General features: G+C 42.5%; 1 protein-coding gene across 3 annotated transcripts; it reads left to right on the forward strand.

Annotated features, from left to right (window-relative positions):
- Nucleotides 1–22208: 22208 nt before the first annotated feature.
- Nucleotides 22209–54117, forward strand: Dbx2 (developing brain homeobox 2). Of its 3 annotated transcripts, none has more exons than XM_005354008.2 (4): nucleotides 22209–22722; nucleotides 35971–36066; nucleotides 42976–43163; nucleotides 50767–54117. In XM_005354008.2, the coding sequence occupies exons 1-4, from the start codon at nucleotides 22392–22394 to the stop codon at nucleotides 51091–51093; spliced, it is 942 nt and encodes a 313-aa protein (XP_005354065.2). In that variant the 5' UTR covers nucleotides 22209–22391; the 3' UTR covers nucleotides 51094–54117. The 3 variants fall into 3 exon arrangements, with proteins under 3 accessions (XP_005354065.2, XP_026638591.1, XP_026638592.1); XM_026782790.1 differs by having other exon boundaries at nucleotides 42979–43163; XM_026782791.1 differs by lacking the exon at nucleotides 35971–36066.
- Nucleotides 54118–58620: the final 4503 nt, after the last annotated feature.

The following is a 58620-nucleotide window of genomic DNA, read 5'->3' on the forward strand; positions in this document are numbered from 1 at the left end:
AAAAAAAAAAAAAAAAAAAAAAAGAACTGTGCTGATTTAGTAAAGTGGTGATTATAGATTCTCCTCCAAATTCCACACCCCAGGTAGTAGATGGTTTTGTTTAGTACTCTAGCTCAGCAATCTATTCCTGAGTTGCTTGGCTTAACTCCTCCCAATTCCCAGTAGCCAGGATATTGGTGACTGCACCACGTTAGCCTGCCATGTATTGGGGATCAGCCTTGACAAAAATACTACTTACGAGGGTAGGGGCCTGGGGATCAGAAATTGATGTGGGAGAGTCTTCTGTTTTGTGTTGATTTCATTGGTTAATTAATAAAGAACCTACTTGGCCTTTGATAAGACAGCAGCTTAGATAGGCAGAGTAGACAGAACAGAATGCTGGGAGAAAGAAGCCAAGTCAGGCAGTCACCATGATTCTCCCATCCGACACAGACACAGGTTAAGATCTTTTCTGGTAAGCCACACCACATGGTGCTACACAGATTATTAAAAATGGGCTAATCAAGATGTGAGAGATAGCAAATAAGACGCTGGAACTAATGGGCCAGGCAGTGTTCAAAAGAATACAGTTTCAAATGGCCAAAAGACACTTAAGATCATGCTCAACCTCCTTAGCGATCAGGGAAATGCAAATCAAAACAACTTTGAGATATCATCTTACACCTGTCAGATTGGCTAAAATCAAAAACACCAATGATAGCCTTTGCTGGAGAGGTTGTGAAGGAAGGGGTTCCCTCATCCATTGCTGGTGGGAATGCAAACTTGTGCAACCACTTTGGAAAGCAGTGTTTTGGTTTCTCAGGAAATTCGAGATCAACCTACCCCTGGACCCAGCAATACCACTCTTGGGAATATACCCAAGAGATGCCCTATCATATGACAAGGGCATTTGTTCAACTATGTTCATAGCAGCATTATTCATAATAGCCAGAACCTGGAAACAACCTAGATGTCCTTCAATGGAAGAATGGATGAAGAAAGTGTGGAATATATACACATTAGAGTACTACTCAGCGGTAAAAAACAATGACTTCTAAATTTTGCATGCAAATGGATGGAAATAGAAAATACTATCCTGAGTGAGGTAACCCAGACCCAAAAATATGAACATGGGATGTACTCACTCATAATTGGTTTCTAGCCACAAATAAAGGTCAGTGAGTCTATATTTTGATATCCTAAAGAAGCTAAATAAGAAGGTGAACCCAAAGAAAAACATATAGCTATCCTCCTGGGTAGGGGAAGTAGACAAGATTGCCAGGCAAAAAATCGGGATCTTAAGGGTGGGGTGGGAGAGGGGTAAGGGGAGGTGGGGAGAAAAAAGTGAGAAGGGTAGGATGGGGGGAACTTGGGGCAACGGGATGATTGGGATACAGGAAGGTAGGATAGGGGAGCAGGGAAGCACATATCTTAATTAAGGGAGCCATCTTAGGGTTGGGAAGAGACTTGGACCTAGAGGGGCTTCCAGGTGCCCAAGGCGAGGTCCCCAGTTAGTTCCTGGGGCAGCTGAGGATAGGGAACCTGAAATGATCCTATCCTATAGCCATACTGATGAATATTTTGCATATCACCATAGAACCTTCATCTGGCAATGGATGGAGATAGAGACAGAGACCCACACTGGAACACTGGACTGAGCTCCCAAAGTCCCAATGAGGAACAGAAGGAGGGAGAAGATGAGCAAGGAAGTCAGGACCAAGAGGGGTGCACCCACCCACGGAGACAGTGGGACTGATCTATTGGGAGCTCACCAAGGCCAGCTGGATTGTGACTGAAAAAGCAGGGGATAAACCCGGACTCTCTGAATATGGCGGACAATGAGGGTTGCTGAGAAGCCAAGGACAATGGCACTGGGTTTTGATCCTACCTCTTGTTCTGGCTTTGTGGGGGCCTAGCCAGTTTGGATGTTCACCTTCCTAGACCAGGATGGAGGGGGGAGGACTTTGGACTTTCCACAGGGCAGGGAACCCTGACTGCTCTTCAGACTTGAGAGGGAGGGGGAGAGGAGTGGGGGGAGGGTGGGAGGAGTGGGAGGCTGGGAGGAGGCAGAAATTTTTTTTTCTCAATAAAAAAAAAGAATACAGTTTCCGTGTAATTATGTTGGGTGTAAAGCTAGCCGGGTGGTGGGACGCAGCCTGCTGCTCCTCACTACAAGAAATGTTAGTAAAGAATACAAAGACTTGAGTAAAAATAATAAAATAGAAACATAGGATAGTACCGGGAGGGAGTTCCAGTGAATACTGAAATTGCCCATGTTTAATTTTCCATATACTTTTATATCCCAATATAAAAAGGGGAAGAAGGCAACAAAAGACTTCTTTAACATGGATCAAAGGACAACTCAAACAGTTAATCGCTTCAAGACTTTGAGACATCAAGTCATTAGCATTCTGTTTCTTAGGCAGTAAAGCTACCCTAGACCAAGTGCTCTGAAAGAAGCCATTCTCCAGGTTAAACCTCCTAATAGAAAAGAAGGAGCAGAAGGATGCCTGCATATCCTAACCACCTGTCAGGATGGAGTGGATCTACCTGTATGTGCCATCTCACTGACAAAAAAACCAAGTAACCACATCCTGGGTCAGGATGTGGGGCCTTGGTTGTTGTCAAAAATTCTGAACAACCTCAAGCTCGCTGAGCTTCAGACAAGTGGAAATAGGCTCGTATTTTTGGACCTCCACACAAGGAACCCCATCTAGAGTGCCATCTCCCTTCATTTTAGCTTTTCTAACAGTGCTTTTGCCACACGGAGACTTTCATTGACCCTGAAGCTTCTCCAGGTTCTTAAGTACCCAATACATTTGCACTTCTAATAACCCAGTCTAGTCCATGGCTCATCACGACATCACTGCCCATACCACCCTGTATACTTGCACGTCTTGGAACTTAGTCTAGTCCATGGCTCATCATGACGTCACTCCTGCCCCTCTCACCTGAGCTTCTTGACCCTCTCCTCCTGCTTCAGGAGTTAGAAAAACAAGCCACACCTTAGCCAAGCCCTGTCTTCACAGCACAGCTCCATGTTCCATACACAGAAAATGGCCTCATGTTAAATTCATTCATTCATTTGTTCATATATGCCAAGTCCTAGCATGACTCCAGGGACATGGATCTGACTTGGGTGGGGTTGAAGAAGGGACAGACAGGGGCACACAGAAAGAAAGCTGGAAAGCTGGAATGGGGTCCTCTAGGTTCTTAGATGAAGAAACACAGCACTTCAGAAGCTCAGCATGCCTTTGATATGGAGTTGAATGTTGAGGTGGGGTTATTGTGTACAATTGAACAAGGAGGCAGCGTTATCACATAGAGATAAGCAAGAATTTAAGGTACACAGCTGGATTGAGGAGAGAGGGTTATCATCTCCATTGGAGCAGCCTCTGTGGGGAACACTCATTTTTTGCACACACTGTCAACGTCCACACAGGAACCAGAAGGGAAGGCTTTGACATTTGCATTTGAGCCCCAATACCCCCTAAGGAGGGGGAGGCCTTGCCATTTTCCCACAGATCTGAAGCTGCTGGTTTCTTGGAGTGAATCTGCCCATGACAATACGCTCTCACTCAGGACTTCACTTACTCAGGGCTTCCTCAGCTTTCCACAGTTTTCTATTTTTAAGATTTGCGGTGGTGGCGCACGCCTTTAATCCCAGCACTTGGGAGGCAGAGGCAGGCGGATCTCTGTGAGTTCGAGACCAGCCTGGTCTACAAGAGCTAGTTCCAGGACAGGCTCCAAAACCACAGAGAAACCCTGTCTCAAAAAACCAAAAAAAAAAAAAAAAAAAAAAAAAAAAGATTTGTTTTTATGTTCTCTGGGAGCCCTCGGGCCACTCTGACCAGGAAATCAGATAGGCTAACTGCAGAACGCCACCTCTTGCTCTGCTCCTCCAAATCCAGCCCTTCAGGTTTCCCTACATCACTGTGGCAGACCACCTGCGGCAGCCTCTCCCACTCCGTTCCTGTCTCTATCCTATCACACAGATCTCCTCCAATCTTCCTCCTTGACCATTTTTTTTATCCCACTCGCCAGGCTCTTCCTGGGAACCCAGCAATCAAACGCTGCAAGAGAAGTAAGTAAGCCAGCAACATAAGCTGGTAGGAGAGCCTACGATCTCCATCTCCCTCCTTTCCTCCATATCCAATCCCCAGTCTCATCCCCAGCTCTGTAGCAGATTACCTGTTGTGGCCTCTCCTCACTTTCCGTCCTCGTTCTTGGGAGACAAAGAAGACCCTATGATTTTCCCCCTCCAGTGGATCCCCTCAGCACTCCCTCCTAGCCCATCCCTATTTCTAAGTGTCAGCTCCCAATGCCTATAAACACATTTTACCTGGAACCCCCAGTGTCCGCACCTATCAGGATCCCAGAAGAATCCCCTACCAGGCAACACACAGCCACACACTTTCCTAAGAATCAGAGGGAGCAACAAAAACCAAGGAACAAAACACACACTCAACAAAGACAAGACCAGATATGAGCACCTAGAATTGCAACCTTCCCAAACCCAGATGCCTAGATTCCAGTGTAAAAATACAGTCAGCAACAACCAGGACAATATGTCTCCACCAGAGCCCAGCAACCCTACCACAGTAGGCCCTAAGGATTTGTTAGTAACACTTAATTCTAGCCTTAAATACTTACATTAGAAAGAAAGAAAAATTGCTTAGCTAAACATTTAATCTATAACTTAGAAAAGTACATTAGAACAATAAAGGAAAGGAGAAAAGTATGACTAGGAACTATATACAATTAATAATAAGTAATAATGATTAATAATTTCCAGCAATTAGTAAATACACAAGACAGAATCATAAAAGCTAAAATTAGGACCTGGAAAATGGAGCTCAGTGGCAGAAACAAACATAGAAATAAACAAACAAACAACAACAAAACCCCCAGAATTTATGGCAATAAATATAAAATTAATTCAGTTTAAAGAGACTGAACCAGTAAGTGCAAATTTCTGCCCAGGAAACACCTGACCTGTTCAGTTATACAGAAAACCAACTGCAAACATTCCTGAAGGGAGCCTTTCTCATCTTCTCTGGAGACTAGCACAATCAGCCACCAGAAAGAATATCAAAGCACAAGAGAGGAACCCAAAATTATTGCTAACTTGGCTCAGGGATATACATTTAAAAATTCTAGCCAAACATTTCATAAACTAAATGCAGTAATGTACATGACAAAGTGGCTTTTATTTCAGAAACTGGATTTGGTTTTGTCTTAGCAGACCTTTTGTTGACCTATTAAAGCCTGGGCAGTTCTCAGAACATCATTTCTAAGTAAAATAAAATATAGAGGATTCAAAAGGAAATCAGATGTATTGTAAAACAGTTCCCAACACTAAGACATGCAAACGCTGTCGTGGTGCTGGGGAGATGGCTTGGTTGGTAAAGGTGCTTGTTGCCTATTCTGATGACCCAGGTTCAATTCCAGGAGCCCACATGGTGGAAGTTGAGCATTGCTCAAGCAAGTCATCCTTCAGCCTCCACATGCAGTGCTGTGGCATGTGTACTCCCCCAATCAACCAAAGAACCAATCAATAAATCCATCAGTCCATCAATGTAAAAATGTAAAAATCTATTTGTGTTGTAGCAATATGTTAAACAAGGGATTCAATAGTGGACTGGATAAATACCAACGTTCTAAAGCAGCTATGGATGTTAAGTAGTGCACAAGATATTTTACAATTATTTACAATTTGCAAGATATTTACAGTCCTTATAAAATTGAATTTTTATGTAAACTTATCCATGATTTCTGTTTTATGGAACAAACCTACTACAAGCCCAGTTTGTTATGGTCTCTCCTGCTTTGTCTGTTGACTGCCACAGTTCTTTTGGGAGCTTACACTTCAGTCAGATAGAAGCTGTGGCTACATCTAATTGAACACCTCAAATTGTGCTCATTTAAATTCCTGTGGCCTTGGTGTATATGTTTCTCTCTCTCTCTCTCTCTCTCTCTCTCTCTCTCTCTCTCTCTCTCTCTCTCTCTCCTCAACTATCAACATTCATCAAGTGATAGCTGATTGCTCTGGCAAGAAAGCCATGAGACCCGCTCAGTCATCATCTTCTGTTTCCTCTGTGGCTCTTCTTGTGTCCGTTCTCCTCAGCCTGGCCCTGGGCTGTACTTTCCCACTTGTCTGCACTCTATAGGAGTCGCCTCCCTATTTCAAGGTCTGGTTGTCACTCTAATACTTATCCTGTCAGTTCCAAACACCATTTTCCTTCTCATGCTTTCTCGTTTTTAACAATGCAGTATTGTAATTTCAGAACAAATGAAAGCATTCGTGTTCTACGTAGAAAGTTCATGGTTGAACAGTGACACATTTAGGCTACAGAAAGAATGTGTAGTTGAGAGAGAAAGAGATGCTGGAATGGGGTTGGGGAAGGTTAGGGGTGCAATGATGGAGGAAGAGTGACATAATCTCTGAGTATGAAAAATATGGGGGTGCTTGACTATTATAAGGATGGTCACTGCTGTTTAAATGTCTGCTGTTGTTTCAAAGACTGTCAAATGATGCTCACTTCAGAAGTTTGAGGATACTGTGGTTTGCACATAAATGGAGTTCCCTATCAAAGCTGAGAAACCCAACAGAGTACCGGGAGGCTAGAAATCCATGTTGGGGGTTATGCATGTGTCTACAACCCCATTATACAGTGTGACAGACGCTCAACAGCAGGACGACACCCTGAAACAGCAGCAGCTCTCAGCCTGTGGGTCATACAGCCCTTTCACAGGGGTGGTCTAAGACCATCAGAAAACACAAATATTTACATTATGATTCATAACAGTAGCAAAATTACAGCTATGAAAATAGTTTTATGATTGGTGGTCATCACAACATGAGGAACCCTTTAGGGTCACAGCTTTAGGAGGGTTGAGAACCACTGCTCTAAAGCAAGAGGAACCCAAATGTATTTGGAGAGCCTCCACCTTATAACTGCTCCACAAAGTATTGGCTTTTGCATATTTAATATATTTTTGGCAGTAAATACAAAACAACATTTGTCTGAAGGGACTACTTTGGTATAGCTGATGCAATTCATAATTCGACCATTATCCTTGCTTTCCTTTCAGGGAAGATTAGAACATTTGGTGAGATTTCCATCTGAATGAGAGGCACCTGTGACTCCAAGGACAGGACAGTGAAAAGCAGTCAAAGCCTTCTGCTTCCAGCATCCAGAGCCGCTTCTTCCAAACCCTTCAGGCACCTCCCACACTCCACTCTGGGCCAAGAGGCAGGAGCGGAAAACTGGTTAGAATTGATCAATGAGCAAGTGATGCCAAGATAGCTGAATGGCCTGGAAAGAAACTGGGAAGACTCCCAGTTACAGAGAAGACCCAGCAAAGAGAGCTTGAAGGGCACAGCAGAATGATGCACAGAAAGGCAAATGGGGCCAGCCAGAAAGGACATGTGCAGGAAAAGGAGGACAATCAGAGTAGGAGTCCTGCCAGGCCAAATCGGGAAGCAGTTACAAATGCCTTTCAGGGCCGATCCAGCTTGCTTAGGATTTATTCCAGACACAAGACTACTTGGAGGTGGGGTGGGGGAACTGGAGAACATTTAGCACAGAATTGGGTACTTTAATGAAGGATACTGACACGGCTGAATGGACTCAACGTCCCACTGCACTTGTGTGTGAAGCATGTGTCCCCTTCTTTGGAGGGAAAAGACTTGAGAATTAGGAGTGTTCTGCCCAAGGGTCTCAGCTGTAGGTGCTGGGCTGTGAAGAGAATCTATCGCTAGGAGTTACTGGGATGCGTATCTCCGGGAGTGGGTTCCTGTGCATCAGCTAAATTTCTAGTGGGTTGCTAGGAAGGCTACTTAAATGATCATCTCAGTCATCCTCTGGCAGGAACAGGGTCCTTATGAGCTCATGTTTTTATATATAAATTTATTTATTTATTAGGTATACAGTATTCCATCTGCATGTATGCTTGCTTGCATGGCAGAGGAGGGCACCAGATCTCATTAGACATGGTTGTGATCCACCGTGGGGTGGCTGGGTCTTGAACTCAGGACCTCTGGAAGAGCAGACAGCACTCTTAACCTCTGAGCCATCTCTTTCAGTATGAGATCATCTTTTTAAAGAACGTGTTTGATTGTTGGAGCAGGCCCCCTGAGCCTGTCAGTGACAGGTCGGTAATTCCCTGTTGGGGTTCTCTGGCCAGATTCTGTGAGACAAAGGCTGTGAGAAGGCTTTGCTCTGCTCCAAGCACAATTTTGGATACTTTGGGGAACATGGAAGGACACCTTCAGACTTCGTTACTTTGTCAACTTGGCACAGTATAGAACAACCTGGGAAAGAGTCTCGATGAGACATTGCCTACATTGCGTTAGTTTATGGGCATGCCTATGAGGGATCGCCTCATACAAATTATGTTGATTTATGTGGGAGGATTCATCTTATTATAGGTGGGTCCATTCCCTAGGCTGGGGGGAGGGGGCAGTCCTGGGCTGTGTAAGAGGATAAAGCAAGCAAGGAAGCATGCTCTTGTCTTGCTCATAAATGTGAGGTGACTAGCTGCTTTGAGTTCCTGCAATGATGGACCAAGACGTGGAATTGTTAGCTAGAATATATCCACCTTCTTTCTCCATAAGTTTATTTTTGTCAGAGTATGTATCACAATGGAACTGAAACTAGAACAATTCTTGGCATCTGACTATAGTGAAGCAGCAATAAACATGTTAAACAGCACAGACAACAGAAGACACCCTTTCCTGTTGTATTTCCTTATGCTTATGGAAATTGAGAAAACACTAAATTGATAAATACAACACAAAACCATAAAAAATAAATAAAAGACCTATAGCCAAACAGCGAGAGGACAGAAACCGGAGAAACAGACCGAGAGTGTTGCTGGAATAGCTCAACTAGTTGGTAGCCAAACCACATCAAGAGCCACCGTGCTCATGGTCTGATGCAATTAAGCACACTCATTCCTTGGGAGCTACAAGATTTTCTTGGGATGAATTCAGAGAGTAGTGAACTATGTGCCACCTACATAGCTGTAAAACTCCCCTATGCCTGTTGTCATGGTTACAAATACAGTACAGGGAACCAGGATTTGCCCTCTAGACTACTTTAACGTTCTCATCAGCATCTTTGGGCCCTAAACAGTTCTATGTGGAATCAGGAAGAGTGCTTTGTAAAGGTCCCAGTGTGGTATTGCTCCAGTCTGCTTTTACAACTCAAAGATGAGATGGACTAGAAGCCTGTTTGCTAGGCAGGTGTTTCCCCACCCCTTCTATGGCAGGTGGACCACAGGAGCCAGATTTCAACACATCCCCTGGAAGTTCTCCTGAGGACCTGAGCTTGATTCCAGAACCCACGTGGAAAGAACCAACTTCTCCAAGTGGTGTTCTGATTTCACATCAGCATGTGTGAAAGACGCATGTGCACACAACAACAACAACAACAACAATAAGTTAAAAAAAGGCAAATAGCCTGATTGTATTTAGTTATTCTCAACTATGGCGTTCTCTTCCTTAAGTGTTGGTAGCCCTTAATAAGCAGGGAAGCTGCTTCACACAGAGGCAACCCGCATAAACTTAACACCAGTTGCAAAAGCAGCCCTGAAGCTGAATTCCATACTATGTTTGGACAATTCATGCACAAGTTGTTAAAAGACAGTATACACTGTTTATGAACTCCATGACACCTTATCGCTCAGCCGTCCAAGTCCATTCACTGTAAGAGACTTTCTGTTGGGGACATTGGCACTGCTGCAGATCCAGGACTACGTCCTGGGTTTAGGAGGGATGGATCTGTCCACAGACTGTATTAGTAACAAGTCAGCAGCCAAGGCAAGAGCACTGGTGTGCTCCCAAGGCAGACTGGACCTGAGGATTTTAAAGGCAAATGCTCTTTTTGATGATAAGACTGGTTCAGAATTAAGCTATGGGGCTCCATTCTATAGGCTTTTGTATAAAGGTGGGAATACATTTCTCTACTACTTGAACTGCTCATAACAGTGAAAATCCCTTATAATGTCCATTGTGGTTATGAAAAACAATCTTCTGGTGTTAATTGAAGATAACACCTCAAGTTCTATAGTAAACCACTTCTTGATTGTTACAAATAACCAGGCCTAAGGTTTGTGTGACCTAGAACCAAAAGATGTGCCTGTACAGACCAGTTCCTTAGGCTGATGAGTTTCTAATAATTCAGCATGGTACAGATACATGTCATTCTTGAAAGCTAAAGCAAGAATGTAGGATAACCAAAGCAGTACCACTCAGGCAATAAAAATGGTTGTTTTCCTTAGACTGTCAAATGTGGTTTTTCTTACTTATGTTCTTGTCAGAATTTAGACAGTCATCAGTTCAAGGTCTCAGTTAGATATTGTACTATGTATGCCAAAAATCCTGTATGCAAAATTGTTGGTGGCATTTAACTGTAAAAATTTGGAATTATTTATGCATTTGATTGGACAGAGCTACATGTGGTGAGCCTTTCTCGGGACAGCTACTGACATATGAAAAGGTTCCACTAGGGAATAAGTGGCCATGGCCAGAGCAGTGGCCTCAGAAGACAATATTAAGGGTAAATGATCTTGCATGGCAAGTTCTTCATTAGACTCTTTTTTTACACAATTAACTAAACAGACATTTGGTAAAGAGTAAAAATAGATCTTCACGACCTATTTATGCATCCTTCTAAAATGTTTTTTATTCATGAATGGCTATGCACTTTTGTAGACAATTTTTACTAATATAAAAATATTTGTATGTACTTTTAATATCTTAGTGGAATGTTAAATTTGACAAGTTAGATTGTAAGTGCCAATTATCCCTTCCATTTAATTATACATTTATTCACATAATACTAGAATATTTGTTCATAGTCAAATAAACATCTGTAGGGTTTACTTTGTTTAATTTAATCTTGTCTTGTACACAGTGATTACATATGTTTTTCTATGGGATTTGCCATCATGTGTGATCAAGAAAATCTGGGAATACATACAGGAAAAATTAGATGCAGCTATTTGGGGGTAATAGTTGGTAGCTGAAAAAGCACCTTTTCATTTTTATAGTGTAAAACTTAAAATATACAAAATCAGAGAAAATGGTTTAATGGATCAATAGCACTGTCTCACTTCAACAATCATAAAACTTCCTGTTTCATTGATTACTTCTCTAGCCTCATGGATTATTTTGAAATATAATTGTCTTGGACACACACACACACACACACATACACACCACTTCATTTGCCACAGACTCTTAAAAACAATACATTATTACATCTGAAACCAAACAGTAAGTTTTTTTTTTTTTTAAATCTTATTTATTATGTATACATTTTTTCTGCGTGTATGCCTTCAGGCCAGAAGAGGGCACCAGACCTCATTACAGATGGCTGTGAGCCACCATGTGGTTGCTGGAATTGAACTCAGGACCTCTGGAAGAGCAGGCAATGCTCTTAACCGCTGAGCCATCTCTCCAGCCCCAAACAGTAAGTTTTAAATAGCGTCAAATATTTAACCAGAGCTCAAGTGTCCTCAATTGTCTTTTTAACCATTAATTGGTTCCAGTGAGCATCCTAGCCTACCTGTTTCATGTTATCAAAAGATCTCAGATCGCACTTTAATCTTTAACAGTTCTCTCTCACTTTTTCACAGAATTTATCAAGAAATCGGTTATTCGTTGCCTAGAAGATCCCCCATTGGAGCCTCTGGAGACTGTCTCCCCAAGGAATGAACCCGCCTTTCTATTCTCTGCATCACTCAAAGAGGTATGGTCAGATCCAAATATTGTTTAAAAATTTCACCAAGGCTACAGGGGAAGTTGGGATCTGGCTGGTTTAGGATGATCTCAGCTGCATCAGTTCTGTGCCATGTAGTGTTACCCCGTGTAGGTCCACGGACGGGAGAAGAAACTCTCCAGTGCCTTCTCAATCCTACGCTTACTATCTACGTGGTCAAAATAAGTCACACAACTGAGCTTAAAGTTAGAGTGGAAGGCCCGTGACAGAAAGGCCAATTAGGAAGCTTGTAACTTTGCATTGTCTTATCAGATAAAGTCGACTCACACATTCAAAGTGTCACGTGCATGATCCATCTTTCTTTCTTCGTAATGATGAGGCATTAAATCTGTCATTACTTCTGCACTGTTTTCATCTATACAGGGTATTCTGTGAAGGGGTCGTTACCATTATCAATTATTTGATTATGCTGAAGTACAGAATAATGTTCTAGTGTGTGCGCTACTGAATTAGTACCTTAGCACTCAATACTGCAAAGGAAGTGGTACGTTTTGATATTGTTGTTATTATTGTTATTAAGTATCATGAACTCACAGACTTTTTAAAAACTCTTTTGGTGGCTTTAGATCACCATAGTCAACATTTGTTTGAACACAGAGGTCATTCCACTGTACCAGTAGAAGATCTTTCAGTTTGGTCCCTGAGACATTTCCGTGTGCTCTTAGGCCTCCTTTCTTCTTAGATGACTAGATCTTCCGAGATCACTGTGTCACAGAAGTGGACTCAGACATTTCTGAGCATGCGTCTCTCTGTGCTACGGAGTCCTGAAGCTACAGCTGAGGTTTGAAACTACAGGTATCACGTAGAGATGGCATTAAAGTCTTCCCTATGTGGTGGACGATGCACACAGTTTCTGTTTGTTTTAATGTACCAAACTCTATTTCCTTGCTATGGAAATAAATATCACCATGTCTTTGGACACTGTGGTTTTTCTCAATAATAATTTATATCTAGTCATCATAGCTTGCCTCTCTAGATCCGAGTGAAGACATGTCATCAGAGCTTTTTGCCAGCATTTGAACTGCAAATGGGGAAAATTAACTTGCCAACAATATGCTGAGATCGAAGCTTTGGGGTTGTCATCAACCCTGCTTTTCCTACCGTGTGTAAGAAAGCTGGCTGGGCATCCTTGGTGACTCAGTTTCTCCAGGGATATTTCATCTAATGCCTTGGCCTCAGATGTCTCTAACTTTCTGAAACCTTAGCCTGTCACTTCCTCCCTTGACTGTATACTGGACAGTCCCACTAATTTGAACTGCCTGGTCCTTGGAATTGTAGCTCTTTAGGACTTTTTTCTTTAAAAATTTCATAGATGTGTTCAACGTATCTTAATTATATATGCCTCCCTTATCCAATAGATCTCCTTTACAGCTTCAAGAATTCTTTAAAAAAAAAAAACCCATTGTGTCTAATCAGTGCTGTGCGTTTGCCCATGGCTATGGGGTTATTCAATGGGACATTGGCAACCACTCCTCAAAGAAAAGTGACTCTCTCCCATCAAATGCAGACAGCTCTTCGACTAGGTGCGGAGCTTTGGGACCACCTTTCAACTCCATGCTGGACCTTTAACTGGCTTGATCTCATGCAGAGAAACACAGAAGCTGTGTAGTTCCATTTCCCAGCTCTCCTCCCCACCCACTGACTCTTGTGTTCTTTATACCCTCCTGACCACGACGTTCTCTGAGCCTTGGGATGGGGGTGGAGAGTGTTGATAGAGATGCTTTACCTATGAGGAAGCAGTCACAATTGCTTAGTATCAGCATCTAGAACAGTTGTGTGTCTCTGCACACAACTCTGCCCAACAATACGAAGCTTCTCTGACCAAGATTAGGAAAAGTGCAAATCTATGGATAAAAACACAAACATTTGAAAGACAGTCGGATGACATGTCCCTGTAGCCAAACAATATTAGAAGGTTCTTCCACCTTGGTTAGGTTGATGAGGCTCTAGTCACAGGTTTTGGCAATCTTAGTTCCTGGTGATCACGATCATTTATTCAATAATCATTTTTATGATGCTGTTCCTGATACTAGAAGCCTGTGTCTCACTCAGATCACTGGCCCCTGCCTTCTCAAGATGTGTCCAGTCTCTCCTATCTCTCCTCCCCAGCCTACACTGTAAGCTCTTTATCCTCAGTGACATGGTGTTATCTAGGTCCCCTTAAATACAGGCTTGCTAGCAGAACTCACTCTGGATAGCTTGTCACTGTGTCTTCAATGTGTAGGTCCTTTTGAAGAAGATGAGGCAATAATGGCTTTGAAGAAAGCAGGACAATAAGGCTCCTGTCAACTCATGTTCTCAAGCCTTAGCCAGGCCTCTTCCAGTTCTCCTCGCCAACACTGACTTTACCCTTGTGCCCCACCCTCCACAAATGACCTCATTTTGAACTTCATGCTAACCGTGACTGTAGTTGGATCCCATAATAGTGGCACCTCTGCAAAAGATGTTTTAAAACAAAAAGCCGTGCAACAGCTCTCTGTGTAGAGATAACTGCATCGTTACCAATAAGGAAACCAATCTCAAGGAAAGGCAAAATCACTATCCTAGGTGTTCAGTACAATTTGAATAACAACCCACCTCCAATTTGTTGGCTTTAAATCATGATCATTTGCTATTTTTCGTGAGTTTGGGTTCATTGGCTGGATCTTTTGCTCTGGGCTGTGCTGACTCCTGCAGCTGTCATCAGCTGGGATCGTGAGCTAATTCAGTATTTCTCTCAGCCCCTTCTACCAGGTTTCTTCTCACAGAAAGCACAGGAATCCAAGGGACAAAGGAGATGCTCCCAAGTGCTTTTTCAAAAGTCACTTCTCATCTGGTGAGGAAAACAAATCGCGTTACTGGGCTTAGGAACAGAACAGAGGAGAATATAAGATGCGGAACAAAAGGAAACGTCACTAATTTGAACTATGAAGGAAACTGACCCACTACACAGAGAAAACACCAGGAACAGGTGGTTTTCAAGCAGGGCTCTCAGCAAAAGCCCTGTCTTCTCCCCAGCTTATTCACCAAGGAAATAGTACACACAGGGCACAAGCAATGCCCCCATGTCCATCCATGCTTCCCCACTTTCTTTCATGCAAGGACAATATGGCCCTTTTCCCTCAATTTAAACTGTCTCATCTGAACTATGGATGCTGCTTTCTCTGAGCCTTTAAGGACAAGAGCCTTGCTCCATCAAATTCCATCTCTGCTTTACTTCAATTCACTTCAGAATGCCCTCTTTTCCCCTCATCATAGATATTTATCTCTTCTTTCTATTCTCGTGGTAGATCACTGTGTCAGGTCTCTGTATGACCACTGCCATCCCGAGATCAGCAGCTGTGATCACACACAGAAGAGCCTCACAAGATTGGAGCCACTCAATTCCCTTATGGAGGGGACATACAGCCTATGGAATCACAAACCATTGTAGTGGGAGCTGCGGGTTGCATTCCACCACCCAGCTCCCACCACTGGCTAGCTTTACCCAAAATAACAGCACACAAATTGTATTCTTTTAAACACTGCTTGGCCCATTATATCTAGCCTCTTCTAGGCTAATTCTCACGTATTAATTTAGCCCATTTCTAATAATCTGTGTAGCACCACTAGGTGCACTTACCGGGAAAGATTCAGCATGTGTGACCTGGTGGCTTGCTTCATTGCATCTGCCTCAGAGAGCAGACCTAAGGTGTATATCTGAGGCATCTTACCTCACTTCCTCTTCCTCCCAGCATTCTGTTCTGTTTACTCCACCCACTTATGTCTTAACCTATGAGGGCCAAGCAGTTTTTTTATTTTTTTAGCCAATGACCTTCCTCCATCATTTCCCCTTTTTCTGTTTAAACAAAAAAAGGAAGGCTTTAACTTTAACATAACAAAATTACATATAACAAAACAGTTATCAAGTAAAAATTACAATATTTACATCTATTTTATCTTTATCATAACTAAGGAAAACTATAACTATTCTTCAACTCCATCAAAGACTCCAGAAAGATACAATATTACCTAAGCAAACAAGAAATAAGCAACTTTCAAACTCTAGAAATGACAGAGACATCTCGCTGCCTTGACAGTCACCCAAAGTTTCTCTGTACCGTTGGGGCATCCATCTTTGGCCTACAGGCCCATAGTATCCAGAGACATTTCCATGAAGCAGGACATTTCAAAGTCAGTTCAGTCACTATCTGCTGTGTCCTGCAGTATGTCTCGCAGACTCCTTCATGAATCAGGAACCCCAAAAGGTCATCTCACCTTTAGGCAAGTTCAGCAGTCCTCTCTCTGAGGGTTCTCTATGTCCAGTTTATGCAACAGTCCAGGCAAGAGCAGTTTCTTGCCCAAATGGCTATCAAATTCCATAAGGATCCTCTTTGATGCCCATCTTTTTCTTGAAGTAGATTGGTGCTGCCAGGAGCAGAGTGTCTCATTGTCATGAAAAGCCCTAAGTTATTAAAACATTTTAAATGCCATATTCTATAATCTTTGAAAAATATGAAGAATGCCTATCTAAAATATATCTATGTACATCTAGAAAATCTTAACTAACATGACTACAAGCTTGACTATTATTGATTATCCATTAACAACCTATATACATTACATTTTAAGTGAACTACACAATCACAATACCTTAATCAAGATAAGAAATACATATACATATAACAAAATTGACCTTAAATTTAAATCACTAAAGCAAAATCCATATCAATGCAAATTATTCATTCCTATATATCCCCCTTTAAATGTAAAAGGACATTTATAAACAATATTTGGGAATATGGGCACAGTTATTTCTCTCCAAACTGCTTCCTGCTGTATAGGGGCGCTGTTAATCAGGTCTTTCATGGTATAACCTGTGTGCCAGGTTCATCTCAGTCAGCAGTCGAGTGAAGTAATTTTTTGAAGGTGTTCACAGCAACCCTTCACGAGGGCGTGGTCTATCATACCATATTGGAATGGAAGCAATCCACAGGGTGTCATTGTCTGTGAAAACAAAAGAAGAATCTCTTTTCCAAAGTATCATATCCTTAGATCCAAATTCTGAAGTCAAGGCATTTTCAAAGTATCTATGTTGGATTAGTTCAGCATCATTTATAAACAAATATCTTTTGGCAGCTGTTGTTCCTTCCTCAGCATCCAAACAATTCAAAGAGAGCATAATAGCATACAGTATCAAGATTCTCATTATATTTTCCATATTTGTGTGGCTTTATTTTAACCTTTATTTTGTTTATTTTTACTTTTTGAGACAGGTTTTCTGTATATCTTTGTCCTGGAATAACTCTGTAGACCAGGCTGTCCTTGAACTCTCAGAGATCCACCTGTCTCTGCCTACTAGGCATTGGGATTAAAGGCATGTGATATCACACCTTGAAGTCACAGAGGTCAATCTCCCTCTGCCTCCCAAAGGTTGAGATTAAAGGTGTGTACTACTACACCCAAGTACTCTCTTTCTTCCTTTTTTTACTTTAAGAACTTTAACTTTTAGCCTGCATATATTTTTAACACCCTGTAAATCATTTAAAGGTTTTTTTTGAATATCTCTTTACTGTATCTCTCTCTCTTTTTTTGATCACATGAGCCTTTAAATTACTGAGCAATATGGGTGGTAGGATTAAAGCAGTGGCTTTGCCGGCTAGATCCAGTCCATCCCTTAGCTTTCAGCCTCACAGCGGAGGTACTGGCTGTAGCCATGTTTATTGCCACAAGTCTATGACATTTCAAGGTCCCTGCCAGCAAGTAAGCTGCAGAATTATGTCCACAGACAACACTCAAGTCCTCTTTCTGTAGTTGGCCCTCCTGCCTCAAACAGTTTGCCCTGGCAGGATGGCCCAGAAAGCCAGCATTTTAAAACAACACAGGTTTTTTTTCCTACTACTGCTGAAAACAAACAAGCATTCAATCGGCTTTTATCAACACCATTTAAGTGTTTCGTGGCAGGACCTCTTAAGAGCTGCAGGGTTTTGCAGCTGAAGCTGAGTCAGGAAGCCTCTCTTAGATGAGAGTGCTTGCTTGCCTCTAGCAAGCAGAGCAGACCCAAGAAATTGCTGCTACCAAGAAAACATGCTTTACTCTATTCTTTCCCAAGCTTTCTCAAGCTTTCTGTGGATTTAGTCATCCACGTCTGGGTGCCATTCTGTAGTGAGAGCTGTGGGTTGCATTCCACCACCCAGCTCCCTCCATTGTATTCTTTTAAACACTGCTTGGCCCATTATATCTAGCCTCTTCTAGGCTAATTCTCACGTATTAATTTAGCCCATTTTTAATAATCTGTGTAGCACCACTAGGTGCGCTTACTGGGAAAGATTCAGCGTGTCTGACGTGGCGGCTTGCTTCATTGTGTCTGCCTCAGAGAGCAGAGCTAAGGTGTATATCTGAGGTGTCTTACCTCACTTCCTCTTCCTCCCAGCATTCTGTTCTGTTTACTCCTCCCACCTATGTTTTAACCTATGAGGGCCAAGCAGTTTTTTTATTTTTTAACCAATGACCTTCCTCCATCAAACCAAGATACGAAGGGCTCGTGAAGTCTTCCTACCGAGGGCCTCATAAGTAGCATGAAGTCCCAGTCTTCCCTGAGAATCAGTGGTTGTTGGCAAGGAAATGGTCTTGTCTTCAACAGTTCATGCCTCACTCCTGACCCTGAAAGTAACCCCAGGTAATCTCATTGGTTCACCTAGCTATGCTTGGATAGAACCTTTTTTTTTTTTGGTGGTTCTCCCAAGAAGTTAATCCAAATATTCCCTTTATCTTTCTTTCTGTTTTCTCTTCCCTATCACTTTCTTTTGTTCTGTTAATCCTCAACAAAATGTTTACTTCATCTTGAAAAAGTTCTTGCTTAAGTCTCTAAGGATTAAGCTGCTCTTTTAGGTCTGGGAGGCATTTGTAGGGTTAGTGTTAGAGTAGTCAAGGATATTCTTTGGAAAGTGATCCCAAGGTCTTGACAGTGCCACTCAATCAATTATTTTTCACAATGGTCCTGACTCACAGGTAGAATTACTTATTGGTCTTCAGTGGACATGGAAAGTCTTAGGTTAATTCCACCTTTGGCATCACCATTCCCTAGGCTTTCGTGGTCCTCAGCTGGATCTCTACATCTGAAAGCAAGTTGGATCTCTACATCTGAAAGCAAGTAAAGAAAGAGCTTGTGGATTGTTAGAAGGGGGCGAGAGGATGGGAAATGAATGACTTCTACCTGGATTTCATCAGCCATGACCCAGCCTGTAAGATAGATAACACTGTGCCTGCCTATGTTTTGAATAAAGGACAGTACCAAGCATGCTCCCATCCTTCCTCCTTGAAACATCCTCAATGACATCATTGTCACTTAGTTTCCGTCTTAGTCTATTAGATTTTACAACAGAACAACACACTGGGTAATCTGTAAAGAAAAGAAATACAGTTCTCAGAGTGCTGGAGGTTAAGGAGGACTAAAGCCAAGGTTTTGACATGTTGCCAAAGCCTTTACACACCATCCCCTGGCAGAAAGGCAAAAAGAGGGTGAGGGTTATACATAGAGAACATGAAGCCTCCAGTTTTTTCGTAATGAGTACTCATCCATTCATAAAGACAGAGTTCTCATGGCCTCATTGCTTGCACTGTAGCAATTTCTACCTCCAAGTCCTCGCTGTTATCCAGGCTTGCTCATGGATGCTGTTTGGTTACCTGTCTCTTTAAATGTTGGCCTTCCCCTGTGTTTTCTTCTTGATTCTTTTCTCTTCCCACCATGAACGTACCCCAGAAGACTTCATAAATGCCACAGGACCTCCCTCCTCATCTTTGATTACCTCCCCCATATAAAACCTGATCCCCATCCCTCAGTTCCTCGTGCTCCTAAGAAAGTTGTCTCCGAGTCATCCAAAACAAAAGGCAGAAGCAACCCTGTCAATCCCTTTGTCCTCCCTAATCAGGCTTTCTTGGCTGTGGCACTGCTGGGTATCAGAGCAGACCGTTCTTTGCTGTGGGAGTTAGCCTGAACATTGTAGGATGCTTAGTGGAATCCCTCACTTAAGGACAGCAGACAGTTTAGCCACATGTTCTGCCAGAGCCTCAAATCTCCAGAAACTACCAAATGTCCTTTGGTGAGTGGGCACCGGGCCCACTTCAGAGCTCTGTCGTCATTTAGTCATAGACTCAATCTTTGCAACATTCCTCTCTTCTATCTCTTTCTTCTTTTCATCAGTTTTAGTAAATTCCCTGTTGCTTTGTATCTAGATTTCTCCAACAGTGGCGAGAAAGTTGGCTGATGTAGCGGTCAGTCTGGACTCAGATCTTCCTTGATCCTATCCTCTGAAGAAAAATGATGGCCTGCTTTTCATCCTCACCTGCAGGAAGAAGTGGTCAGGTGACCACCCAGCACAGTGCCTAGGCTCCTGGAGAGATGGTAAAACCTCATGGTTGAGAGTGAAGCTGTAGAATTGTTACTTGGGATTTGGCTTAGCCCCAGGACACTTTGTCTCTGTGCTACGTCAGCAACCCTGGGATAAATAACAGTACCAACTCCATGGTAATGTGAAAATATAAATGAGCTCCCATGGGTAAAATATTTGCTACCGTGCTTGGTTGCAAACACTGAGAGAGATGGATGATACCATAGTACAGGAGACAGTGACAGTCTAACTTCTCCTCCACCGCTCATCTCAATTGTCACAATTCCATATATTTGCTTCAAATACTTCTATGGTCCTTGGAGGCTCAGTTTTAGGAAGAATTCCAGAAGGTTCCCTCTCACACATTCCTGCAAGCATGAAGTCCTTCTTTATCTATTGCTTTGCTCTTGGCACAAGGCTAAGAGTTCCTACAGGACAAGGACTAGATCTTTTCTACGTATTCCTAGAATGGCTGCCATGCTCAATACATTGAATGTTCGATGAAGGTCTGTTGACTAAATCAATAAGTGAATGTACATGGGTGATATACATCAGCCTAACAAATAATTTTGTTCACATTACTACTGTGACAAAACTGTCTATCTTATTAGAAAGCAATGGCAACTTTATGAATTCGACTACTGAAGGTGATCTTTGAGGAGGGATCTTTATAAAGTATTGAGCATATTTAGTGTCAGCAAAAAGTAACCAACTGGCCAAAAGATGAATTGAAATAACAGCAACCAACTAATGATCATAGGGTGTGTGCGTGAGAGCGCTTGTGTTTGGGGGGGTGCACACACGTGTGTGTGTGTGTGTGTGTGTGTGTGTGTGTATCTGCATTCCATGACACTTGTGGAACTCAGAGGACAAAGTTTGGAAGTCAGTTCTCTCCTATCACATGGGTCTCAGAGATCAAACATAAGTTATCGTTCTTGATGACAAGTGTCTTTACCCATCGAACCATCTTGACAGCCCCTACGAGATGAAATCCGAAAAGGAGAATTAGCTTCCTAAACCTGGCAACTCATGACAGACTTTTAAGTAAATTGAAACCAAGCCCAAATTATTTTTAGGGCAAGAAATCAAACCAGACATGTGGCTGCAAACTTTGCAGAAACACTAATAAAGTCTTATCCTAAATAAATACATCTAAATTAGGGAAGAGAGAAAGTGTTAATTGGAATCACAGTTTCAACACTCCATTGACAGTTTCCAAAATCAGAGGTTTTTAAAGTCTTGTAGTTAAAAGATCTCTCTCTCTCTCTCTCTCTCTCTCTCTCTCTCTCTCTCTCTCACACACACACACACACACACACACACACACACACACACACACTTTCCATCTGGCCATTTTCCGGAGACAAACAGTTAACTAAAGATGCTTCTGCCGCTCCCCCAGGCAAAAAAGAGCAGTGTAATTCTAACTAATGTAGTATTTTCATCTCTCCCTCTCTCTTTAGAAAAGCACCCCACTGGCAATGGTTATGGAATAAGATCTTTTTAAAAATTAAATATCCTTTGTGTGTAGGTGCCTGTGGAGGACATCCAGCTCCCTGGAGCTGGAGTTACAAGGGGGCGCTGGGGACTGAACTCGGAACCTCTGTTAGAGCAGCAAGTTTTGTAAGCCAGAGTCATCTCCTCAGCCCCAAGCTCTGCCTTAGATCAGAACTGATTACATCATCTCTCTAGACTGAAGTTGTAGCCACCTCTGTCCAGAATCCTTAAAACGTACCTTATTAAAAGGCATTGGAAATGAATTTTGTAAAATAGTCAAGAAAAACTGTTTCCTTTCTTCTTAAAACAGAAGTGCCCATATAACCTGCAAACGATAGTATCATTGGTACCCATGTCAACATTTTCCACTCTCCAGCGACCCAGTTCATATCCCCTAAAAGTTCATGATAACCAATACCAGAGAGCCCAGGGCTGCAGTACCAGGGTCAAGACTTGGCAGGCAGAGTGGCAGCGCCCCTTTCCGTCCCCTCCACGCCCACCTATCTCCTAGGCAAGAGTCCCCTCCCCTCGCTGGAGCCCGGACTCTCACTGCCCTCATTGTTGGCTGCATCTGTCACTTTGTGGGCAGGATGACATGAATGAATGGGCCGGACACACCTTCCGTCGTGGTGTGAAAACCCTGTCCTAATCTGCAGTCTGCTCCCGGACTCTGCCAGAGGTGCCGCTGAGGGCCAGGGACGCACCCCGCCGCCCCGGTCCTGTCCCGGTCCCTTCCCCGCGCACTTGCTCGCGGCTCCCCGGGCAGCGGGCGCGCATCATGCTGCCCAGCGCAGTGGCGGCCCAGGCTGGAGCCTACTGGGATGTGGTGGCGTCCTCAGCACTTCTCGGCCTCCCCGCGCCAGGCTTCGGCAGCCTGGGCAAGAGTTTCCTGATCGAGAACTTGCTGCGCGCAGGGGCCGGACCCACGCACGCACCCCCGCCCCTGCGTCCCTCGCCGGGTCCCGAGTGTCCGCAGCTGCGGTCGCTGCCTGCTAGCCCAGTGCCGCTCAAGCTGTGCCCGGCCGCGCCCTACGGTGCACGCTGGGCCTTTCAGATGCCCAGCCGTGCTCCAGCGGACCGAGACAGTGCCTTCCAGCCCTCAACCCCAGGTGAGCTTTGCTCAAGGGGAACCTCGGCCCCGGGGAACCTCAGTTCTGGGAAACCTCAGCTCGGGAGAGCCTCAGTCCAGGGGAGCCTCAACCCTGGGGAACCTTAGCTCTGGGGAGCCTCGACTCAGGGGAACTTCAGCCCTGGGGAGCCTCGATCCAGGGGAGTCTTAGTCCTGGGGAACCTCAGCCCTGGGGAGCCTCGACTCGATCCAAGGAAGCCTTGGCTTCAGGGGAGCCTCAACTCTAAGAGTACTTTTGCCTCTAGCCCGAGCGCCAAAGTAGCCTCAGCCAGTGAGCCTCACGCAGGCACAGCTCACAGTGAGAGCTCGGCTAGCCGGGGTGGCTGATCCACTGCAGCTGGCTGAGCTGGGGTGCATTTGCCACTTGTGGAGTCAGGAAGGGACACCAGCTCTGCTATCTTTTCTCTCCAACCCATCCAACCCTGTCCTTCTTCAACAGGTGGTTGGGCTACCTGGGCAGTTTGGTCTCAGCGGGGATACTAGGGGATTCTCCGTATTTCTAGCAGGCTGGCTCTCGTCTCCAAGGTCAGCACTAAATCCTGCGGTCGTCCTGGGACTTAGCGCCAGGGACTTTGAGGCTGTTTTGAAGGGGGTTTGAAGGTTTGACAAGTGTTTCGCGAACTTCGGACTTCCGATAATGTTCAGAGTTTGGATCTCTTGAGGTGTAAAGATGAAGGCGGGCTTGCATCATTATGAGCTAGCTGGTCGACTGCTGGATTGGAAACTAAAGTAGGAAGTTCACCTATAAACAGGAATTTACTGGGGAAAAAAAGGCCACTTAGTTGATTTTTTAAATATTTGAATATATTGTATTTATATTAATTATATAAAAATAAATATTGATATTTATATTTTTTACCGAATAAAACCAAACTAGTGGGATTGGGAGAGATACTGTTGGCAGCTGAGTTAAATACATGGTAAAGGCAGAAGCCTGACACGTAAACAAAATCTCTTAGCGATTGGGAAACTGAAATCCAATAATAACTGGATTGTTATTATTATTTTTATTATTTACTGCGTCCTTAGACGATCTTAACTCATTCTTTTAATCCCTGTGGGTTTGTCCAGGATGACTAACACGCCTTTCAGCAGTTTCTATTGTCCCCGCAAACTGCCAGATCAAATTTACTGCTAATGGCTTTATAGAATTGAGCGTGTTTAGAACCTGCCGTGGTCTTACACTAGGAATGGCTACTAACAGAATGGAACAAATGAAATTATCAACACCGGCCTCATTCACGCGGTGAATCCTAAATGCGGAGGAAGCCTTCTGCACCCTGGGAGAGGAGCTAGCTCAAGCTAAGGCAAGGTCTATGTGCCTTGGAAGTGTTTGTGTGCCTAGGAGGTGCGAATGCAGCTCTTTCTGAAATATTATATATTAGAAATGTGTGAGACTGTTTCACATGACCACAAATAAGTAAATAATGTCACACAAATAGTATTTTTTTTTCCAGGACAATTTCGTGATTTGTAGGTTCAGAATTGTGTTCATAGAAGTTAGTTTTAAAGAATTCTTAAGTTACTGGTGATTGACTTTTGGACATGCAAAATTACTTACTTGTAACCTTTGTTGACTTTTCAGGTGTTAAATTAAGTGCAAACTGACACGGATAGCTTAGTAACCCACAAAATCATTTCATATACATATTCATTTCACTCCAAATATTGTAATTAATGAAGAAGGGGTTTCCAACATTATTTATTTTACAAGAACGCATTAATTCTGGTATACTTATTCAAGTGTTCAATTGCAAAGTATGAGTTTTTTAAAGTAATTAAGAGAGCATAATTTGAAATACTCTGCTATAGTTTAGATGTATGTTTTGCCAAATTCAATCCTCAATGAGGATTCCATTTTTCCCTAGGTTAATTTTAATATGAACAAGTAACCCTTTGTTTCAAAATGCATTTTTTTTTGTGAAGAAAGCATTCACTTTTTCAAGCTAGAAAAATATCTAAAGGTGTGTGTGTGTGTGTGGGGGGGAACTCTGTAGATCCGTGACCAAAACCACACTGCTTAAAACTGTATCTACACTCAAAAGTATGCAGTTTTCTGAACACTGCCTCCATTTTAAAGGGTGCCACCCTGTCTCTGTGAACGCAGGAACTTCTTCATCTAGCACTTGCAAAGCTGTAAAGTGATTGTAGCTTTAAGGGTCATCTGGAGATCAGGTGAGGGGGTGTGACTGATGTCACTCCCACAACTGGGGGCTGACCTCATGGTCTAGCCCATGCTGTGCAAGCAAATGCTATACCAAGGTGCATGCACACCCATGACTGACATTCTGTAGAGTTCTTAGAGGAATTAGTTCCTCCTTCCCCAAAGATAACAATCAATCTCTTTGGGAAATAACCACAGAAGTCTCAGTTCGTTTCGCTTTCGGTCAGGAGTGGGGATTGAATTGGGGCCATAAGCGTGATAGGCAAGCATCCTACCTCTGACTCACATCTGAAACCCTTAAGCATAAGTTCTGAGGCTTTTCTTTATGTATTGACTTGGGGAAGAGTCATAAAATGTGATTGAAATAGTTTGAACAAATTGACTGTATTTATTTTTGTCAACCTTAATTTGTGGTCTACTCTAAATGAACCTGCAAGAAACTGCCACAGTTGCTTTATATAGATCACACTGTCTACCGTCGATGATCTGTTCCACTGTTTGTATTTCCATATCACTTCATTATTTTGGTTATGTACTATCGATTGCACCACATAGCGCATTCATTCAGCAAAACTTGAGGTCCGCCATGTGTCGGGCTCTGTTGTAGGCATTGGCACAGTCACTGAATAGGCAGTGCCTATTTCTGCCCTTGTGGAGTTACAGTTCTCAGGGTTCAGTCATTTTCACAGTGCTTAGCTGCTTTAATCCTAATAGTGGCCAGAAGATTGCTGTTGGCATGGCGATTGTTTTCCATGACAAAATTATTTCACTTGCTAATCTCGTCCTAAGTGCCACTTTAAATGTGTGTGAACTCCCGAAAGAGAAAAAAATAAAGCTCCCCAATCTTCATTCTGCTACCTCGGGTTTGTTTTGTGTTGACTCTAAGGAGACCTTGTAGAGTCCAACCAGGGGAGTAAACCGGGAAAGAAATAGGAAAGAAATATGCAGCCAGGCAAGGGCTCCAGTTCTTCAGGCCAGGGGTGAGTGGGGAGCTTCATTGCCTTGTCCCCCCAAATCAGCAAGTTTGAACACTTTGGGGAGAGGCTCCGTGCAATAAGCTGTCAGCACCAAAGGAGCATCTCTGAAGGCTTGAGAGAGACATGCTTATTGACAACAGGTAATAAAGAGTCACCTCTACCATTTATCTGAAAGAAAGATGTCTCCGACTTATTATTAGTAGGAATCAGGAGGCTTTGGAAGTGAAATTCTAAATATTAAAGGTGATATCCTCAGAGTTCGTTATCCTCAGCATTTAGAAAATACTGTGTTTATTAGAATATTCATGTCTTTTTATATTTCAAAGGGGATCTTGTAATTTACAGAAGAAAAGAAAAAAAATACAAATTTCTCTCAGTAATGAGAATGTCCTGTGAAATTTCAGGTTGAGGGGTGAGCCATCAATTCTCTTCAAATTAAGTGTAACAAATAACTTCTCATCTTAATGATACTTGTTTAAAAATATTTAGAAAGCATTTACTTTCTAAAAAGTAGCTTGCTGTTTATTAAATCCACTTGTGTGCATTTAAAGGGATCAGAAAGCAAATGTTTATTCTGAGTAAGGGAGTTAAGCATCTATAAGTTGTCTTAACATACATGCTGTATTGTGTAGCCCAGAAGAGCAAAATTGGTGCTGCTATTTTTCTGTCACTCATCTGGGGCTACCTCTTACCGTCCGCATTTAAGATGCTTTCTGACTGTTTCATCCAGAGAATTGTTGATCTCCCAATTCTTAACTTGGTCTGGCCTCCTTGCACTTGGCTCCTGCATTCAGAATGGTATTTTATTCTCCCTTCCTTGAGACACACCAGCACCATGACTCCATAGAACTGTTTCAGGAGTTCAGCAAAGGATGGATCAGATTTTATTGCTAAACTGTACTCTAGTTGTATTTTTAGCAAATTGAAACCTTGGACGGTGGACTGTTAATGATGCTGACAGCCAGGGCCACAAGAGCATGAGATGCAGAATGAGCCAGACGGCCCCACTGAAGAAGTTCCTTGCTCTGGCCATTGCCTCTGATATCTTCTGTCAGGAATAACAGAGCCATAGTCTTAGTATGTCTACATATTTTGTAACCTGATTAACATGTCCTTGTAGTTAACATAAACATGACTTATACAACCCATGAAAAATTCTGAGCCCCTTTTTTTGCATAGTCTCCAAGTTAATCAACACTTTTAGGTTGAAGGGGGAAGTCTTTATGATTAGTAGCCCTAACAGGTCCTTTACTCTTTACAAAATAACATCTGGCTTGGGAACGGTCCATGTGCATTTGAGTTGCCTCCAACCTCAGAACCTATGTACCTCCCATCAGTGAACATATGTGACTTTACTCAGACAAATGAATCTTTGTGTGTGTGTGTGTGTGTGTGTGTGTGTGTGTGTGTTTTGAGACTGAACATGCGTGATGCATGACTTCACTCCGACAGTGAATCTTTTTTTATTTTTTATTTTTGTAGCTTTGGAGGCTGTCCTGGAACTAGCTCTTGTAGACCAGGCTGGTCTCGAACTCACAGATATCCACCAGCCTCTGCCTCCCGAGTGCTGGGAATAAAGGAATGGGCCACCACTCTACCCCACTCCAACAAGTGAATCTTAATGGACACTTGTATGGATAGCCATTGCTATTTCCTAACACAGTAGGGATAAATGCGACAGACAAGTGTTAGTTCTGCTTTCCATATAGTTCCTACTTCAGGGATTTCAGGGTTAAAGGTCCAATGACTTGAATCCCCAGAACTTTTTGACTATTAAATACATAGATTTTAAAACAGTATTCAGAAGGGTCACTACTGCACCAGATAAGAATGGCACTAATAGGTCCAATGACTTGAATTCCTAGAACTTTTTGACTATTACATAGATTTTAAAACAGTATTCAGAAAGGTCACTACTGCACCAGATAAGAATGGCACATGTGCTCAGCAACATGGATGGCCAAGGATAACCTTTGTCTTTTCCCCAGGGCTGGGCAGATGCTGTAGCTCCCTCTTCTGTATCCATTTATGCCAGATTCCATTGTCTTCCTCCTCCTGTGCTGGTTCCTTTCTCTCTGTTTACTGAAAGATGGTTGTTCTTAGCCAAGAAGAAATGATGGAGGCTTGTCAGTAAAGGTCTACTGTCTGTGCATAACTTCTGGTTAGTAACTGTATTCTAAATTTCTTTCTGATTCTTTGGATGCAAAAGCCTGCACATGAGGGAAATTTTTCTTAAAATTTAAACCAGTGTGCCCCTCTTTTCAAGAGCGCATTACTTATTCTGCCATCTGCCTTTTAAGTTACTGTGTTTATTCTATTGCTGTGAAGAGACACTATAGCCATGGCACATTATAAACATGGCAGGGAGCATGGTAGTGTGCAGGCAGACGTGGTGCTGGAGCAATAGTTGGGAGTTCTACATCTTGCAGGCAATGGGAAGTTAACTGAGACACTGGGCGGTATCCTGAGCCTAGGATACCTCAAAGCACTCCCCCACAGTGACGCACTTCCTCCAACAAGGCCATCCCCACTCCAACAAAACCACACCTCCTAATAGTGTCACTCCCTATGAGAGAATGAGGGCCAATTACATTCAGACTACTACAACTATCAAATTTGTGTTGTTGACATTATCTATAACTTTAGAATTCATCTTATTTTCAATTTTGAAACTGGATCTTACAGCATAGCCCATTCTGGCTTGGCTTTTTTTTTTTCCTATTTTAGCTTGAACTTTTCTATTTTGCACAAATGTATATCTTTGAACTCTTGCTCCTCCGGCCTCAGCCGGAGTGCTGAAATTAGTCATGCGCCACCATGTCTGGGGTAGGCAACTCTTCTTCATCTCTTCCTCCCTCCTTGTAAATTTGATTGACCACCTTTAAAGGTTTCTCTGACTCGCACTTCCCCACACCTCTGTAGACAGACACTGTACACAACTCTCAAGTCAGTATGAACCCGTTTTCATTCAATTGCACCTGGCGTTTGCCGAGAAAAATAAAAAGGGAAATGGCAAAATGAAGCAATATGATTTTTATCTAAGAACGCTTGTTAGGGCTTTCATTTCAGACTTCATTAGATCATTCTTTTGTTTTATACACTCTGAGTAAGAAATTGGATTTTTGCCTTCACATATAACATAGCTGCTGGACCCTTGTATGTTTTATTCCAATGTACTTTATTTTACTTTCAGTAATGTTTCCACTTTTAATGAAATCTCCACCTTTCATTCCTTTTAGCCTCCAGTCAGAACTTAACTTGGCAATGCTGAGCGATTCATCACTTTATATAAGGCTGCCATAACTCATTTCCTTTTTAATAGCATTATTTATTTTGTCAACCCGCTATTAGTTGTGAGTAGATCAGGGGCATATTTCTGGGGCTTATGTGAACAGTAAACCTTAGGCACTAATATTCTCTCTGAAGTTAAAGATCAAAAAGCGGCTATAAGATTTTAGACCTTGGTTTCAGAACTATAGCATCTAGGGAAAGGAAAGAAAAAAAGGAAGAAAGAAAAGAAGCCACAAATGTTGAGCCTTTTGTGTATACTCTTAAGTAAGTATTCCTGAGAGGGTAGTGTTTTTGGCTTTCTGTTTTGTGTGCAGCTATCTTGGCATCCTTAATTTTGTTAATGCTAAGTGGCCATTCTAAGTAGAATGCGTGATATATTTCTACAAATTTTACCTAAATCTCCAGATTTCTTGTTTTTTTAAAACTTTAAACCTTGAATACTTTCTAAATTAAATGTGCACTGGAGTAAGTTCCTTTTGAACAAAGCCATGTACCTCTGCAAGAGAAGAAAGCAGATTTCTAATGGATGAGCCCAAACTGGACCTATGCACATCCAACAACGCTGTAGCTACACTGAGTCTGAAGTCCAGAAAGTCCTGCATGTCTTGAAAGGACAGACAGTGTCGCACTATGAGTTTACAACTTTTCTATAGGTGCTTTGCCTTACAGATAGAAACCCAATGGTTGTTGTAGATGCTACGTGACTCATAAAGTCCAGAATATTTACTTTCAGGTCTATTAACGTTTGCCAATTCTTCATTCAAGGCATAAATGGCAAGTTGGCTGATTATTTTAATGTGTTGTATCATTATCTGAGCCCTAAGCAACTGCCCGTGATTTTAAGGTCTAGAGTCAAGTGCTTCATGTTGGTGATTGTGTACTCCAGAATAGTTCAAAATCAGAGCAGAGGTCTCAGGCAAGTGCCTCAAAAGCCATTTGGTAAGAGACAGAAAAAGAGGTGAAAGATGTTTCCACTAGTTTAACATAGGTAAAATACTATAAAAGCCCATGTCAGCATTTTGTAGATTAGAAACAAGCAAGCAAACAAACAAACAAACAAATGCCAGTTACTCATTTTCCTTCCTTTTGTGGTCTGATCTCAGCTGAGAGTTTCTCCCAAGGTTGTGCTGGATGCCCATGGGACTGTCCAGAGGTTGTGGCTGGATGTCATGCTCCATGAGTGGCATGTCCAAGGTGCCATCCACATGACTGGAAGTTGACATTGACTGGTGGCTCGGTGCTCAGTTGGAGCTTTTCATCAAGATTTGGATTCTTTCATATCTTGACCTTTTAATGGCATGGTTTCTGGGCTCTACATGCGTAGGAGACTTCTGAAAAGAAGCCCACATGGTTTGGGAGATCTGGACCTGCTGGAGTCTCTCACTAAACTCCACAGGAAAAGAAGCCCACATGGTTTGGGAGGTCTGGACCTGCTGTAGTCTCTCACTAAACTCGACAGGAAAGTTCTAAAACACAGCCCTGCTGGCAGCATGATTGAGAAAGTTACCAAGACCATCTGACGTTACAGAGATGAATGAACAAAGCCTCCACTTCTCAGTAGTAGAAAGCCCATCAGACCACTGCGACCATTTAAAACCTGCCAAGAGGGATCGTGTGGTTCCTGTTAGACCCAGCTTCTGCAGTAGACCTGTGTAAGGATCGATCCCAAAGTGCTAAATAGCTGGAGTTCAGGATGATTGCACAGAGGTGGCCTTCTGGGAGCTTCGGATGTTATTGTTCAGTAGTATTCTCCTATGCGACACCTACTTTGTTCTATAAAGGACAAGGTGCTCCCTCAAATTCAGCTCATTTTCTTGGATCTGGGTAACTGACCATGGCGAGACAGCAGAGACTTGCTAGAATACAGGTCATAGCTGGCATGGATTTAAAGGGTCAAATCAAGCAGGTAGCATTTTACTGGAGTTATCTTCTCAGGATCCATCCTCATACATGAAGACCTGCTGTCTTCTGCCTGTAAAAGACTTGAGGCAAACCCCAAAATGTTCACTTCTGTTGTTTCCTGACCACCAGAAAAGTAAGGGATAGACTTTCAGATTTTCCCGCAGAGTGAAGGCTAAGTTTGCAACCGGATCACACGGATGGATTGGTTCACATGGGCTGGGTGACAACACCCACGTCACCTCGTTATAGGATGGGTAGTTCTTAGGTCCGACTGCTTCTGGCAGTGGTTTGCCATCCTTTCCTGCTTTGTCTTTGGGTCCGCCCTCGTCTAGACAGTCTCTTCAACTGGGTGCTATTTTCAAGTCGCAGTGAAGGTTTCTTTTTATTCCAAGTGCCTAAGAACCTGGCACTTGAAAGATGTCATAAAAACTTTGGAAATTTAATTCTCCATTATGCTTTTTCTACAAGTTTTTGTTTGGTTGATTTTACATTTTGGCTTAGTATGTGATTTTCCCCCCTTCTTCTCAAGGGCACATGCAGTCCACACAGATTGTGATGGGCTCCCGAGGTTTGTCTGAACTTTTATCCTTGTTCTCTGAGGCATCATCATAACTCAGTCGATATCTCATCTTGCAGGGACTGCTTTTGCACCATTTTAGATGGACGTTGTTATTCTCTATCAGTAACAAAGAATGAAAATAGCCAAAAAACAATTAAAATGGAATGCTCTAGACAATGAAAGTTTGAAAGTTGTTTTTCTGTGGTGGGGCTTATAGTTGTCTTAGACTGTGAGGTGCTTAATGCTGAGTCCATGAATGTATAGTGTTTTCTCTTAAGGGGGTGCTTCATCATTAAACCAGCTGTGATAGCTTAACTAAACACTGAAAGTAGTTAGTCTTTGTGATAAGTTTGTTTCTTCAAATGAGCAGAAAAGAAGTGTGGAGGAGAGGCTGGAGAGGAAACTGTGGTCCTGATGTAAATAAAATAAATAAATTTAATTAATAAAAAAAGAGTGTGTAAAGAAGATTCATGAGTTTTGTGTGTGAATGTGTAGCTTTGACTTTTAGGATGTAGGTAGATGTCAGTTTATTTTATTCCAAAAAGTTTATTTTATTTTGTTTATTACATAAGTCCCCTGTAGAAGCAGGTGTGTCAGTGTGCTGTAGAATCAGAAGAAACATCCCACTGAGGCACAGTCTGACTGCTGTACTGCTGGACCCCAGGCCATTTGCTTTTTCTCATGGGAATCCTGGCAATAATAGCATTTTCTAGACTCCAGCTCTTAGCTAGTAACTGCTCACATCCCTACCCTCCTAAGTAGTAATCGGTCCTTATGTGAAGATCAAGACGATTTATCTTGCTCAGTTTTAGCAGTTTTGAAAGGATTCAGTCATATTCCAGACGCCTGTCCCTTTGAAGTCCCATGTCGATGAGTGGAGAGAGAATGTGCTACATTCATGACCAGTCCAGGGCCCGCACAGGACAAGTACTCTGCAAACACCATCACTGCGGTGACCAGCCAGGGAGCCTGCTGTGATAAATGGTGAACTAATGGCATCCAGCCTTCGGTAGCTGAATCGGAAATGTTTATCGAGGACCAAATTGCCCTTTTCTTGCCTTTTTCAGAGCATCTTCAAAGCAGTTGCTGAGGGCTTAAAGGTTTTCACACATCTGCCGGCCTAACACTGGCTCTCATCAGCCCCAGTTTGCTCTTTATTCACGACTTCAAAATCAAAAGCATGCTGCTTACAGATATGAAAGGCATAATGTCTACTTTCAACTCTGGGTGTTATTTTCAATGCTGCCCATGACCGTTCAGCTCTCCCGCCATCGCACATGCAGATGGATTGGCACTTGACTTCTGTCAGAGGTGGAAAAAGAGCACTTAATTGGAATTTCACAGCAATTTCCACATAAACCAGTTTAAATAAGGTGTGTTTATGTATAGCAATCAAGAGCTGACTAATCTCCAGCTAAGTCAGTGTGTCCGAGAGGTGATCAGAATGGCGAGAACACCCTGCACAATAGACCCGCCAGCCGAGTCATGTCACAGCATAAAAGCCAGTTTCTATTGCCCCAGTTAGAATCACTACTGTGGATTTTGATTATACTTCTGTAATTACACATTCTGGTGTCATCTTGCTTACAAGTTTCAAATGGAACAACGCATGGCAGTGTAGCAGACTGTTCAATTAGACCGTTTCTGGTCTAACATTAGGTCAAGTGCTTTCAACTCAAATTTATCACACGTGAGTTTAACTGGTGTCTTGTCTCACGTAAACTATTGTACTTTAATCCATTATTTTTCCATTGTTAGGGCTATATCTTAAGACCAGGAAACTTTTTTTTTATTTATGCCTTGCAGTACTTTGTTCCATATTCTGTATTTGAGCAGAACCCAGATGGTCATTCATACATAGTTTTGATGCTTCCAAATCATGTAGTAATTGTTGTACTTTATACATGTAATTACAATGTTGTTGAATCTTTCTTCTTTTTGACCTACTAAAAATAAAGAAGAGCCTAAAGGCACACTGGCCATGATTAATTTTGTAAAGTATGCTCATTTGGGAGAGGTGGTAAGTTAATAGAAATGTTTGGAAACAAACTCAAAGATGCCCATTTTCTACCTAGAAATACATTGCCATTTTCAAAGTACTTCATATATGCATAGTGGTGGTGGCGATGTTATCTACTTAAAAAAAACCCTGTTTTTTGAAAATTTCATACATGGCTACTCTATTTGCATCATTACATCATCCCAGCCCATACTCCCTGCCTTCAACCGCTCCCTCTCCTCCTCCTATCTCTCCATCTCATGACTTCTTTAACTACTGTGATATGTTCACACACATATGCTGAGTCCCTTCAGTGCTGCTCATGTGTGTGAGTCTTTACAAATGGCCACGGGATTGGACAGCATGTCCCTAGAGAAGCTCAATTCTCTCTCAGCGGCTGCCAGTTGCCTTCATTTGTTGCACTGCCAGCTGGTGTCACTATGCAGGTCTTGTGTAGGTGACCACATGAAGATTTCATGTACTTCTCTTATAAAACAAAATGTAAAAGTCATATAAAATTATTTATCGTTTCTGTGATGCTTTATGGTCAACGCTGGAACAATTCGTAATAGTAATGAAGCTATTTTTTATGATGTTGAAAAATCAAAATAATTTGTCATTTCATGTCTTTGCTTAGTTACAAATTTGTAAAACACTTTATTTTCTTTTAGAATTTTATTTAAATAAAAAGTAGAGACATTGAGATCTCAATGTTGTGTGATAGGAGGGACAGGTACTGATTTCTAACTAGTTTACAATTTTACAGCCCCGCCTTCAGGATTCTACAAATACCATAAGTATGTTTTTGGGGGGCAATCTTTTTGTTTTATCATACCTTTGAAAGAAATTTGTTCAAAACAATACACGCTGCTCTGGCTGGTCAGAGTGAAAGCCTGGAAATTCTGTGGTTTTTAAAAGGGTGTATAAACATCAACGTAAGACTCCCTGGTGTGATCCAGAAAGGGAAGGATATTGCCACATGATGACAAGAGAAAATAATAAAAAATCTTTATTTTCATGTTGAGATTTATATCTCAAGATTATCAATCTCAAAAGATACCATATTCGAGTGTGTTCTGGTGAGCAGAATAAAGTTACTGTTTTGTCCCCATTTTTGTAGAATGCCAGGAAGAGTTCCCATTCTTTGTTTTAAAGACCATTGATTCAATCCTTAAAAATTTGATTCTTTAGTCAGGTAATGCTGCTATGTACGTCAGGGTAAAAGCAGGTGCTTACTTCAGGAGATAGTGGCCTTGTATTTATACTGGACTAAATGCACTTTGTTAAAGGGCATGGTTTGTAGATGTCCTTTAATCAGGCTTGGCACTTAGTTCTCAATAATAATAGCTATTAGAGTCTACAATAGCCTTCATAGCTCTTTTTCTGTGGAGTTAGGAATGGAGTTCAAATTTTTCTTAAATATTATATTCACATAAGGTGATTATGATGTCTGGGATAGTGTAGTCAAAATGTCAGAACACAAATAATAATAATAATAATAATAATAATCCCTCATGACTGTTTAGACACCCAACTCAGCCTCCTCCCCAAACGTGCATGATCCCACGACCATCTCTTAGCAGCTTTATGAAGCATGTGCTGTGTAAAGTGAGCAGAAAAGAGTTAGGGATGACTCGCTACGGTATGAACATGCTTCCAGGCAACTAGATTTCCCTTTTGTTTTTACATACTTTCAAACAAGTGACCAAGATCAAAAGCAATACTTCTACTGAGGAACTGTTCAGTATTTAGCTCTTACCATCTTGGGAATCCAGTTAACTTCACCTTTCATATCACATAAAAACGAACATGGATGTGATATAATCTCTTAAAAAAAACAGGTACTTAGGTTGTTTCTTGGTAAGTAGAATGTCTAGAACCATGCCAATTAATATTGTAATTCTTAGCCAAAAGAGCCTCTTGAAATTCAAATTAATTTGATCTGAAGATGTAGTACCTACTTGTGCTAGCCATATTTGAGCTTGGCAATTACATTTGGCCAGAAGCTGCCACATTGGCCAGAGCAGATGCTGACGTGTCCGTCATTGCAGATGCTCCTTGCACATCGCTCCAGTGTGCCTTGTATAAAAGAACAGCAACTATTCATTATTTGTAATTACAACCACACTACCTTGGGCCTTTCTACCGCATCCTGCAAATCCCGAGCAAAGTACTTGGCAAGAACTTTGACACTTCAAAATGACTTTAACTTCAGGTTAGAACCGAGGTAAGGTTCGGCAATGGAGTGTGTTTACTCAGGGCCTTGGGGAAAGCTGGAGGTTTGGAGATTGTGTAAATGGAACGGTTAATCAATGAGATCAATGCTTTCTCCGCAGTGCCTTCCAAACCCTTCCTTCTGAACGCCCCGCCATTCTACTCTGCCTGCTGCGGTGGGTCCTGCAGGCGCCCTGCCTCCCCCACAGCTTTTTCAAGTAAGTTTTAATGCTTCATCAGCAATGCCTCAGTTATTCTGTAAACCAAAGCAGCAGGATTTAATGTGCTCAGGGAAGCTAATTGGCAGTGCAGTGGCAAGGAGCTAATGCCTCACTAAAAATCACAGCCACCCTATTCAGGTTTCCAGAGATTATCAAACCTCGGCACAGTGAGCGATTGTGAGAGGGTTTTCGGCCACCCTAAGCCCGGAGCTGACACTCCAAGGCAAGGGCTTGTTTTCTATTTGGTATAAAAGATCTTAGAGGGACCAGTTTGGCTCTTTCTGAAGCCTGTACTGCACTCGGTTAAAGAGGGCAAAGGAACGTGGGTAAAGAGTGCGCTGTGCGCTGCTTCCATTAGGCTTCAAACGACTCAGTCACAGGTCTAGAAAAGAATTAGAAACTGGGGATCATAAAGACGGGGTAAAATATTGTCTATCTTCCTAAAGAAAGCCAGCAGGCTTGTAGGGAATGTTTTCAGGGAACTGGTCTCTAAACGTTCTGAAAGAAAAATACGTTTGTGTCTGGGAAAGAAGAGGAGAAACCAAACAGAGCAGCGTGTTGCATGCAGGTGTCTTGGGGGTGTCGGTAAAATCTACAGGCGGAGGGTGAGCTGTAGAGTGAGCCAGGCAGTGGAGGCCCGAGGAGACACACAGGTACACAGCTACGCCAGGTAAGGGTGGAGTGAGGGCCAGTCCCAAGCCACAGCCTGTGACTGTTTCCAACCCCCCGGCCCCATATGTGTTCTTGTGTTTTATGGATATTTCAGGAGAGCAGTTGCCCCACAAAATGACTCCCGACAAGCGAGGCAGCAAATGCTGGGGTTTAATGAGCTGCAGGCTTCTGAACGTCTCTTTAGGGGGCCGGTACTTTCCCACAGAGCCCTTTACAGGCTGGGACGTGGCTACAATGGGTGACAGACCCGTGACCAATCCTCACTTTTGCTGGGCTCATCCACACGCGACCTCACCACGATTTTTCACTCTGCAGATGAACTTTAGGGACCATTTCACAGCGAGAGGGCTTGGGCAAGGGTCATTTGTCCTTTTGTGTGGTCATAAAGCCAGGCTCTGTGTGTCAGCCTTTTTCTCCGGCTTCGCATTCCAAGTGAATTTCTGGACACCATTTAAAGCCCTTCACTGCAAACTAAAGCGCTGAATGGAACTGACTTTTATAGACTCATTCCAGCTCATATTCCCATATAGCCCTGTCCACCTGAAAGGGGATTTAGTGCCCGAGCTGACTGTATACAGGGACTCGCTGAATACACAAGGCCCATTATCAACTGTGGCGATTGTTTATTAACCAGGACCGATACACTGCTATTTTGGCAGTGACCTATTAATTGTAGATTTAACTAGAAGGCATTGAATTTGAATAGTGAGAGAGGAACCGTGACGAAACCTTTTACTCTTCCTTCAAGGTGGTCCTCTATGAGGGAGACTGAGCACTTGTGCAAATTAAGGCAGCATTTATCACCAGATATCAGAGTGGCAGGCAAGAATGTCTGGAGGAGACACAAACCCAGATGCTGAAAATCCCATCTCGGGGCACCTTTGTTTATTCATGGTGTCTCGCACTTGGTTTCCCTCTTGATGTCTTTTACTTTAGAAAGTTGCCGGTGCTACTGCTCAGGTGTGTGGAAATAGACACAAAGTTTCACGTGATAGGGATGTCCTGGCATGTGGGTACACATGACACTGCAGTGTATTTATTGTATAGGGGTGTTTTCAAAGAGTCTCTAACACATAAAAGTTTGGGCCAGTTTAATAAATAGGAAAAAAAAAAGCGTCAGGCCAGTTTAATGGAGCACATCCTCTCTCAAGAGCTCCAATGATTATTTTAAGCAGGTCCCGCTCTCTCTCCGTAGCTCTCAGTCCTTCGCACTCCATGCACTCTGCATTGCTGTTATAAATGATGCTCATCCCTCAGGGCTTAAAGCCCTGCGTTTATGTTGGTAAGAAATAAATAAACACATGGCTTGAAAGATCAGTGCTGTTCAGATCAAGAAAAGTCCACGCTGCCCTTGACTCCTCTGTCCTGATGCTGGCCTCCTGGGACCATCGAGAGGTCCCGCATGTGTTTTTAATAAATGACGCTGTATCACATTATTAGTTATAACCCCAAAATGACTATCTCATTTTCCTGTTTATAATGTTCATTCACATTGGCAGTCACTAATAACGCGGTGGGATCTTGCTGTCCATAAAAAATTCCACAAAAACAGCCGTGATGACCAGGGCCCGGCTAATGAGCTTTACATCTGAAGCGCCTTCTTACTAGAGGAATTTACTAGGTTTTCTTTTTTTTTAAAATAATAAGTGTTTATGTTCAAGTTGCTAAATTATTTTCCATTGCAACAACGAAAAGGGAGAGAAAGAAAATGAACCGCTCAAGTAAACTTGTGTCAAGTTTCCGCTTGGACAGCCAAAAGTCGGTTTATACTAAAAGTTTAACAAGTGATGAAACTGGTGGCTGCCATGGTTGCTCCACAGCATTGACTTTGCTTCCTCCCGGAGCCCAGCATCGGGGCAGCACATCTGTAGCTAAGCCAGGGGAAGGCCTTCTCCATGCACAGTCTGATTCATTTGTTTCATGCCGACTCGGGTTTTCTTGACTCCTCAGATTTAGCCTTGACTCCTCGCTGCAATGTGGAAGCCATCATCCGCCCGGTGCCCTTCTCACATGCAGTAAACGGTTTAATAGGCTGTTTCAGCACTGTGCTAAAATGCTGAGAACAGTCGAGAAAACTGAAAGGCACCAGTCAAAGCCGGCCCCTCCCCTAAAGCACTGCATGGAAAAATCTTTGATATTACATTCATAAACTTATTTAAAAAAAATAACACATTTTCTCAGGTAAAATGAAAAGGGAATTTGTGGAAATGATGTAGGTCATGGCTCTTTTTTAAAAGCTACCCTAAGGGCTGGAGAGATGGCTCAGTGGTTAAGAGCACTGGCTGCTCTTCCAGAGGTCCTGAGTTCAATTCCCAGCAACCACATGGTGGCTCACAACCATCTGTATTGAGATCTGGTGCCCTCCTCTGGTGTGTGGGCATACATCGAGGCAGAATGTTGTATAATAAATAAATCTTTTAAAAAAAAGAAAAAAAAAAGAATATTAAAAAAAAGCTACCTTAAAAAAACCCTGAAATCTTAATTAGGGAGGCTAGCAAATTGAGTTAATTAGATACTTACTCCATTTTTGTCTTTGAGTACCCAACTTGACCTTTCAAGAATTTTATGCCTTAGAAAACAGAACTTCAGTTTGGAGTCAACTTTATGTGAGTCTGAGCAGAGAAAACCTGTCGGCAGGACAAACTGCTTAGCCTTTTCCTAGAAACTGCGATTGTATTGGACATTCCCAGCTTGTTATCACCTTTTCCCCTTGTTAAAACTTAAGGGAACCTCATATCCACCCCAGGTTTTAGTACAGCATTTTGGGAAGGCAGCAGGGAAGGAGCTTTGCTTTTACTGAGTGAATGTAGGTTGGCTCCGGGTCTCACTATCAAAGATGGGAAATGCTCTGATATTGTTGCCACCTGACTTGGGTGTTGGTTTACTGCTCTCTGCTGGAGTGATGGGTAGTCTCAAGAGATTTCCCAGAGCTGTGTAAACCTAGGAGAGACTGACTGCAATTCCCAACACATATATACACACGAATGTAAAATATCTAACATATGTAGAGATTTAATTTAGCAATTTTAAGATCTTCAGAGGGATGGAACTTCTTTTTTTTAAAATTTAGAAAGAGGCCTGATTATACCACCTGGAAGATAATGGAATTTGTTGATACTCTGAATCTAGGTAGTGACTTCTCAAAAAGGATGGAGTGGTGTTGCCCAGATAAATGGCATTCGGTCAGCCAAGAAGAATGTTTGAGGGACCAGAGACTCAAAACTACAGACTTTCCAGGTTGATGACTCTATTCAAAGCTCTCGAGAGGCAGAGGCAGCCTCAGAGTTTCAGTCCTAGGGTGCAGTCCCTTTTCTGTCTGAGTGCTCAGCCTAGATGGTAATGGTGGGTAACTCTCAGTTTTGTAAGATGCTTGTTTATAACCGGTTCCCCAAATATCACATGAAGTCAAATAGAGGTCTACTTATAAAATCCTGATTTTCATTTCTCTAATCAAGCACTCTGTACACCTTAGGAGAGGGGAGGGTAAACTCGATAGAGCCAAGTGGGAAAAAGTATAAAGCCGTCTCAGTGTGTGTCTGCAGAATGCAGCTGGGGTGTGGGCCTTGCTTTAGCCATAGGCTGAGAAGAAGAGAAGACACAGTTCTTACTGGACTCTGAAAGGCTCAGAAGGCCTGTGAATGGTTCTGGAGACCCTTTAAAAGGCACGCCGAGTAGTAAAAACCAAGCTAAGAGGAAGACAGATAGTAAAAGACCTCTACAGTTACCACACCCAACTTGGTGAAGGTTAAATTGAGTAAACTCATTTAAGTCCAAATCCTGGGTTTTATGGATGCTTGAGGGTAGCTTTTAGAGTCTACTAGAACAGGACAGACAGACCTACAGAAACCATACAAACACAGGCACACATATGCACAAGCCCATAGATGCCCACAGGCATATTTGAAAGTAGTGATGAGGGGTTTCTCCACTGAAGAGAGTATTGAAGGACAGAAGCCCGTGGGACAGGGCGCAGAACAGTTAGGGACAGTGCAGCAGGAAGACAGAGCCCAGTAGACAACACCCCACCCTCCTCAGTAGAGGAATGCCGGCATCAGATGCTGGCCTGTTGGAGAGTCTTGTATCAAACACATGAAGGTCTCTCCAGCTCCGAGAAGTTACTGAGTTCTTTAGGAGGCCGAAAGAGTTTTCTTTCTCAAAGGACGGTTGGTAGCCTTCAGCTTGAGCTGTCCTGAAAGAATCTTATGTTTCTCCTGAGAATCTGAAGCTATCTGGAGGCAGTGTTGTTCCCTACACTACTGCCTCTGCCTTCCTCACAAAGCCATGAGGGCGGGGTGTGAGTTAGCAGTCTATAGACTGGGTTTTAATGTGGAAACTAAACACGGCTTCTTAGAAATGGGCTGGGCTGTGTGACCCTTGGGTAGCCCACATTGGGAACAGAGTTTGGAATGGAATGCGGCAGGGTTAGGGACCACAGGAATGATGCAGGAACTCTGCCTCCCCTAAAGCCTGCTCCAGGGATTGCTTGTTTCTACTTGAAAATGAATTACTCTTCCATACTTCTATCACTGTCTACCTTAGGGCTTGCTTTTGGCATTCTGTCCTTCCTCTGTGTTTTACCTATTGTAAGCTTGGTGCATACTGGTGGTTGGGGCACACATCCCTTGCAGAGCCGAGTTAGCAGCTGCTCAGGGATGGGTCAGGAAGACAGAGAGGCCAAACCTCACATGGACTCTGGAGCATTGTTAACAGAAATGGTAAAATGACGTGTGGGTGAGATGTGGTATGGGGAGTGGGGGTGGGGAAGGGTATCCTTTGGGTTTTCCATAGCTTTTGCTTGTTCATTGGTTGTTCCTGTTCATTTTAGGGCACCAAAAACCGAGAAACTAGGTCCAGAAGTTATTACCTGACCTTAGCTATGGGTCTAATAGGTCTGTTGTTCATAGGGTGAGATCTAGTCCCAGTCCACAGCCCCCAAAATGTTAGAACTGCACCTGTAGATCCTCTATAGGAAACTTTGTTCTTTTTTTTCCCTAAAAATTATTTGTTAGGGAAAATCTAGGGCCCTCTCTTAAAAGTTTTAGGGATATTTGAATGAGATTCATTCCCACATTGCTAGTTGGTCTTTCCTGTTCTTGTATGTATGTTTGTATGGCTGTTTGTATGTTGTTTATGGTCTCTCCTGCCCTGTTCATTGCTGATTGGCTAGCTGGTATCTCACTTTCTGTGGCTCTTTGTATGTTGTCTATGGTCTCTCCTGCCCTGTTCATTGCTGATTGGCTAGTTGGTTTCTCACGTTCTGTGGCTCTTTGTGTGTTGTCTGTGGTCTCTCCTGCCCTGGCTATTGTTCTGTTGCTCTGTGCTGTCTGTGATGGTCACGTCATCTCTCTGTCAGAGCCCGTGAGTCTCTGCTCATCAACTGTGAGCACCTTAAGGACAGCTTGGAGTCATCTCCAACCCTCGCTCAGTGCCTGTGCAGCGCCTCTGCCAAGTTGTTTCCCACTGGGACATAGATCCAAGCTTAAAGTGTAGACAGTGGGCATGGATTTTATGTCCACATTTCTCTGATAGCTCACAGTAGTTAGTGTTCACGTTGGCCCTTTCAACTGTTTCTCCTTGGCGCTCTTACCTGGTTGTAAGTGCAGTGCACATCTTGCTGCTGTGCTTTAAAACATACACGTAGTCCCTTCTTTGCTGTTGTTTGTCCTTAGTCTTCATCTTTAACGGGTCCTCAAGATTTTATCCATTGGGTAGTTCATCCATTTCCTTAGGTGGTCGCCATTCTCTCCTAATGTTGAATATATTTGGATACACTGATAGTTTGGATACAGTCATAAACCAAGGGCCCCAAAACACAGAGGAAAGAGCCAGGGTGAACCGAAAACATTTGGGTGGCATCTGAGCTTTGTGTCCTCAGCATAGAATGGGACTTGTGTCACCCAAAGCACCTTATCTAGGCAGTGATTGGTGTGGCGTATATAGGATCCATGGATGGACCAAGTGAGCTATCAAGGGGGAAGCAGATTCTAGGGACTCTTGATAGTGCTGGGCATTGAGCTACTTTTGTGCTGGTTTATTGACTCCTTGGAGCATCGTTCCATGACCAGCATTTATCAGGTCCTCAAAGAACTCCAGGACCTGGAGAACATAAGCAGCATAGCTCTTTTGGTAGAGAGAGAACAGTCAGCCACAGTGCTGACTATGAGGTGCGATCGCTCAGAGGTCAGAGGGGCCTCTCTTCTCTAACCCCGCTGTCCTTTTGTATCTCTCTGCCAGGAGAAGAACATGGGCTGCCTCTGCTGACCCAGGACTCAAATTCCAAAGCACGAAGGGGGATTTTAAGAAGAGCTGTGTTCTCAGAGGACCAGAGAAAGGCTCTGGAGAGAATGTTTCAGAAGCAGAAGTACATCAGTAAAACAGACCGAAGGAAACTTGCTGTCAGCTTGGGCCTGAAGGAGTCACAGGTACCCACGAGGAGGAAGACACCTCCTATTCCTGGTTTCAGCATGGTGCAGCTTGTTCTTTGGCATGAATGTCTTGTGCCAGGCGTGGCACTGTGCTCCAGCGTGTTCTCAAGTGTTTGTTTTGAATTTTCAGTGGGTGGAGACACACAAGACAAGTCCTGTGTGGAGACGACCAATCCACACGCTGAGGGCAAGGCTGAGCCACAATCTTCACTTTTCTGAAATGAAGGGAAATGTCAAGGGTGCAACATATGATTCTCATCCCCTGTTCTCCTGTGTGTGTGTGTGAGTTTGTGTGTGCTCATGTGTACACATGTATGTGCATGTGTGTGCATGTGCGTGATCTTTATACCCAGAGAAACAGACTAAATAATTACCTTCAAAAGCTGTAACCAATTTTCCTGTCTTCCTTTTCACTTTTAATCCAAAATCAGAGAGTGAATGTGAGACTCCTGGGCCCCTCTAGATGGGCGTCCCTTATTCTGCACCTTCCACATCTGCAGCATCTGGACCTTCCTTGTTCACTAACGTTCCACACAGTTGTGAACATAAATTTTGAGAGTGAAGAATTCTCCCAAGGTGGCCAGTTAGCTCAAAGAACGCTAGCATTTTTGTGTTTCATCTTCCAAATGAACACCCTCATTCTCTGAAATACTGTCCATCTTCTGGATGAAGAAATGCAGAAGACTGAATGTAGGTCCAGAGCCATGTGGCAAAACTGTTTGGGATCTAGGTTTCCCAGACAGCCTTAACGTTGAGTCACCATCTCTGCCTCTGTGTAGGCTGTTTACCATACAAGGATGTCTTAGAGTTATAATTGCTGTGATGAGCCAGCAGCCTGAGAAGGAAGGGGTTTGTTTGACTTACACTTCCATATCACTGTTTACCATTAAAGGAAGTCAGGGCAGGAGATCAAATAGGGTCAGAACCTGGAGGCAGGTGCTGATGGAAGCCATGGAGGGGTGCTGCTTACTGGTTTGCTTCACGTGGCAGGCTCAGCCTGCTTTCACCAGCTCAGGGATGGCCTTATTCACAATGAACTGGGCCCTCCAACATCAGTTGCTAATTAAAAAAAATACCCTACAGGCTTGCCGTCAGCTTGATCTTCTAGAGGCATAAGGCTCTCCTTCACTGAGGTCCCTTCCTTCCAGAGGGTTTATAGCTTGTGTTAAATTCACATAAAAACACCCAGAATCAAGACATCAAGCTGAAGGAGATGATGGTAGTTGAAATGCAGCAGGCTCTCCGCTTTCCAAATAGAACCACATCCACCAGGTTGTCTTGAATTGCTGTGAAGGAGCTGAAGGGTAAAAGACACTGTGTCAAACATGTTCTAGAGTGGGAGATTCCCCTTACCCTTGATTCCTTCCCCTGGAGAAATTGTTTGTTCCACGAACTGCCATGCCATTCCCGATGCTTTCTAGTAGTAGAGAGTGGTATGTTGTATGGTAGAGGGTGATTAGTTCATAGCCTTAATGGATTGCTGTGCATTTAATGAGGCTCAGCAGTTTTGCATATGAGCGGATCAGTGGCTGTATCTCCAGGGTCCACTTTGTTGTAACCCTATGCTGGGTGGGCTGTTACACTCTTGGCATTCCAGGAAGTTACCTACCCAGTGGAGGTTAGATAGCAACATTAGGGGGCTTGTTTTGACTTGTGAGACCATTCGAGGGGCTGGGTCAGTAGTTTGCAAAGCTGTTTATGGAGTTGCAGCCTTCTATGCCTCTCCCATGTCTGGAGACAGCAGCCTTGTCAAGGTCCACAAACCCAGGAAGTCAGGTGACAGACTTGCTTGATGGGCCTCAGGGTAAGTGGCAAGGACCTCACTGGGCTCTGCTGGAGTACCACAGGCAGAGATGAGAAGACTCAGGGTCACAGGGGAGAAAATAACATGGGTAGAAATTGCAGGGAGCCCAGGGTTGTCTGCAGCTTGAAGCAGATGCTGAGAGATGGATGGAAGGGGTTGCATTCCACCTTGCTGTGTGCTGGGTAAGTGTGACCACCTCTGACTATGTGTACAGCACTCTACAGAGAAGCTTGATATCAAATCCCATAGCCATTAATAATCTACCAGAAAGGCTACAGTCTCTCCACATTAAGGAAACCAATGATTTTCTTATTTGCTTCTTAAGCCTAAACACATAGTTTCACTTAATTTTATTTATTTTTAAATTCAGATAATTCAGAATGGATTTTTTGTTGTATTGAATTTGGAAGAGCATTTAATAAGTAAATTAGCATTTTATTAACTTCCATGCTTATCAGCTATGTAATACAAGAGGGAAACTGGTGAAGTAAGAGATGAAAGCCCATCTCACTTCTCTCCTGTTGGAGAGAGGCCGCTTGTTGGTTCCTGACTGCTCAGTCCCGAAATAATCACACGGAAACTGTATTAATTAAATCACTGCTTGGCCCATCAGCTCTAGTTTCTTACTGGCTAACTCTTACATATGAATTTAGCCCATTTCTGTTAATCTTTGTATCGTCACGTGATTATGGCTTACCTGCTAAAGTTCTGTCTGGCTCTAGCCAGGCTACATGGCTTCTCCCTGACTCCGCCTTCTTCCTCCCAGCCTTCAGTTTAGTTTTTCCCATTTAGCTCTGATCCCCTATAACTCTGATATAGGCTCAAAGCAGTTCCTTTATTAACCAATGATATTCACTGCATACAGAGGGGAATCCAACATCACTCTCCAATCCAGTTCAATTATTCCTGCTATTTATAAATGCTTCTTGGTTCAATTTACTGAAATATTAGACTCTTAAAATAAATTCATGTACAGGATGGATATGCACAAATTGCAATTATGCTCATGTTTGCATGATGCTTACCAGTGATCCAACATTTGATGTCCTTTAATGCTTGCTAGGATCCTATGTCGTGTCCGCTATTCATTGTGTTATCCTTACTTTACAAAAAAAGTTGGCACTCGAAGTGTTTATGTGTGTGACCACCTATATACACCAGTGCAATGGGCTCTGTGTGTCTTTTTTGGCTTCTCACAAACCATCTCTACAATGATGATCAAGTAGTAGAAGTGGGAAGACCTGATAACCCCTCTTAGCCCGGGTTTTTCAAGGCCACACACCATCCCTGTCCCCAGCTGATAGATGAGTGTAGTATATTTCTGCCCCTTGTGCAAACAGATCTATTTAGTATGAGTTCTTTGTATGTGGCATCTGCAGCATTCTGTTAATGGAGAGTCTTCATCCTGCAGTATGTGTTTCTGCTCTACTTTGCTGGACCATCGTTTCGTGCTGTAACTTGAGCCAATCTGCTGATGACAGTCATGTGTATCTCTCCCAGCTTTGGTTGTCATGATTAAGATAGTTAGCCATGTGGATCATTCTGTTCCTTTTCTCGGTGTTACAGGATGAGTCCTTTGTGTCTGAGATGTAGATCTTTTCCATTTTCTCTCACGTGAACCTCATTACACATCATTCTGTAGATACATAAGACATTCCAATGTTCAAGTTACTTCTGGGTTTCAGCATTGTATTTCTTTGTGTACTTAAAAGATAAGTTTTGGCCTGGCGGTGGTGGCACACGCCTTTAATCCCAGCACTAGAGAGGCAGAGGCTGGTGGATCCTTGTGAGCTCGAGGCCAAACTGGTCTATAGAATGAGTTCCAGGAGAGCCAAGGCTTCACAGAGAAACCCTGTCTCAAAAAAAAAAAAAAAAAACCAAGCAAAAGAAGTTTTGTAAGAGGAAACCAGAAAAAGGATTTGAGAGTTAAAATGTCCGTGTATATATTGTAAATTCTAAGAGATTAAAAGTCTTCCAAAGAGTCTTAGATAAACCTAGATACTGATTTACGTAAAATTTCTGCTCATATGAGTCCATTTATTGCAAACCCTTTATTTTTTATTACTTTGAAAAGCCTTATCAACCTTATAGACAATTGTATTTGTTAATTTTTTTTATTTTTAGTTTGATTTTTCGTAGCCACCAGAATTTTAGAGGCTTTTCATAATTTATTGGAAATGTGAATTTTTTGAATTGGCTTTTTTTTTTGGTTGTTTATTTTCCACCAGTTGTCATTTTGTTGACATGCAGGAATTATTTTGGATATTAATCAAGATATTTAGAATAATAAGATTAGTTCTACTTTCTTGTTACAGATATTTTAGCATTTCTTTCCACACTTGAGTGTTTCTTTATTGTGGTAAAATATGAATACAAAATAAATTGTCTTAACCTTTCAAAGTTCTAATGTCAGTGGCACTATGTGCATTTACACCGTCATATAGCTGTTACCACAGTTCATCTCCAGAGACTTTTCCATCCTGTAACACTGAAACTCTGTCAGCTCTCAATGTGTTTTCCCTTCCCTACCCCAGGCCCTGCCAATTACCATTCTCCTTTCCATTACAATTTAGAGACTTAAGAGTAAAAGACTTTTGTACTAGTGGAATAAAGCGGCATTTTATTAATTGGATTAATTTACTTAACATAATATCTTCTCGGTTCATCTATATTGTTACAAGTTTCAGAATTAAATTTCTTTCTAAAACCAAATAATATTCCATTATATGGATGTACTATATCTGCATAACTGTTCATCTATTGATGATCTTGATTATTTTCAATATTTGGATATTCTAGATAATATATATATAAAATGTTTGCAAATATCTCCCTTTGCCTAATATTATACAATTATCTCCCAGATTCCTACTTTTAATTTTTGAGTATTTTGTTGTTTTTTCATTTATTTCATTTATAGCGTGTTCATTTGTACAAAAATTTCTCAGTTTTATGTAGCCAGCTCTGATTTCTCTGCTTTATCATCTTCAGTGTTTTATGATTTGCTTTAAAAAGAACTTGTGTCCTCAAGTTCTCATATATTTTCTCCTAGGACTTTTGTAGCTTTCTTTTTATGTTTAGCTATTTAACCCACTTGGAGTTGTTTTTGTGCCGGTTGAGAGAGGTTTGACTCATGTGTATTTCACTAAATGTATGCATTTGTCCATTGATTATGAAGAAACTATTTCATGGCTTTTTACTAAGAGATTACTTAAATCAAGCTCTGTCTCTGTATCCCATTGTCACTCTCTCTCCATGCACACCACACACACATGCAAATACTCACACACACAGACATGTGAACATAGGCACATACACACACATGCACACACAGAGACACACAAGCACACACACAGATACCTATACACAGACACACAATGCATATACATAGACACACATGTACACATGCACACACAGACATTACACAGACACACATACAGACACACAGAAACACACATAGACACAAACACATAGACACACAGATACACAGGCACATATACACATATACACACACAGACGCATACACATAGACACACATGTACATATGCACACACAGACATTACACAGACACACACATAGAGGCACATACAGACACACAGACATACACACAGACACACACATGACACATACACATGGACACACAGGCACATACACACATGACACATACACACAGAGATACACACACACATGCACACACAGATATACACAGACACACACATACACAGATACACACACAGGGAGACATAACACAGACACATATACACAAACACACAGAGACACATATATACACAGATACACACAGACATACATAAACACATACATACAGACACACAGAGACTCACATAAACAGAAACATACATGCAGACAGACACAGAGATACACACGGATACACATACACAAGACACATGCAGACACACATGCACACATGCATACACACAGACATGCGTGCACACACACATGTGCACCAAAAAAAGAAGAATGATAGAAAATGAGTGCATTGAACAAAGCAGACACATCCATGGGAGCAGCACTCGCCCAGTGAAAATGCACAAGAAGAACTTGGCAAGCTCTCCAGGCGCAATGGCCACTGCTAATTATAAACGCAGTCAGAGTAGAAGCAAGTGTCCTGGCATGCGAGCTTTAGCTATTTTCTTAGCAAAAGCTGTACTCTGAGCATCGTACCTGACACAGCGGTCATTGACACTAGGTTTCTGGGAGTCGATGTCCTGTGCAGTCAATTAAAAGGAAAAGTTGAAGAGATTACTTAGTCAGTGTAGAAGGACCATCTTCAATTTTGTTTTCATGTGTGTATGTGCACACGTGTGAGTGTGTGTGTGATTAAAAGTAGCTTTAGGCTGACGTCAAACTTCCTAACCCACGGAGGATGGCCTTGACCTCCAGATCTTTCTGTGTCTACCTCTTGAGTGCTGCGGTTGCAGGCATGTGCCACTGTGTTTGTGTTGTGTGGTTCTGGGATTTGATGTGGGCCTCACACATGCTAGGGAAGCACTCTATTAACTGAGACGCATCTCCAGCCCTCTTGCTTATATATTTTAATAATAATTTTCTTGAGTAAAGTTTTTTCTAATGGAAGACTTTTACAAATGACTGTTGAACTTGTTTGCTGACAGCTCCATACAAGTACATAGTATCTTCTGAGGCCTGTCATGCCCACCCTGTTCTAGTCCCTCTCTTTCTGTTCCCCTATTTGCCCTATAACCTTCCAAGCATTTATTTTTTGAGACCCACTGAGTTTAACTAGGGTTTTGTTGTTGTTTCAAAACGAGAGAGTAAATTGCTAGTGCAAAGATGTAGTGTAGCGACAATGATTGTTCCTGCTTTTAAAATGTCAGGGAAGTAGTTGGGGAGTCTTCTGCTGATGGATGACTGGGTGTCTCGTGAGTAGGGTGGTTAATTGCAGAGTCAAGTTGCGGTGTGGTGGTGGGGGAAGTTATGATTCAGATCAAGCCACCTTCTGGGTTAATTACAATCAATTCTTATTTATAGAAACTAATTATCATAGTTGAATAAATCCTGGGAGTAATCAAAACTTGGAAGCTGCATAAAGCCCACATTTATCAAAGCATTACAAAATGTATTGTTAATTTAATGTTAAAAGCTTGTGGTGAGGTCTGCGTGTCAACACAGCCTGATAGCAGGGCCTAAAGTTCTTCATTTTGCTCTGCTGTGTGATCTTGCGTTGGTTAATCCTGCCAAACCCCAGTATCCTTAGATGTGAAATGAATATCTCATCAAACCATAAAATCATCTGCACACACACACATCTCACACTTACAACCTGCAATACACAGATGTGTATAATACACATATACAAGCACACCACGCACACATACACACCTTCCCCCATGTCAACCAACCAACACAGCATAATATCCCCCAAGCCAAAATGCACGGGTGCTATACTAGTCAATTTTTTTCTTGAATAAATGTATTAGCATAGGTTAAATAATGTTTTAAAATACTTAAAACTAAATTAATTTCAAAATCCACCAAAAATAAAGAATGTGATCGCTATACCATCTGTTTGGAGGTGTCCATGGGATTTTATATGGATCTCTTAGGTGCTTCTGAAGGAACCAAAAGGAAAAGACACAGGAACGGATGTTCCAGTTAGGCTCTCAGAGTAGGGAATTCTGTAGAATGTGCAGTAGAAGACATTGACCATTGAAAATGCAGTTGCCTAGCATGTGTGAGGCCAGAATAAAAGAAATAAGTAAAACACCTAAGTGCTATACTTGGAATAAGTGGGTTTTTTTCTAATTATTTTATCCATAGGTGAAGATTTGGTTTCAGAACAGAAGGATGAAGTGGCGTAATTCCAAAGAAAAGGAAGTGCTCTCCAACAGCTGCCTCCAAGACTCGAGCCTTCAAGAAGACCGCCTCGCACGGCCTGCTGTGGGATTCCCTCCTCCGTGCCCGGCAATATGGGAAGTCTCCCAGCTGCACTCAAGTCCCAGCTGGAGGGAGAATTCTCCAGAACCTGCAGAAAGACTGACCCAGGAGAATTCAGGGGTACCCGAAGCAAATTCACTCCGAGGTGCCTTGTATTTGTGTCCTGAGAAGGACGCTGGAGACAAGGATAGACTCACTAGCGCCATCTGAAGGGAGTATGCTCCATGCTCATCTAAAAGAACCCTTAGCCTGTAACGTTTGGATTAAAGCCAGTTAGTGTGTGTCTCAACACTGCCTTAAACTAACAGCTTGGCGTGATACCTGAGCTGATGCCTTAGGAGAGCCAGGCTGCTGTTTTTTATTTAGCCCTAGACCAAGGCTCAGTGTAGAAATGGAATAGAACCTCCCAGAAGGTACGGTAGGACCGAAAGAATAAAAGCCAGCATCGACCCACAGCCTGCCCTGAATATGTGTACATATGTGTGTGTGTCTGTGTATATGTATGTAAATGCGCATTAAAAGCCTTAGCAGAAAGCAGTTCTCTCCAAGTTTTACATGGAGAAAATTCATTTTCTTTTTATATGGAGGAAAAGTCTGAGCAAATATTAATTTTTCAAATAATGTAAAATTTGGGCTTCGATATCACACAATTAATTATGTTTGTAAAAATTCTCATCTTCTGGCCTTTTGTGGCATCCCAACGTAAGTGATCTTGAGCATGTCAGCAGTCCTAATTGAACGAGCCATGGTTAGATGAACTCAACAGGAAACTGCAACTTTTGAATGTAGTTATCAGTATTTCTAGGTTTCAGGTCCGAGATAGGTGAGGCTATCGGGGAGGAAAGAGCACATTTAGGTGTGAATTGGCTTTTGTTAGTCTCTTCTCTTTAGGGGTTATCCTAGACCAGGGTTTTCTAAAAACATGCCTGAGTGGAAGTCAATGTCAGATAACGGGTCAGCATTCAGTATCTTTGTGATCGTCTGTGCTACCTAGTTTGTGATCAGTGGCCAAAAAGCCAGATTACTGTGTCACCATTCTTAAGCTGTCCCTGACCGGACTGAAAATCACAGGACTAAAAATCATAACACTGACGGGCTCCATGCTCAGTGCTGAACCCAAACTGCATACGACTTGAATTCCCCACCTAGTTCATACTACATATGTTGTGTGGTTTTCTATATTAACAGACACCATCCAGATGTTTTGTGACTACACTGAAATAGTCTTTGTATAAAGTCATATTTCTGGTAACGATTTTCTTAGTTATCCAAGAATATTAATTCTAAGTTCATTCAAAATATTGTTTTATTTTGCAGGAAATGAAGTAAAAAAAAAAAAGACACAGCATGGTTTTGACTGAGTTTTTGAACAAGCGATACAGCTCAAAGTCCTTTATGGGACATCTTGTTAAGGAGCAAGTCAGGAGCTTCTGGCCTGCTCACCTCGACTCTGGGTTCCAAGGCTGTGGTACGCAGAAGAGAGAATATTTAAGAAGAGAGCAGTTGTGATTAGCATCAGGAAATTATGGCTTACTGAATGGAGCCTGAATTGGTTCGTTAGCTGGTGCCTTTGCCACCTTTGTGCTTCCTGAAGGTTGTCTTCGAGCTCCCTTGTGGCAAGTGGGAGTCAGGGATCTGACAACTACATTTTACCATGTTTGCAAAGTGAGAACACAGCATCCTTTCTTTAGTCCTGACCTTATTGCGTTTGTAGGGCTGCTCTGTATTGCCAGTCTCTGTGCTGAGCATTAAGGGTCTATTGGCTCATATAGTCCCCATGGTCACAGCCCTGTGACGTAGACAGTCTTACTGATCAGGGTTCCTGTTACCCCACCGAGGCAGCTGAGGCACGGCTTGTGGGCGTGATCACCCAGAGTCACGGGGCTAGTGAAGTAAGGGGTCTATGCTCTGGCAATCTGGTTCAGCCCTGTCGGGGCTGCAGCACCGTGAGTGCAGGATGCAGATGAGAAGCATCTGGGAAACTGGTAAGGTTTACCGAAGGGCAGCGGGAGTGCACTGTATCTTGTAGCCTCGGGTTTAGGGAGCCATATTCTCATCAATATTCTCCTTTCTATTCGATTTTGAAGTTTAGCTGTAGAATTGTCAATCCGTGGACTCTAGTCCCAGAGAAGTGCCTCAGCGTGTGATGGGTGTGTCCTTGTTTTCACTGTTCACTGATGAAAATCATGAAGGGTTTATTTGTATGTGGCCGTTATGTCTTGAGCATAACTTGGAACTTGAGTGAGAGAGATTTGTCAAGGTCATTTGATTATCCAGGTTGTAGAAATTGGTGAGTTGCTGCTTGAATAACTTTGCCTCAGGACCTCTGAGACTCAGTAGAGCTTCTCCATTTAGGACTGGTCTGGTGCTCAGATCTGCAGGTCAGTATTTTAATTGTCTTCCACCCTGCAATGTGTCCAGGCTTAGGAAAGCCACACCCTAGAAAGAGAGTTTTCTGGAGCATAGTGATAGTACACATACGTGTGCCGTCACATAAGCATATCCATGTACATGCTGGGTACCCTTACATATAATGCATAGCCATAGTACACACATGTGTGCCTCACACACAAGCATAGTTACGGTATTCACATGTGTGCCTCACACACAAGATAGTTACGGTATTCACGTGTGTGCCCTCAGACACAAGCATAGTCATGGTAAACACTTGTGTGCCCTCATGAGTATAACCATGGTACACACGTGTGTGCTTTCACACAGAGCATCTCCACAGTACACACAAGTGTGCTCTCACAACCATGGCCATGCTGCACGTACATGTGCTCTATCTCACACACAGCGTAGCCATGGTACACACAGCCTTTCTGCCTTTTCTTTGCATCATCTTGTCTGGATTGGAGTGAATGACTGAGCCCTTGCTAGAGAGATCTCCCTTCTTATCCTCTGTGGACCCCACCCCCACCCTGGCTTTGTGGGAGCATTTTCTGTTGGACAGTTGCAGATTTTTTTTTTCCTGGAAGTGATAGCATGTTTGTATAATCCTTGTCTGCTTTCCAGAGAAATACTGCTTGTATTAATACCACCAGGACCACAGAATCCTGGAGAATGAAATACTGGGAAAAAAAATCACCTCAAAAGGCATTTTCAATTGCTTTGTATATAGATGAAATAAATGTATCTTTTAATATGTAGGGATTAGAAATACATAAACAGGTTGGAGATGATCTTAGACTTTGGAGACAATAAAGATGGTTACCACTAATGTTTAAAAGACATCTCTGTATTTTTAATAATAAACAAGAAAACCAATTATTTAGTCACATGATCCTCAGGATTTAGAACTCACTCCCATGACCACACTGTGACTCCCAGACTCCTCTAGCATACCCTCCTCCAGCACCCAAACTCTCACTTGACTCCCCCAAATCAATACATGGTTTTTTACTTTAAATATAAAATTATAAATATCCTATACCCTCAACAACATTTCTGATATCTCCATTTCTAAACTGCATTCTCCCTAGTGTTCAGTAGGACCCAGTGATTCTGTGAAGGTCTTATGCCCTTTGACACAATGAAACATAGTCCATGTGTTCTAAAGTTTGCTGGGCTTTGGCTCCAACCACTTGAAGTCTTCCCCCAGTGTTTTTCCTTCTTTATTTCAGTATCTACTGGGTATGATGTATGAGCCATTTTCCTACTCTCAATATAGATAAATATGAGGAAGAAAAAGGGTCCTTGTTTTCCAAGAGCATCTAAATTAGTTGCCTTGCCATATAATGTTTGACATCGTCCATGTTACTCCTGGAAGGCTCCAGTAATTTTAAAGGAGAAAGCTAGCATCCTCCAAACCTCACCTCTCTTTGCAACGAGACACTCTTAATGCTCTATTAATCAGAAAGCACATGGCATCCACCATTCCTCCCAGATCCTATTGTCACAAGAGTCAGGAGTCAGAATGGCTTCCAGGAATAATTTACTAGCTACCTTTGTCCACAGTGAACCCAGTCTCTTTTTCTTTTCTTTTTAAGCCCCTATAGGAAGAGAGGAATGTAAGTGGGAGAGATTAGAGTGATGCATTCTTGAATATATAAGGAAACTGCTGCAGGATTAATTTATATCTCTTTCAAACCATTTCTCAAACAAGTATTTACCACAATGACATGGTACCCAATCCACAGTGGTCCTATTACTTTGTTACATTGTGTTATTTTTTTTTTTTTTACTTTTTGGTTTTTAAATAAAAGCATTTGAAAGTAACCAACAAAGTAAAAGTCATGAAATTCCAGTAGACAGTCCTCTTGATAAAAAGAATTTTCAGCTACGTTTTAATGTGTGAGCATGTAAATACATATGCTTAAACAGATCTGGATTGCAATGTCTGTCCAGTTCCCCTGCTCTTTGAGTCTACTTGTTCCCAGACCATTTCCCACAGCATTAAAAATTACTCAAAACTATGATGACTGCATTGTTCTACTGTAGCTATTTTAGTTCTTGGGTAAACCCTGGAATGGGCCAGAAGATGACGGGATGTGGAAAGAATGACCACCGGACCCTACTCTTCAGAGAAATGATCTATTGTGTTTTTAATAAAAATCTCATCAGATGAATGAAACTTGGTCTTATACTCTCAGGGGTCTTCAGTATAAAGGTGTACCAAACATACCGAGGGGGTAGTGTCCTCTAAAAACCCACTCTGAAGCCTATGAATGTACTCTATCCATTTAAAGTCCAAGCAGATGGACATACTTGGCCTTCAACAGAGCCAACAGCAGAGTAATAGTATGGGGTGGTAGTCTACTTCTCTCTGCGTATGCTTTGCAGTCAGCTTGCTACACTACCCAGCTGTGTGTATTATTGAGTCAGTGTTTGAGTCAAAGTGAGTAGGATTCACACTCAGAGTCATGTCGTCTGCCATCGCTTTGAATGATTCAATAAGGCTGGTGTGCCCACCTCTGCCATTGCTTTGCATGATTCAATAAGGCTGGTGTGCCCACCTCTGCCATTGCTTTGAGTGATTTGATAATGCTGGTGTACCCACAGTGTGTAGAACTAGCACAGTTTCATGGTTCTTTTCTCAAGGTTGCTTAAGTAATAAAAATTATGGGTTTTCCAAGAAGTGTTTGAGATCAGAACATTACAAGGTTACCAGAGAGATAGGGAACCTTGAGTATTACTCAAACCCAAAACAAAACCATCCAGTCCTTCATATTAACTGAAGTTGAAAAACAGGCATGTCATGTTTGAACAAGATATAGTGGTATAATTAATGCACGAGGTACACACATACACACACACACACACACACACACAAAATGGTATTACTGGAAGGAGAGGACTCTACCAGCTCCTGGTGACTCATGATTTAATTTACATGATTCTACCTGACTCTCTTAAGATGGTGTCCCCTAGATGTTCTCTTCTGTGTCACAGCTTTTTCTCTGCCTTTCCCTTGTAAGGACATCTGCCATTGGATTCAAACCAAATCCAGAGAGATCATATCTCAAAATCCTTAAACTTGATTGCATACCCAAAGGCATTCTTCTCAAAAGAAGTCAGATTCACAGGACTCAGTGTTTAAACATGGCCGATCATTACAGGACCAGTGTATTTTATCCCAATGTAAATCATAGTAAAAGGTCTAGAATCAATAAAAGTGAGGGACAGCCTGCCTTGGCATTTCTCTGATGCAATTTAGCTTGCATTGCTTTAATTTAAGCTTTTATATCAGCCAAGCAATGCACTACTTGTAAGGATATTTGGGCAGTATATTTTTGTAAAATTACCTTCAGTTTGGATTTTTTTAAGCACAGGAAAAGTTTAAGAAAATGCAATACTAATTTTTTAAAGCCCTCACATGGATTCCAGATGTTGAAGATTTAATCCAAGAAGGTGTTTCCTTATTATACAAATGTGGTAGACATAAAAATTTGGCATTGTTTAATTTATGACTCACACATGAACCATTGTTTTTGTGATATAGTTATTTTAAGTAATTCATAAACTAAACAATGCCAATATTTTAGACACATACCACATTTATGTAATGAGGAAACACCTTCTTGAGTTAAATGGCCAACATTTGGGATCCATGTGGGAATTTCTTTGAAATTTTAAATAAAGACAAATTAGTATGTCATAAAACCAACATGGCAAGCCAGAGGTGCAAGGATCTGGTAATCAAAGATGAAGTAAATGTAGTACCACACTGTGGCTAAGGGAATGTGGATGCAATTGACAGAAAGAGCCAATAGTGCTTTTCCAATGCTGGTGTGAAGATGAAGCCCAAGGAGGTGTAGAGAGAAATGCAATCTGAGCAATGTTCATCCAGGGATCGAAAACCAACTCAGTTCTATGCTTAGTAGAAGGAATCTTCTTCCAAAAACCACAACAAAGAAGCCTGGGATGGGCTTCAAGTAACATCACGTGCTTTCTAAAACAGACAGAGAAAGAGGATCTGTAGGAGAGGCTGGTGAGGTAATGCAGGAATTATGTCAAGGAAAAGGAACTGACCTCCTGGGGAATGCCACTGGTGTGTAAGACCAAGGCAGAGGAACAGCCAAGAATTGAGCGACACGGAAGGCGATGATGGCTTTGACATAAATAACCTTAACTAGAGTAGTAAGGAGCAAAAGTCAAAGCACTGTAGTGCAAGAGAGGATGGAAAGGGAGAAGGAGGACAGGACGAGATACGTAAAATGTGTGAAGGAGTGGAGAGATAGTGGAAGCTGGACGGGATTGTGCAGTAAAATCAGATGGACCCTTTTCTTTGTTTCTTTTTTTTTTTTTTTTGGTTTTTCGAGACAGGGTTTCTCTGTGGCTTTGGAGCCTGTCCTGGAACTCGCTCTGTAGACCAGGCTGGTCTCGAACTCACAGAGATCCACCTGCCTCTGCCTCCCGAGTGCTGGGATTAAAGGCGTGCGCCACCACCGCCCGGCTCTTTGTTTCTTTTGTTGGGAATTACTAGACAGTGTGAAGATGAGGATGGGTGGCTTTGTTAGCGTGGGACAGCAGCACGGTCGGAAAGGGTGCAAAGGAGTAAGGTGTGGTGATGGTAAAAAGCCATCGGATGAAGAGCCCCTGTGCAGAGCAGACCTTCCTTAGGAGGGGAGTTGTCAAGTGTAGGGCCCTTTGATGGAGAGAGGGAGGAGATGATGGCTCGTCCAACCTGTGACCTGTGAAGTGTGAAGCAGAGTCATCCCCTGAGAGAGAGGGAAAGGCTAAGAAAGGACTGGGATCTCAGGGAGGAGAGGAAATGAAAAAGGAGGGAAAGCATATTTGAGCAACTGAGTAGGGCTTCTGGATTTATTGAGTACTTACATCTGATCTGTGATCTGAAATGAAGCAAAACACACACACTTTTTTATACTAAGAGTTACATATAACTGCATGTAGGAGGAACATAGACTGACAACCGGGATTTTGATGGCAGTGTATTGGAGCTGGATACGAAGAAAGGGAGATGAGGGCCTTTGTCGGCAGACTGTGCGAGGTTTGCTGGACAGGAGAGGTGCTGACCCAGGCAGGGGCCATTGTTAGTGAGAAAGTGCTGAGGTTGTATCATGATGGTTCTGGAGCAAGCGAAGATTGTGAGCTGTCTGGGTCTATACACTGTGGTCTAGCAATTGGAAAAGTTAATGCCTGAGATTAAGAGTTCTAGAAATAATTCAATGTCTGGTGTCAATTGATGGAGGAAGGTCATTGGTTGATTTAATAAAGAAGCTGCTTGACCTGATAGGTTAGAACGTAAGTGGGAGGAGCAGAATGCTGGGCGGA

This window comes from Microtus ochrogaster, chromosome 15, assembly GCF_000317375.1.
Source record: "Microtus ochrogaster isolate Prairie Vole_2 chromosome 15, MicOch1.0, whole genome shotgun sequence".
In the NCBI taxonomy this organism is placed as follows: Eukaryota; Metazoa; Chordata; class Mammalia; order Rodentia; family Cricetidae; genus Microtus; species Microtus ochrogaster.

Excerpts from the sequence above, each read along its gene's own strand:
- Dbx2 (XM_005354008.2), top strand. The coding sequence starts at position 22,392 with ATGCTGCCCAGCGCAGTGGCGGCCCAGGCTGGAGCCTACTGGGATGTG. Across the intron at positions 36,067-42,975 it reads CTCCCCCACAGCTTTTTCAA|GAGAAGAACATGGGCTGCCT; the intron begins GTAAGTTTTAAT and ends TCTCTCTGCCAG. Across the intron at positions 43,164-50,766 it reads TGGGCCTGAAGGAGTCACAG|GTGAAGATTTGGTTTCAGAA; the intron begins GTACCCACGAGG and ends TTTTATCCATAG.